The sequence below is a fragment of the Centroberyx affinis genome, unplaced genomic scaffold (genome assembly GCF_046629955.1).
Source record: "Centroberyx affinis isolate AG114_WGS23_722 - 3 ecotype Tasmania unplaced genomic scaffold, CSIRO-AGI_Caff_v1 ptg004369l_1, whole genome shotgun sequence".
NCBI lineage: Eukaryota > Metazoa > Chordata > Actinopteri > Beryciformes > Berycidae > Centroberyx > Centroberyx affinis.
This window is the reverse complement of record NW_027282064.1, coordinates 533-72,003: the sequence shown is the minus strand read 5'-3', so window position 1 is coordinate 72,003 and position 71,471 is coordinate 533. Positions and strand designations below refer to the sequence as shown.

The 71,471-nt window shown below is 42.0% G+C and overlaps 1 protein-coding gene across 2 annotated transcripts; it reads left to right on the top strand.

Moving 5' to 3' along the window:
• The first annotated feature begins 10,965 nt into the window (after positions 1 to 10,965).
• Positions 10,966 to 66,377, top strand: mboat2a (membrane bound O-acyltransferase domain containing 2a). 2 transcript variants are annotated; one of them, XM_071543710.1, is made up of 14 exons: positions 10,966 to 11,604; positions 39,811 to 39,956; positions 43,038 to 43,115; positions 50,279 to 50,374; positions 51,758 to 51,813; positions 54,425 to 54,479; positions 55,770 to 55,956; positions 58,516 to 58,708; positions 60,278 to 60,381; positions 60,471 to 60,535; positions 60,851 to 60,983; positions 62,150 to 62,301; positions 63,604 to 63,713; positions 63,756 to 66,377. In XM_071543710.1, exons 1-14 carry the CDS (start codon positions 11,521 to 11,523, stop codon positions 63,815 to 63,817), a joined length of 1,521 nt encoding a protein of 506 aa, XP_071399811.1. In that variant the 5' UTR covers positions 10,966 to 11,520; the 3' UTR covers positions 63,818 to 66,377. The 2 variants fall into 2 exon arrangements, with proteins under 2 accessions (XP_071399811.1, XP_071399810.1); XM_071543709.1 differs by having other exon boundaries at positions 63,604 to 66,377.
• Positions 66,378 to 71,471: the final 5,094 nt, after the last annotated feature.

Below are 71,471 nucleotides of genomic sequence, written 5' to 3'. Positions count from 1 at the left end.
AATCACAAACTCCAGGCAGTGTTCACACATTCTTTCAGCTCGGCAGCATCTCCTGGCAAGCTGCTAAATGAAGAGCCCGAGACCCAGGCTGACCCTGGCCAGCCAGCAGGCCTCGGCTCCCTTATGAAGTGAATACACACACTCCCAGTGAACATCTGCTATCCAGAGACAGGGCAGCGAGGCCAGCCAGGCCAGCAGAGGCAAACAACACCCGCCTTCTTCTTCTTCACTACTCACATGTTCTCATATTGTTCAACTGAATGCAATACAAAATTTCATCTTTTCAGTATCAAGACAAAACCAAACTGAAATGATCTAAACTAAGTGTTGTGTCAGCTTGATTGCTCTCTTTCTCTCGTTAAAGAATTGTTCAACATCAGCCAGCAGGTACAGGTTGGGACCATGGTGTGAAAAGCCTCATTGTTTTATATTTTATGGGACCTGGAAAGGCACAATCAGGCATATCAATGATGGCTCATAAAAATTCAACCGGAGAAAATGCTATTAAAAGGTATGGCATTATGAATGTGGCCTTTGAATAAACAATCTATAATCTGCTTTTATTACATCATCTAATCGGTAATGGCTCATAAAGTTTTGATGTTTAGGTTTTACCACCTGGTTGTATTTGCTGCAGCTCCTAAAAGAGATGCCAAAGCAGAATTTGTCAGTTGCTTTATTACAATGAACACAAGTCTTGTTTATTAGGCAGAAGGCTTCCTCAATATAGAGCTTGTTTGCATGCAAGCAACTTCCAACCTTGAATAAAAACTGAGAGAGTATTTGTTGGATTTGATGCGGTCACCGCTGGCGTATTTGAATATGCTTGAAAAACGCTTGAAGTAAAAGAATGAACAGAAAAATATCTTCTGTATTACTGATTTCATTGTAACAGAATGTCAGACAATTTCACTTTCCTTGGAAACAGGATGAGTCACTGTGACATACGAAGTTGATTTGTTAATGAAAAACTGAAACCAAAACACAATCAGGCAGCTGCTGACAGAACAATAGGCCAAAGCAGATGTCATTCTGTACACTGAGAGCCTACTGGAAAATATGTTTGTAATTTATATTGTGAACTTCACCAGAAGAGAAAGGCGCAGGGTGTGTCAGTACACCCGCTCTTTGGTCAAAATGAGCCACATATATCCAATATAGTTTTATTGACTTGGCACTTGTATTTTAGCTGAAACAGACAACATGCCTTAGCAATAAAGGGGATTGAGGCCTGAGTAGCAGTCACTTTTTCCTAATTGCGTTGCCATGACTTCATGATTGTGTAACAGGTGGAAGAACCGCACAAGCCAGCTTCTTATGTTTCAAATAAGAGGGATGAATGATTTCTTTGTTTAAAGTCATTTGCAGACTCTGACCACTCTGCAGCTGAACTTTTCCTCGTAGGATACAGTAGTATTTCCTAAGCATGAGAATAGAACAATAGAAATGGGATGAAGTTAGGTTTATACAGGCCCAGCTCATGCGGACTACTGAAACATTCTGATTTCATACACTACATTACTTTGACTAAGGACGCAGTTAAAGTGCTTGTTAAACAAATGAAGCAGCTGCACATGTGCATGAACTGAACAAGCAATGCCTGGTGAACCTGAGCAGTAACTGGACAATGGGACTACTAATGGGGGAGGGATGAAGAGAGGAGGGGAGGGGAAGGGCAAATGAAGAAGGGGAGGGAGAGCAGCGCAGAGGGGGAGGGCAGTCAACTGTAACAAGCCTACTCTTTTCTCACAATAAGACAAACTCTGTGAGGAAGCTCAATAGTAAGTTCAGGGAAAACTATTTTGGACCAACAGCCTCTCCCCTCTGTGTGAATAGACCTTCTGTACAGATATGGCTTTGTAGAGAACGAGCTGAAGCTGAGCCTTATAATGGAATAGCATTGATAGAGAATTCTGCTTATCACCGCGTGGAACTATTTTTTGTTGCAAGCAACATTACAGTGCTTTTTAGTGATTAGAATGCTATTTCAAACTCTTTTTAAGCCTTAAGGGATTTCAGTGGCACTACACTCTCAATATTCAACCCTGGTTGTATAGACTGGGCTACAGTCTGAACTGTGGTATCTGATTAGCTGCAGATGTCGTCTGAGATATGACATCATTTGATCATCAATACCAAGTGTTCTACACCAAGGTCTTTGCAGTATTCATTCTTTCATGCTATATTGTCACAAGCCCACAACTTTTCTGCTAGTATTAATAACCAGAAGAGGTGTTTGTTATCAGCATGTAGGCTAGTAACACACTGTAGTAATACCACAGTGGTGCTGAAAATTAAAGACAATCGCTCATGGACTCATACCATTGTCTTTAAGCAAGGTGAAAACATCAATTAGGCTAAAGGTCAGCACTGGGTGCAGTTACACCTTGTCCAATCATCAATGGGAATTCAATTAGCTGGCGGAGATTAAGAATTCTCTCGTCCTTCGAGGCTGAGTAAAATCAATTCATGACCTGTACGCTGCACCATGTGATGGATGATGTCATATAGCTACGCTGTTTTTTCTTGACTGAATGGAATAGCACATGTGTGAGTTGTTTGATCATCAGTGCTGAGTGTTCTTTGGCTATTTCATCATCAGATTTTCACGGTAAAACCAACAAAACCATCAGGAGTGGATAGAAAGTTTCCACACTTCCAGCTCACTACTGAGTGCAGTTAAATTGGACAAAGCGACATTTTCCCCTCATTATCAAAATCTGAACACTTACACATTCTCTAACCAGAGGAAAGCTCCGGCTGATGATTCCCACTTAACCTTGACACCCACAAGGACACCAAGGAATAATGTTCTGTAAAATAATTGCATGACATTTTTAGCCAATCCCCTCCTCCATCCCCCGATTGAGTAATGATCACAAAGAGCTGGGGGGGTTTGACGCTGCCTCACTCTCACCATTAGGAGCAAGTGGCTTTTACAGTAATTATGGCTCCTCTTAGGATTTGCCCCTGCAAGCCTGAGCGTATCGTGTGTCCCAGTACTTCATTATATCCTGACAGGCAGCGTGTCAAACTGCCCCATCCTCTTTTGGTTTCCTAGTTACCCTCCACACCTAATCAAGCGCCTCACTTCCACTTTGCCACCCTTTGAAAGAAATCTTTACATTAAGAAATCTGGGACACAATCAGCTAAGTAGCACCTACTCCTGCTCTGTGGCTGTAGGTGCGATATAGCAGTTGAGCATCTGGTTTTTTCAAAGAAAGGAGAGGAGAAAGAGGAGAGAAGAGAGATGGAGGAGAGGAGAGGAGAGATGGTATTTGATCCTAGATCAGTGGGGGCATATGTGGCAGGGGCAGGGAACTTAACCACTAAACTATCCTTGAGAATGAGAATCTGATTTTAGTATATTTTAAACACACATTTATTTATGCTTATAATGCCAAATACTTCCATTCATTATGCTGACAAAGTGCATATACAGTAGATTTTGACCTGTATACTGCAGCAAAAAAGAGTTACACTGTCATTTTATTGTACACTATTGCATTTCCCCAGAGACAGTGTGAGGATGAGAACACCTCTAGTGTCACTGACTGATAAACGACCCTCTGTGTTCTGCCTGTGCTCTGAATGGCTCATGAACTCATAAAAGGTTGTTGGCTGCAAATTCTCCCTCCCTGTATATTGCTGCTGCTCTCCTCTGGTCCCCAAACAATGTAAACCTTTTTCACACCAACTGGACACACACCTACACTCACACACAACAAGGGATTATTACCGCTGAAGTCACTGTAGCAATTTATTCTCTGTGGGGAATATACAGTTGGTCACAAACATAGGCCATGCCGCAACCATTTATGGAACATATTGTGTGCTGGATCAGGAAATGAATAGGTATTATGCTTCTAGATTCCTCTGCACTAAAACACTGATACAAAATCCAGAGCAATATGTAGCCTGCTGTACAGGATCAACAGTTAAAAGTCAAAAGCCGATACACACAAAACATCTCCTTTATCACAGCATCATCTTTGGTAATGTTGTCCACAATTAAATATTCATTACTTGTCTTCAGCTTAACAGCCCCACTCAACAGTACAAGTTGGCACCTTTGAATCAATTTATTTTTTATTTTTTATGGAGGACGGTGATAAGCGTTGTAAGACTGCAATCATGACAACCAGTCAAGCCTCTCCTAAGTCGAGTCACGTAGCAACACACATTCAATATACTGAAAAAACTCGACCATATATGAAACCTGGTCTCTTTGCTGTGTTGCTGTGGTAAAACTCCCATTGCTCCCTAAGAGGAAAACCTTTTCCTGTACCCAAATGCTCTGAGAGGAGACCAATTGAAAAAAAGAGATCAGAGCTTGGGGAGATTGTCAGGCTCTTGGGCTAATGGGAAAAAGAAACTCTCAGAGCTGCGTGTCTCCAGCTCATCCCGCTTAATTTAATGTCAGCCAGGGTAAACATTTGACCAGATTGCACTCTTCGGTTCTGACTGAATCAGTGTCTCTGCGGCACTGTAAACCCAACACAAGCTCATTGACAGTCCTGTGAACTCCCTGAGCGACTACTGTCACGGTGGAAATTCCCAGACTGTTACGTCTATTCTGACACCGCTACAGACCGGATGAAAGCCTGATAGGCATTTGAACTGGGAGCATTAAAGATCCAGAGTGGTGGATCATGGGGGGAGACAGTAGTGGATGAAAGTGTATCTCAAGGGCGTTTGCATTCATCTGAGTCGAGATGGTGGCCCTGGTGGGTATTGCCTCAATTAGCCGTTTAGCGCCGCAATCTTGTATCCCCATCCTCACATCTGGGTAAGTTCAAAGAGAACGAGGAGCCGACTCTCTGGTGTGCCATAAGAGCGAATGAAGTGGAGCAAGCATCATGTGTGGAGTGAATCTGTCAGGATCCTCTTGGGAATGCTAATGGAGGGTATTGAGTTCAATCCATGTAATTCAGTGATTCTGTCAATCCCACGCAGAGCGAAGGATTCAGACAGACAGTATGCAGAGTGGAGCCTCCACATCCATCATGTTCACTCGTCTCCCTGACTGGATATGATATTAGACACATCGCTAAAAAGCTGCTGTAGCTGCCCCATGACTGATAGCAAGGGAAAAGACTGAGACTGAAGAGAAAGAGGTTAATCTATTGGCTTCATGTTATCTATTTCAGATCAATCCACTGAAGACAAAAGTGACGTTGTACATCTTAAATACATTGCTGTCAACTTGGTAATTGAAAAAAAATAAAAAATATCTAGGATAGATCACTTCATTTGTTTATCAGGTTAGCACAAAGATTACATGAGTGACATGGGAGTGGTAGATAAAGCTGATTCTCCATGATAAGTCACAGCCATATTGGCTTATTGATCCCATTGTTAAAAGTCACCTTGAATGAAAGCCTCTATCTGTCATTAATCTTAATCTGTTTATTTTATTGGAATTAAACAGCGAAGACCACCAAAGCATGTGTTATTTGCTATTTTAAATAATATTAAATAATTGCAATTATATATGAGAAGAGAAGAGAAGATATATAAACAGTCAGCAACAGTTTTTTACAGAAGAGAATACTGTTTAAATCAGTCCACAATGTCCACATATTTAGTGTTTCGCATGGCGTTGAATCAAACGCCATGCGATCTATGAAAATGCTTTATGAGGTTAAAATCTGGGATCTAAAGGTAATGAATGAATGTGAGAAAGTTAACAGGCCTCCTTAAATTCTGCTATGCTCCCACCCACATACACTCCCATTCTTCCCCTCCCCTGCAGCCTCTATTGTGTGTCCACTTAGCATGCTGCATTGGTTTGTTCAGTGCTGCTGAACTTTGGTGTGCGGGCCATGAAGTGACAATCATCTTAAACCAGGACTGGGAAAAATAATTTTCCAGAATTGTGTATAATACCATATTTAAAAAAAAAACATACTGTATTTTTCCCATGTTTGCATCAAGCACATGGTGTTGACAGCCAATAGGAAATCAGGCTTTATTTCATCCCTTGTTCTTCATTCATCCTGTATGGGAATAAAAAACTGTAACCTTAAGAACATATTGTTCATGCAGCTTCTTGAAAAGGGTAAAGACATTTCTTCTCTCCTTTAATTAAGAGGACTAGAGAGGAAAGAGGAGATGCCCAAGGAGAGGAACTCAGAGAGAAAGACAGAAAGAGAGAGAGAGAGAAAGAGAGAGAGAGAGAGAGAGAGAGAGAGACAGAGAGATTAGGACACATAAGGTCAGACTGAAGTGAGGGGAAAACGAGTGTTTGCCCCTCCCCTTGGCCCACGGTGGGCAGAAAAAAGAAACAATGAGCTGAAAGAGCTCATGTTTCTGCCACTGAAATAGACGGTGGTTATGGATTTGACTCCACTCTTTCCAAATGTATTGTTGATGTGGGAAAAGGATGGGTGTGTATTTCAGCACTCAGCAGTCTAGCTGAGGAGAGCATCTAACTGATTTGGGGGTGTTGCTAACTCATTTTCTCTCCTCTCCTCTTCCTCCTCTCTCTATGAACATGATGAGGTCAGGATATGACACAGCACAGATTCTTTAGTGCTGTGTACCTAATTTATTTTTGCAGATCCTAGACACTGTTGTGGAAAAAAAAACAGATCACATTAGCCAGTGTTAATGTCAAGTGACCTTTGCCTCATAATTATTCATGTAAAGCGATAGTATATTTCTTGGTTTTTGGATGTTACTCAGCACTCATTAGTAGGATGTTTTAACTTCTTCATCCAGGAAGTCTTCACAGTAGCATCCCCGATCCAGACACTGGGATTTGTCAAGCAGCAAGAGCTTATTGATTGCGTAACACTGCTTATTGATTGAAAGATATAGCCCTGGTCTTAAGCAACGTCTCAGCGATTGCTGCAGGTCATACTGGACTATTCTGAGTGATGATGATAATGTACTCCAGGAGAAATCCCTCGGGGACTGCAGAGCCATTAGAATGGTCGAGACTCTGCTTTGCTCGGTAAGCTTTCTGTCTCTGCAGGCTCTGTAAAGTGAAAGGAAAGAAAGAAAGGAAGAGGGAGGAGGAGGGGGGGCAAGACAGAGCAACAAGAGTCATAACATGGTTTTCAGACATAGAGGATTTGCAACGGTAAATAAACAGCGCGTGTCCATCTCTGTGGCCTCGTTCTATTTCTGGACGCCTCGTACAGTGGGGGAACTCTGGCCTGACCCCTAAACACAAAGCCACTTCCTGTCTCATCTTTAAAAAGAAAGACCGCGTGTCCCTGGAGGAGCAAAGCTAAGTGAAAACCATGAACTATTGACTATATAAGGAGCTTATGGACCTTGTCACCACAATACGGGTCAGCCACACGGCTTAGCTGGTAAACAAATGTAGATCACACAATGACGGGGAGTATTTTTGGAAGATGACTGAGAGAGAGAAAACAAGAAAGAGAAGACTGAATGCTAAGTTTACCAGACGTGTGTACACTTGTGTAGTGAACTCCCAGTCCCACAGTATGAATGAGTGGGATCCTTGAATAACTCGGCCGCCATTCACATGCTGCTCGAGCCTTTTAAATAGTTTAGTGGCGTCTTTGTCTTTCCCTCCTCCTCCTCTTTTCTCTCTCCCTTAAAACTGTGATGCTTTAGGTGGAATATCTGTCTGTGAGAGAGGCTGCCTGCTGCATTGGGAGGCGGAGGGTGAGGGGGTTGCCATGACGATGCCAACTTAACGAACTGGGTCTCTCTGCGTGATTGTGAGTTTAATTGGCTGTCATTGAGAAGGAACAAAAACAGTTGAGTGGACTGACATGAATGCAATGAGTCTCTGTCTTGCCTGCCTGCCTGCTTGTCTTTATGTCATATTCTCCCTCTCTCTCTCTGGTTCTGTAGTTATGAATGTTTAATAATGGTTATGTAAGTGTAAGGGCTGTAGTACATGAAGTGCATGGCGAGTGTTTCAGCAGGACGTGCAGCGATGTAGTGCATCGAGGAAGACAGAGTCGCCCTCAGAGGGGCCTGGCATGAATAAATAACCCAGAGTCCAAAAATGAATCCTAAATAATTTATAGTGTTTATGTCATCTAGGCTCATATGCTTTCAAATCAGCGGCAAAAAATTGTATCTGATTGATTGTCATTTATTGACAATCCATTATAGTTAAGAAATGACAATCAATAATTTTAACTGCCTTACAGTTGTAATTGACCACACTTTTTTTCTCTATTATCAAATGTAATCCTAAGTAAGTTCTGTCTGCCAACAGTGTGTTTGGCAAACTTTGCTTTTGCTCAGCCAGCTTGTTTTTTGTGTGTTTTTTTTTTAAGTTTGATGCAGTCTTTTTGCATTCAATATAGTGTGCAGTTTTGAAAATCCCTGCATACTTCATATACACCAATGATGGCTAAATAATTTAATACGCCCCTCCCTCTGATGTAGATCAGATTCAGTTTAACACGCACATGAACACACACAAAACAATATCTGCTGAGTCACCAGGGCAGCTGAAGGCTTCTACTGCCCTCCTGCCTCCCCTCCTCCTCCTCCTCCTCCTCCTCCTCTCCTCTTTTCCTCCCTTCTCCACTGCTCCCTCTCTCTGCAGTCATCTGTTGGTGGTTAGGTGTGTACTGTTGGTAGCACCTGGCAACAGATAAGAGACTTCTATTTACACTTTATCCCACATTTGATGGACTGGGGACATGGAGGATGGAACACCTTCAAGCATGTATGAAAGTGACATTCCCAACACAGATGCAATCTTTTATCAGTCTGAAGGCTTTCTTCCTCACACTTCTTCACCATGTGTAAAATCAGGTAGAGGTGGGTCTGGCTGCTGACATGAGCTCTAAAACAATGCAACACCAAGGTCAACAATGCAAAAAGCTTCTGTGAGGGACACTTGACAGGTCATACAGTGTATATGTGTGTGCGCACGCATCAGTGTGTGTGTGTGTGTGTATGTGTGTGTGGGGGGGTCACATACTGTCTGTGTGGGTAAGTTTCTCTCTCTCTCTCTCTCATGCTCTCTCTCTTTGTCCTTCTCTCTTGCCTTCTAGGGCTGAAACAAGGGTAACATTGCAAAACACCAGATTGTGAACACCACAGGTACGTAACTCCTCTGAGCGATGTTCAAAGGAAGAAACAGAGATGATGATGGCAGCAATGATGATCAGCAACTGTGTGTGTGTGTGTGTGTGTGTGTGTGAGAGAGAGAGAGAGAGAGAGACAGACAGAGAGAGAGAGAGAGAAAAGCCCCAAAGTCACCCCAAATTCCTGCCAGGCTGCTGCACAAGGGCTTCTGTTTGATGCCAAACTTCACATCATTCACTTTCCATTCTGTCATTTTACACACTTTTGAAATCAAAATACATTGCCAGAATCTTTTATAATTTCCTGAATGAATAATTAAGCGAGAGATGGCAAAGCCTGTTAAATCAGTCAGTTGTGATTGGTTTGTAAGCAATGCCCTCTATTGGCTTCTGTGATTCAGTGCAGACAAAAGAGCCAGCTTACTGCCTTCATTGTCCCAAACAAACAAAACATAACCAGACAATTCTTTGGGGTGAAAAATTTAGTAATTGAGGTAAAAAAAAGGTACAATGACTATGTCAGACTGCTGAAGACTGTATTATAGTGCATTCGTGAAAAAGATAAATCCTGGTAAACTTGTAAACCACAGAGTGTACTGTTTGATGAATTAGTATTATTATACAAAAAGATATTGTGTTGGCCTACGTCTTTAATTTTTAACCCTTTATTTTGGACCTATTTTCCTCATGTCTTTGATGAATCTGCTATCCACCATGGACTCTGTAAAAACATCAAATTTGGATGAAAACCTCTAGGTGGTGCTCACAGACAATGAAGAATAAAAGCCTGTCAAGAAGACAAATCACTTCCAGAGGATACTTGCATAATCATTCAGGTAACCAATAGGCTAGTTATCGGAGTGATTACAATACAGCAGTTTCATTTTCATAAACAAACAGCACTCCTCACTCTGTATTGATTAATCTGCATTTTAGTACTCTGTCCTATAGCATATATTTGAATTTCTATTGCTTTATACGTACCTGCACGTTCACTCTCTCAAGTTATTCAAATTCAGTCCCACCAATGTATTCTCCTCATTGCAGCTTGATGATCCAAGTAATTATGTTCACCCCGGGGTAACAATGTAATCCTGCTTTCTATAATCTTCCCTTGTTTTCATTTCCTTTGTTTCTCACTACACGCACAACCAAACCACAAAACATACATTCATGAACGTGTAACTATGTTTCAAAATGTACAAAAAAAGATGCCAAAAACATATTTGCGTATGCAGATAACATTTATTGCAAATATTTTGTTTGTATTGCTTTTTATTTTTGACACTGGATTTTTTTTTATAATCCTATGTTGACAAAATAAATCTGTAATTATATCCAAAATACACTGGCACTGAGGATACAGTTCGAATAAATGTCATCTATATGTAGGCTACAGATACATTTTTGGCCAGTTTCTGTATATTTTGAAACATATCTTTAAACTTGTTCTGAAGTGCATGTGCATATTTTTTTTGCAGTATTGGCACCGATTACAAAGCCCATGTGATCTGTGTCGTAAGTAAAAGCACTGCAGGCAGATGGTGCAGATGCAGACCTTGATGTTCACTTTGGGAGGCCCACACTGGCTCCATTGTAGCATTTCCCCAGATGTATCCTGCAAAATGCCCCCGCCTTACGTCACACTTTTCTCCTGCATGTGGAATGCTATAAATGTGGGAGGGGCCCACATTTATACAACATAGTACAGTTCAAATTCAATTTGCCTTGGAGACTGTAAATCAAAATCTCACTGCCATTTCCCAAGATGTGATTGGCTGATGGAATTCACTTTCTCCACACGATAGGTCAAAATAGAGGGTCATTATGGGGGCTGGCCGCCATCTCTCCACCCACACTATCACCATCTTTATTGTCGCCAGAGCAACCCCACTACCAAGATAATTCGCAGCCTATTCCAGCATATTTTAAACCCTTGTCCGGCAGAGCGGAACAGCATACAACTGGCCACAACTGGATGAATAGCCAGCTAGCAGGACAGCTAGCTAATGCTCACGACGGATATTTTATGCTAAAACGAAGAGAGAACTGATTTTTGACATCAGACATCACCATACTATTCATGCGCGAAACAGGAGCGCCCGATAAACCAAACCGTTTTTTGACCAATTTAAAGACATGTCTGTGTCTGACAACGATCCCAGTAGCTTGCTAAAACCTTAAACGTTACACTGCTCGGCTAAATCAGATAAGCCTCAAGCAGAATAAAAATATATTGGACCGAATGCGAGACACTCATCGACTCCTAGCTAAAAAAAAACGGTCTGATAACGGGCTGTAGGCGACGACGAAAGTAGTCAGGAGGTAAACCTCTCGCTTCGACTTGGTACTCTCTGGTTGATCTGTGGATGACAGCCGTCCAGCCCGTCGCAACAACAGCAACAGCAGCAGTTTATTTATCATCGGAGCAACCGAGGAAGAGTGAATCGGGGAAGGAGAGAAAGGATTCACGGACACCAACCAAGCATGGCTACCCAGACGACAGCATCCTGCACTGGATCCACTCTGTTGCAACCAATCAGCGAAATTATCAATCTCCCTCTTGACCAGGTATGATTTTGGATAGAGAAAATATTGTTTCATCAACCATCCGAGCTGGAAGATCATTTCTGTACGGCCTGCTCAGTTCGCGTCTAGATGTAGCAGGGTCTAATGATGCGCCAAAGGGTTAGCTTGTATAAGCTAGACAAGATGAGATATGTGAGCTAGAAATGAGTAGACCAAATCACTGACGTTGTTTCACTAATAGCCATCAGCTAGTCAGGGCATGCTATGTCTTTTGTCTTTTCCCAATCGATGTGCTCTGAGCCTAATCCAGTGGCTCCCAAATTGGGGTCCTTGAGAGGATTCCAGTGGATCTCCGGCAAAATGAGGATTAGTTTAATTTCACGATTGTGGCATTCACTTGAAGTTAGCAGCAGGGGAGAATGTAGGCCCTAATGATTATTCTGATCTGAGGTTTCCACTATTACCCCCCTACAGTACAGACACATAACACAAATCTTCTCAGGTGGGCCCTTGGGACCCCCCCCCCAAATTATTCTACTGGGAGTCTGTGGTGTAAAGTGTATCTATATGGGGACCCTAAACATCGAAAAGGTTAGGAACCTTTGGTTTAAACAATTTGGGATGAATTCTGAGTTGCTCATTTGAACGCCTCACCTATGGTGACCGCACAATGCAATCAGTATTTACAGAGGCAGTGTCCATGTTGCAGAGCTTGTATTTCCTCCAAGAAGTTGGGTGTCTGTCTCAAATTCACAGGCTATGGACCTGTACACTACCTTACAAGTCTAAATAAGGTCAAAACGAATTACAAAAAAGCATGGCATAAGGTCATCATTCAGGCCTAGATTACCATCACACATCACCCCTCATCTTAAATCAGAGAGGTCACCACAACTTGCCGAAAAGACTTCAGCCGTCTTTTCATGTTGTGCAGCTGCACTGAAGATGGTTTGTGTAACTAGGTGTGGCCCATCTGGCACTACGATGGGATTACTGGAACCTGTTATGGTTTTCCGAAGTGGGATTCATTGCAATGTTTGTTTCCTCAACAGTCATATCAAAGCTTATGCACTAGAGATGGCCTGTGGTTGCGTATGCTAGCATGCACTCATCTCAGCTCACTGCATGGATCAATAGATTAGGCTCTCCAGAGCTTGTCAAGCCGAAAAACCCACTAAAATGTGGCGTCCGGTCAGCTTCTTCTCTTTCTGTCCTCATCTCACTGTTGATCTTATCATGATTCCTGTTTGTTGTGGTTCCACTGTGGCTGCTCTGAGGAATGGTAAGAAATATCCCATGCTAGCCACAGCGGTTTCCTTTTTGCAAGATGGTGGGTAATTGCACTGCACCTACATTGTGATTTCATTGTTTTTACATGGCGGAGTCTTAAACTTCCTTATGAGTTACTTCAAATAGCTACCTAGCCTACGTCAGTTACAGACATTGTTTTTTTATTATACGAACTGTAGGGGATGTTCTATCACACTGTTATAGCAGAAAGTACATTTTACCCTACAATGAAACCTCATTTATGTTTCCCAGTTCAATGTGAGCACTAGGAAATCCACCGTCATGTTCTCTTGCCAATTGCCGTCATCAGTCTAAATAACCCTGGTACAGCAGAGGCAATGATAGATTTTGTCTCACAAACTGACTCAAATGTACTTTCTCCCGTTTCTTCCCCTGTTCACTTATTTTTTTGTGTGAGTTTTTGCCACGTCATTGGCGTCAGAACAGTCGGCGGTGTCCTTTCCCTTTTTTCCCCTCTTGTTCTTTTCTTCTGTCTGTTCTTATCACCTTTAGGTCACATAGAGATGAGTCTATTTCCTCTGACTGACAAACACTTTTATCTGCATGCCTTGAGCTTATAGATAGCTGCATGACTCACCCTACCATTCCCACTGGAACCAAACAAAACCCTGTTCTACACACCTGAGATTGCAAGGGCGTGGACAGGAGGAGGGCTGAGACCTCAGGAAAGGATAAAGGATTATGTTGTATTCTGAAACTTTCTAAAATGAATCGAAGAGTTTGTGAATGAACTGTGCACTAGAGCCTGCCTGCTTGTCTGAACTTGGATTCTCTGTCAGCAGACTCCAACGAGCAACATGACTAAGCTACACCCCCTTGTCTTTTCCACGGTTCATACATAAGCCTATCCCACCCTCTTTATTCTGTGATCTTAGTCCCTCCTTCCTGCATGTGCAGACTGGAATCTTTCATGTTTCCGCTCTCTGAGTGTCCCAGCCTCTTTTAGGAATGTTGCATGGTCGGGAACTCTCGTTTTCAGGGATTCATTCCACTTTATATAAATATTCCCATCACAACCAGTTCAGTCCTTCTTTACAGGTCTGATAAGATGGTGTGTCTGTACGGCTGGAAATAAAACACTGTAAGATTTCTTCATCTAACAAAACACAACTTTTCTTTCCAACCACCATTTAAAAAAGTAATCTCCAAGAAATCCTGCAGGGTTTAACAGCCCCAAGGGGGAACAAAGAATAGTTACATCATTGGCATATCACAGTGCCCTCGTGGAACAAGACCTCATTAAAGCAACTCTCTGGAAGGGAATTCAGCCCAAGCCCATGTGAGATCAAACCTCGCGTATTGGTTACTCAGCATCCAAGGAGAGCATATCGCTTCAGGATGACTGCAAGAGAAACTGCTGTGGCTTGATTGCATTGTAGTCTTCAATATTTAGCATGGGTCTCGACCAACTTCATGCTATACCAGGTTTGCATGATTATGGCTAAACTGCTAATCCTGATTATTTTGCTTGACATTGTGACCACAATTATTAATGATTATTATTATTTTATTGTACTTTTTTGCATCTTATACAGTATATATTGACTGTTTTCAAGTACCTTGGGCATTCTAAAGGAATTAAAACATTTCAGTTTTGCCACTATGGCAATATTTCACAATTATTTATTGTGGAAACCAAAATTGTGACATTCTTGTATACACATTTAATTGCGCAGCCCTTTACTATACCAGAGTCCGATGGCAGCGTACAGCGGAAGTCTTGCAAGTTCAGTGTAGGAAATGAGAAGTCAGCTGCTTTGTCATGTATTTGTTTATGGAAATATTGGCTGTTGGAATTACCTGCTTCTGGCTATACGTAGTGGCTCCTCTGTGTTTTTGCCCTTGATATTCTTATTATGAATGACTACTGGGTGAGTAAGGGAGAATAGATTGTGCAATTGGGACACATAATCTTGGGCTGTCACGCCCCCACTACTCCGTTGGACAGGTGTCACCCGTGTGGCCATGCGGCTTGTTAGCTTCCTGCCAACAGGGTGTCCTACTGTGCCAGGGACGCTGTCAACACCACAGACATCAATACAGCCACTCAGATACATACAGCGTGATCTGTGTGGCCCATAGGGATTGATGCTCATTTTTATAACACTGTAACATTGTGTGTGTGTGTGTGTGTGTGTGTGTGTGTGTGTGTGTGTGTGTGTATATGTGTACTGTATAGCCTATTGTTAGGACTGTATGCATGTTTCTCATGAGACTGACATGCCTCTGTACTGGCTTGTGTCAGAGCTATAACGGGAGCTGTGAAATCTGAACTGACACTATCCTTCTTTCTCTCTCTCTCTATCTCCCTCTCTCTGTTTCTCTTTCTCTTTTCCTCTCTGTTACACAGCCCTTTCCCCTCTCAGTAACTTGCCTTCTACTGTATGCACAGCTTAGCATGTGGCCCCTTCTGCATTACTGTATGCAACACACACACCCCTTTCACCCACTGTGGTCCAGGTGTGTTGATGTGAGCTGTTTTGGGCATTTGTTCTTAATAAAAAAGGTTGATATATGCTCAGAATTACCTTTCTTGACCACAAGCTGTTTCTACCCCAAATTCTGCTGTGTTTAGCTGTTTTGATCCACTTGTCATAATCCTGGTGGAGACCATTTCCTATATGAAGTCCCCTCAGTCTCCTAGACATTGTCCCGACTACGTTCCTCAAAGGAATGCATGACAGTGTTACTCATCTGGTCTTTTCCCCCTCTAGCTTTAAACGTCTACTTGTTCAACCTCTAAAGGACCTTCCTTAGATCCGGTGGATCCTAGAAACTACAGGCCTGTTTCCAAACTACCATCTCTTTCATAGGTCTTAGTGAAAGTAGCTGCAAATCAAGTAACAAAATAATTCAATTGGGTTTCAGATCGCCACACAGCACAGTTTCACAGCTCAAGTTTACAATCTTCTTTTAACTAGATACTGGGGACTGTTTCCCCGTAATCCTTTTCGACCCTAGTGCAGTAGGTTGATATGATTGATTGGGTTGGAGTCTCGGGGACATTGCTTGATTGGTTCAAGTCCTATCTTCTGGGTAGAATTTGCTGTCAACATTGGTGGTGCATGTCATTTGTATCATTTGTGGTGTGCCACAAGGTTCAGTCCTAGGGCCAATATTGTTTTCTTTGTAAATGCGTCCACCAGGCTGTGTAATCAGAAAGCACAATATCCAGTTTCAGTCTGATGATACACAGTCATACTTACCTCTGAAACCAAATGACCCAAATAACCTTATTTTAAATGATTTCCTTGCATACATCACATGTTGGTTTGGTCAAAACTTCCTGCAATTTAATTACAGTAAATCAGAAATAGACATTTAGTAAACCAAGTAATTTGCCTGCAAATGTAAGGCTCCATGCCAGAAACCTGGGTGCTTTCTTTGATTATAACCTCCATTTTGAAGAACAGTTAGTTAGAGCAGGAGTTATCTAGTCCTGCTTTTTCCAGCTGAGAAAAAGTCTAGTGTCTAAAATCTTTTTGTGACCTTGAAAGAGTTATTCATGCTTTTATTTCTTCTAGACTGGACTATTGTAACTTGCTGTACTTCTGTACTGTAGCATCAACTGTAAAATCCTTTGCAGGCTCCTTGTGCATCCCTCCACTGGCAACTTTAAAATCTTGGTGTTTTGTTTGTACAGCTCTGCATAGTCTTGCACCTCAGTATATTTATGAAGTTTTGTTCCCTATAACACCCCTAGGTCCCTGGCCATTCCACAGTCTTCTATGGACTTTACCTGTTTTTTTTTTTAAAGTAATGCATTTGGTCTATATTTTCTGTATAGATTGTATCTTGTTTTGTTATCCTTTTCTTTTAACCTTGTTTAGCGCTTCGTAACAAAGAGATTTGTGTTTAAGGCACTAGAAATAACATTGACTTCACTTGACTTGATTTGTTGATGGAGTTGACTGAGGCTTGCGGTCACCAGGTTAACAGCACTAATGTTATCACCTGTACAGATCTACAGGAGGTCTCTGATGGCAGCTTGGAAATTTCCACCCACACGCCATTGTGATGAAGTGGCATTAATGGTGGTTTTAAATTTAAAGTAGAAGTGTGCTTTCTTGATGGGCTTAGGGTTATTTCTTGCTAGAGAAATTATAAATGGGTAATATTGATTATTTGGCCTAGAAGAGCTCTTGGTTCGTTAACTGTGTTTAATGTCAACGAATGGCTTTAGTAACAGGAGGGGTGAGAGCTTGCTTTTCTCACAGTGAATGTTTTAACACCTTGGTTGTGAAAATCAGTGATGTGTCATTATCACACATCCAGGTGCAGCAATAGCTGAGGGATCTTGTCAGTTGAATGTTATAGACTACAGTGTGGCAGCTGAGTAAATTGGCTATATTAGACAGATCAATTACTATTTCTCAGCATCGTTGTACGTGCAGAGTGTGGATACTGAGAAATGATGTCCTAAGGCTGACATCTGCTCTCTGAGCAATCCCATGGTAAAATGATAAAACTAAAGAAACCATGTATTTCATTTTCCAGCTTCACTGTGTTATCTCAGAAGAGCTGAACTTTGATATTGCCATCGGGGAATTAGACAGTCAAATGCTGGCTTTTTAGCTAGCCAATCATTGTAATGTCCCAACAAAGTCAGATATACTTTGAGTCTCCAAGGCAGTGATTTACATCTTTTTAGTGACCTCATCGCTTCCTGTGAACTTAAAGGTGCAGTCTTCTGGGTGCAAGCTCACAGTGTACAGATGGTGCTGCTTTGCATCCTGTGGTCACAAAATGCTCACTGACCAGCTGAACAATCAGTCCACTGTTTATGTGACATATTGGATTGCAGTTTGTCACAGTCAACGGGGCCACGTCTTTTATCATGATAACAATCCTTCTTTTGTTGTTGCTGCCGCACTCGCCACCAGCCTATTGTGCTGCCCACTCTACACTGTCAATTTGACTCCTGGCTTTATTCATATCCATGTCTCTGTCAATTCCCTGATAAATGATGTAAGTCTAATATATAGTGAATATGTAGATTAAACTGTGTTTAACTGTGTTTTGATATAAGCAACAAAAAGTAGTTGCAACAGAATACATGAGGCAGCTGGCCCTCACTGTAGAAACTGGGATGCTCACAGGTCATTCCAACTTGTTCTTAATATCTCTGGATGCTTATAAAACCATCAGGATAGTAACACTGCTAACCCACACTCTAAGCCTAATATTAACCTCGCCTTGCAATGAGAACATTTTGGGAGGCTTTGCCTGAAGAATCTCTGGTTCAAATCCCATCGGCTTCACTGGAAGGTCCCCCGCCCCTGACTGAGTCCCCAGAGCTCTGGCTCCAGGACTACCCGTCTTACTTTAAGCCCTCAGGTCTCGTCAGAGTTTCTCTGCCTCCCCTCTCTCTTTAATTGGCTGGCCTCTGGGGAGTCTTATCCCTACAATTGATTTCTCTTCCCCTCGGCTCCCTCTAATGGAGTGCTGCTGGCTGCTGCCATTATTACGGTGCACAATCAGCACTAGCATGTGTGATTCCTCCTGGGGAATGTGGGAAGTCTTGGCCATAATGATAACATTATTGGGTGGGTGATGATGGGTAAAAGCAACAAACACGCCATTCTTCATAGAGATTGCTCAGGCTTTCTGATCATGTTTTTAATGATGTTTTTCTCCTTCGCATGTGTAAAATATAATCCTGAGGTGTCGGAAAAGAATTAGCCGAGGAGGAACAGTCAGTGATACTGTCAGACTATTTGTATAACCTCCTGGGAATCCTCCTATTGTCATGTTTACCCAGAGCAAATAAAATTGTACCTCTGTGAGCAGTTTATTGGGCATGAAGTCAAATAGTGTATTGATCTGATTTAGGTTCATTACATAATATTGAGGTAGATAACTGAGATACTAGAGTTCAGCCATGAGGCCTTTCTGGTCAGAGTTACTCTTCTTACTTACGTATTTCTTACTCTTACTCTTCAGTTGTTGTTTTTTCCAAACCGTGACACTCTGAGTATTTGCTACTTCACATCTGGTGCTGTATCACTATGGCTAGAGCATGGTAATAAAACTGCCTGGGGTTGTGGGTTCTTTTCCTACTTGGAACAAATGCACTCATGGTACTTCAAGGCATTTAAGGTAAAAGCATCCATCCAGTCACATACAGTACTATGTTACTGTAGTTCTGGAAAGAAAACAAACTACACATCTGATCTCGCTGCCATTACCACAGCTGCACTGGCTGTGATCTGGGTAGTTCCCTCATAGACATAATTTATTGTGCCGAGCTACAAGTTCTACACTCACTCTCTATATCTGCAGCTGCCAAACATAGTCACATACATGCATGACAGACATGCTTCGTCTGTCCCCCCTACCCTCTGAACTCCTGGCTGTTGCCACGACAGAGGATGCACACATTACTCAGCTTACTCTCGCTAGTCCATTTGGTAATGGGGTGGTGTTATGAGGCTGTGTTGGGTTTCCACGCTAAAAAAGCCTGGACTTTTAGCTTGTAGTGACAGATGAATTTACGGTTGGCACAGCACAGAGTCCATATTTTAAGACAATCAAATAACAGCTTCAAATGACAGGCCAAGCAGCTATATATATATATATATATATATGTTAAGGTATTGTTAGATTGTAGATGTATGCTAACAAGCAATCTCAGCTTTGACCATTCGCTGCCAGACATAGACTGAAGCAGGTGGCTTCTGATAGGCCATGATACTTCATACTTCATCTGTGTTTATTCATTATTGTGAAGTACTTGCGACTGTTGCTAGTCAGTCACCAAGGCATTTTACAGTCTGTAAACTGTTAGCCCTTGTGTTTAGTTTCCGGCCAGGCCAGTATTGTCTTTGTGGACTGAGGATGAGATTGAGGCTTCAGTGTTTCCCCTAGGATGGAGTTGTAGCAGCGGAGGTGATGCACGCGTGTGTGGAAAAACATTTTTGCACACATTTTTTTTTTTTGTGCGCTCGTAAAGTGCGCCCTGCCGGGAGGTTTCTATGTGTCTGCCGGCACCAGAAGGGCTCTTGAGGCCTAAGTACATACAGTACATTTTTGCACAGTAATGAGCAGAGGAAATGTCTGTCTAGCTTACATATGAGGTGTCTCAAGATTTAGGAAAATACACTTTTATTGAACATAATAAATGTATAATATTTAAAACAATTATTGACATTTATTGTCAATTATTAATTATTTCTTCTCTTGATCAGCCAGTCTTTTAAACTCATCTGAAAATTCAAACATGTGATTTGACAAATAAGCCATTAGTTTATGTGTGACCCATATCACCCACTGGGTGACCGTTTACATCCATTGGGTGTTAGCTAGCGGCTAGCTAGCTGTCATTCATTCTTCTAATTCATTCTTAACTGTCCTTTTTTTCCAGAATTAACTTGCATCACCACACTGTTGTATTATCAAACAGTGTTAATTTACTTTAATGTAATGACATTTTCAATGATAAAATAACTTATATTTATGACATTTCTTTAAGGGAATCCTATCCAAATAATATGTAACGTTAATATCTCTGTGAGGGAATCTGTCAGTTGTCTTTGAGATTGACAGCTTTCGCGCGTCACGGTGGCCCTTGCGCATAGTAAAGCCCGCCTCCAGGAAGAAGAAAACAATCGGTGCATGTGGAATACCTACCCTGCGTTCCAAATCGCATACTTTTTCTTTTTACTACACTACGTACTACATCTGCCCTTAGAAAGTATGTACTGTGCATGTAGTAGGCAGACAATTGGGACATACTATTTCGTCATCACATTGCGTCTTGAACTTTGACCCTCTTGCTTATATATCCGTCGCAATAATACGGTTGCAGTTTGTTTGTTTTGTTTTTTTCTCTCTCTGGCGGCTCAGCATGCGGCTCAGTCGAAGTGACGTGTCTTCCGCTGCGCAGAGGATTGTGGGTCAGAATAGCCAAAAAAGCATGCTGGCCTGCATACTGCAAAATTCGACCGGATGTAGTAGGGTATCCGGGTATTTTCTGGCATACTGCATTGACATGCATGAATTGGGACATGCTAAATCTTTTTCTGGCATACTAAATAGTATGGAAGTATGGGTATTGGAACGCACCCCTACTATCTCTGTATCAAGATGGATCTTCCAAATGTTGTTTATTTCACAGATATGTGTTTCCTTGCGTATTCCTATCAAATGATTGTGTTTGCTGTAACATTACTGTGCGATAGTGAAGTTGCAGGACTGTTTTCCCTTTGGCGAATGGTAATCCTGAATCCGTGATCAGCATTGCTTGCTTCAATTAGATGCGTTTTATTGGGCTGCGTAATAGCAGCCCAATCAGAATAAAAATGCCTCATATAAACTCAATCAGAATAAACTGCCGATCCGAATGAAATTTCATTCCGTTTGAGATGGGTGGTATAACCCTTTCATAATCCGGTCGATTGATAAAATTTCATCATGTAAACACTCATTCCGATCACTTTCTTTATCTCGCCTCTTTCTGCACATGCTCGCGCATTTAACGTAAGTAACGTCAATAACGTTACCCTTTTTTCCGGGAGGATTCGAATGGATGTGCTTGTTATTAACCCCGGGGCGCTCAGGCATGATGTAGGCGGTGCAGCCCGTTTTATATCAAGTCCTGACTCCGCCTCTCCGGGCCAGTTTCGGTATACAGCGGTGAAAATTACAAATGGACCCAATCATTGCGGGGGCAAAACGAAACGTCTTTTTCTGACACTTATGGGGCACGTTCAATCTAAATACGGTGTGCACCGTTTTGCTACGGTTTCCGGGTTGAACGTCATGTTTCCTCGAAACGGTGTGAAACGGTGTCCAACGGGCTTTGAGGTACATTGTCTCTCGTTTGTGGGTGTGTCAGAGGTGTTACCCAATCAGCAGCGACGTGTATATAAACCCCGTCGCATTAAAAAGGCAGTGCGCACAATGGATCCGACAAAAGTCCTTTACTACTGCGTCCGCTGCAGCTTGGTGTCTGCAACAACTGAACTAATTAGAAGACATGTTTGTATCTTTTGCTATTGTTTGTACCATTGTGGAGTGACACTTTCATAAACGTTTCTACTCCACTCTACTCCTCTAAATATATAATGGTAAATATTACAATATCATATCACAGCAACAGTGATCAGCAATAATGATAGGTCTCATAATAAAATAATTAGCTCATATAGATCCTAACGCAGTCTCGAAGGTAAGAAGTGGATTATCCTTCACCTGAAATGTTTGCCTTGTCATCCTGAAATGCAAACGAGGCAAATGCTGGATCACTATAATTAGGAAGCACAGTTTCCACAAACCCCTTCACTCCATTGGGATGTTCTCTGCTATTCTGGACGGCAAGGGAAGTGACTGTAACATCGAGCGTATTTCGTAGTATTAAACACATATTTAAAGAGCGCAAAGAATGGCCTCCTCAGCTGCCGTAGTTGCAATGCTTGCGTAACACAACAGGGTGTTCAACGCACCACGGTTTCCGTTTAAATAAACATTTTGCTATGCTTTGTCGGGGCTGAACGCAGGGATGGAGTCGTATGTTTTGATAAAACTGTCGCTTCATCAGAAAGAACAGCAGTAAAGAAATAACTGACGCAGGTCCATCTTAGTGCTGGATTCGGTGTTTTGCGCATGTCAGAAACTTTTATTCTGATTACATACTGTGGAGCATGTAAACGCACATCTTCATGCGATCGTTATATTTAGCGCTCAGGTAAACACTTGTGTGGCAATCTTCCATCGGAATGATTTCATTCAGAATGAAAAAAAATGTCTCATGTAACCGCAGCTTGACATCTACCCGGTGCTTGTTATAATCGTTGTGCTGACATTATCAGGTAAGCGCAAAGTTTATATGCTTTGCTCACAGCTGTGTGAATTTACCTGGATATGAAGCATCTGTAGCGCAAAATAATATAACGTTAGTTTCTAAAGAGATAAGACGGAGCCCTCTCCTCTCCTCTCCGTTTATATGCTTTACTCACAAGTGTGTGAATTTACCTGGATATGAAGCTTCCGTAGTGCAAAATAATATAACAAAGAGATAAGGAGCCCTCTCCTCTCCTCCTCTCTAATTCAGCAGCGGCGGTCATATTTCAGTGGTGCATATAGGGGAAACACTGGGCCTATAATTTTTCCACAAAACTCTAAATTGTAAGCAACATCCGTCACCTTCTGGTTTATTCACTATATTTGGCCAGGAATCTGATGGGAAAGAGATGCATCCAATACTAATGAAAGGACATGAATATTTATTACAGTGTGACTTTGCGCTGTCACTCGTAACTCCATTGAGGTAAGTCAGTAAGGGAATTCAGCTGATTCACCTTATATTAAAGCCTTGACAGGAACATATAGAGACTCTGACGCATTCCCCAGTCTTCTATCAGCTTATTCCTCAATGCCTCTATGCGCCAATAAAAAGTCAATCTGAGTATCGATTGTCCCTAAGTGCAAGTTGCGATGTCATCTGAAAAGTTTGGCTACTAAATGCGGAATTGATTCAAGATGTTTACACCTCAGGGCTTTCTGTCATTGATTCGCTTGAACCTGATCACCTGTGCAACAAAGGGGGACATATTGCCATAGTGCCTAAAGGGGAATACCATTCAATTTAATATTTTACATGAATTATTGCTATAGCCTTTGGTAGTCCAGTGTTCATGAACATGAACAACTTACTCCCAAAGTAGAAGCAAGAGAACTAAGAAGACTCTGATCTTTGATCTACGGGTATATGCACGCGATCTGCTTCACTGACAGTTATTTGAATTAATTGTAGAATGTTCCTTGAGCATTAATGAGCTTAATTTTATAGCAGTGCTATCAGTTCTTTAGCAGAAAATGTATCCTTATCTGTACAAAGTCATCCTTGGTGTGGTTAAATCACCTTCCTCGTCTTTTCCAGTTCATTCTCTTTGTGAAAAATTACGGGGTTGGATATAGTTGTCATTTTTCTGTCACTTGAAAATAGTCGGAGATGTTTCATAAATACAGACCAAGCTGTCTTAGGACACAGGGATAGCATATCTGAATGATAAAATTCAATAACATTTCACGATAAGGCTGTACAAAAAATTGCATGTAAGGGCTTGATCTTGCAGCTCTCGGAGTGAAGACTTAGGGAAGTTGATGTTGTCAGCGGTGACATATCTGAGCATTACCATGGTGGAACATTCACCCAGCCAGCAAATGTCAGTTACTTAACAGGCTTATGTAACATTAGCCTAGCATTTACAGTCTATTGTAACATTACAGAAAACCTGGCCTTTCTGCTGTGTTTAGTTCAGATACTGAAGCATTATTGTGGAGTGTTGAGTACCGGATTTTGAGTGGATTTTTATTGGAAATTGCACAGCCTTTATAAAGCCTGCTCGCTCTACTGTAGATGTGAGCAATTATAAATGGAGATGTGAGTACTTGGATGCAGATTCTCTCCAGAGTGCTTAGCCATGTGAAAAGGTTGTCTCCTCACTCTTAGCATGCCATCCTGCACTTTAGCATGCAAGCTGTATCATAGCAACTGACTGTATTCTCCTTCTTCTGGGTAGTGTTTGCCAAATCCTGGGATATTTGTATTTCTTACCAGCATCAATGCCATTTATCTTTTACACACTCTCGTTACAGAGTTGGTAGGGTGAATTATGCAGGCATACATTAACTCATATAACCATATTTAGGTGCTGTGCCCTACAGGCTTATGGCTGTTAAGTCCATCTGACTCTTGAACTGTTGACCTCCTTGTTAAAACACTCTGCCTCACACTGATCCAAGCTGAGCTAATGAGCAGAGAAAATGCCTTTCTCAACCCTCTGGTAAAAATGCTGACCTTTAGGTGGAATTAGGCAGAATTACTGCCTCCCATGGGACATGGCACATGTTTTACTGTCGAGGATTGGCAAAAAGACTAGTGGTGTAGTCATTGGGTTTCTGAAATGCTTTTGTGCTCTGTGCTGCAATAATTCAAGTGTTTTTTTTACTATTGGTTACTTGGTGTAATCTTTTGGTGTAAGCTACTGAATCAAGAATTTAGAAACTCCAGTTCACATGTCTTGTATTAATTTAATTTTGTTATGAAGAAATCATTGTGATTTATAAACTAGTAAAGGCCTATTTGATGAGAGGGTTGTTTAGTTTATCTTTATCATGTGTGTGTTTGTGTGCATTTCCTCTGAAATTGCCATAGTTACCTGTATTGTCCCGTGTGTCTCACAACATAAATCTCACACTCTCTCTAAAACTGACAGCTCTGTGGGACAGATTCATTTCGTCAGACCCACTCTTCCAAAGCTGACAAGCTCTTTTGGATGTAATTGAGTGTAATTGATCTCAGGGGGGCTCAGTTTTCATTTGTGGTGGTTAACATTTTTGTTGGGGGTTCTTGCCTCTGAGTTTAGACCACAAAAAGGCAGCAATGAAGCCAGCCAGAGACTGGATGAAATGTTCAGTGATGATTGATTTCAATTTTTTTGTGTGGAATGGAAAACAAAGACAGTAGGACGCGTGGTAATGAAAGGCTCATCATGCCAACTTCACTCAACTTCTTCAAGTCACCATTCTTCCACCAATCCCTTTCATACTGGCTCTCTAGCGTCTCTCACCACTTTAGAGGATGCCTGTTTCACAATAGCTCACTCAAGTCAATCATTGCAGAGACGTGCGCAGCCAAGTGAGCAGTAGCACGTACTGCTGTCGGACTGGGCTGCGAACTCGAAACACAGTGAGAGGAGCATGAATAAAAGAAGAGAGGATCACCTTTGGTTACTGTGTAAGAGAGAGAGAGAGGGACATGATGAGGTCTGCGAGATTAGAAGGAATTGTGCTCCATTGTTCGGGGCTGAGCGGTTTCAAAGCCGTTTTAATGGGTCGAGACCGATCATGCGTGGCAACATACCCTCCCTTTGAACCTCTGTCCTTATGCACTCCATATTGACGAACTGCAGCAGTGGCCTTATGTGCAGATAGCATTGGAAAGTAAGGTCTATATATCTCAAAGCTGTCTCAGATATTGGTACCAAAGTGCTGGCTGTTCCTTGTGAGTAATAGCATTTTTCCCTCAGCAGCTATGTGAGAATGGAACAGGGCGAGGCGACCAGGCAGGATCCCAGTGTCCTTGCCCTTGGTCAAGAATGTGAGACAACGCTCTGACTCACCGCCTCTCAGCTACATTGGCCTCTCACACCACATCCTCAAACTAGCATGGCAGCATTACAGGAAAAATCCACCCTAAAACCCTTATTCAGCTATACAGCTATTCTGGAATTTACCTTGCATTTCTGGGTCCATTTTGCTATTTGGTGGTGCATTTTATTGTTTCCACAGATAAGTGGCCAAATGTAGATGACATGACATCAGGTGGAGATATTTCCAGTGCAGCTGCAATGGAGTTTGATGGCAGAAAAATGTTTAGCCATCCTAAATATCAATGGTAAATGTTAGGTTTTGCAAGGACTTCTTTCTAGACTTAGCATTTTTGCAACAATCACACAGGGAGAAATCCATCATCAGATACCAACTTCTTCAGCGACAGCAGCCTCAATAGACCAGAATGCAATGCAGCCACAAGACTTGTTGCACTTAGAGTAAGGAACACAACTCCCACTTTTTCTCGACTGGAAATACTCTCACCCCACTGTTGCTATTGCACCAAGTTAACGCCTCTTCGCTGGGGGTTGTTTGAAAGTAGTTTTTGGAAATGTAAGAAATCACTAACTGAAGAAGAAGTTGATGAGGCAGGCTGAAGGAAAGCAAATCAGTAAATTACCACACTTCATTGCAAAATACCTCCTGGAATGCATAGAACATCACAGATTGATGATATATAACAGTGTACAGTGAGTATCCAAGGATGTGGTGGATCTCTCCTTCAAGAGGAGTGGTCACTTGGCAGTGTCTCACCCTACCTTGGCAGCAGCGAGAGGATGTCAGTCAGACTATTTGTCACATGGGGCGACCGTTGTTTTGACTGGTTTGCAGGGTGAACTTCCCAGGTATGGAGGTAGTTAGCATGCAGTGTACTGAGCTGGCCAGACACAATGCATGATATATGAAATTTAGAACTTGAATGGATACTTTGTATGGATATCTGATGTCCACTCACACAGATTGCTGCAGTACATTCTCATTCATTTTTAGTGATGTCTGGAACCTAAGAAAACAACATTAGTATCTATTGGCAGCCTCCGGTTGGTTCCAAAATGGACCAGAATTCCTATTAAGGCTCATTACAAAAGTCTGACAGTCTCTCTCTCTCTCTCTCTCTCTCTCTAAGAGGCCTGTAGTGCGTGTATAAATCATATGGCTGTACTGCTGGCAGTTGTTTGCTAGGAGTTATGTGCATATCAAAAGAAGGTGTCAAACAATGCTCCTTGAAAAATGCAAATGCTACGGATGGCCGATGGAAGGAGAAGAAAAAAAGAAAGAAGGAAGACATTGACAGAGCCTACAGAGAGACGTGTCTGCAGCCGTGGGTAGAGAGACAATGGCTGGCACTCAAAGTCTGCAAGGCCCACACACACCAGTACATGATAACGGGACTTTTTCTGTCGCAGAATGTGGGCTAATGTAAAATAATATACAGAGGATTCTCTCTTTCTGCCTCCTTTCTCTTCTTTCTCACTGTCTTCCTTTCTCTCCTCCCCTCTATTCCTCTTTTGTTGCCCTCAGAGCCTGTGTTTACTTTCCATCGGTATGGCAGCATACATTAGATACAGTGCAGTAAGCCTGATTGACCACCAAGCCACGTTCACTAAGTCTGTATTGTGGCTGAATTGTATTCGGCTGTGATAACAACATTACTTCACCATAGCGCTTTCCCATGGAGCATTTCCACAGCAGAATGTCTGTCCAGAGCACGGATGACGTGTCTGACCAAAAGCAGCTCTGTAATTTTCACTTGGGGTTGGGTTGGTGTGCTTCAGGAAGGCAGGCACACACACACACACACACACACACAGACACACATACACATACACACACACACACACACACACACACACACACACACACACATATTGTGGACCTGGTTCTGGCCCAGTGCCGCTGGCTGCCTTGTGGGGAATGGCTGATTGTTTGGCTATTAATAGCCGGCCTGGCCACAGAGCCTGACTGGGATCTGTGGATCAGCTTAGAGAGGAGAGCGCCACACTGCAGGTTCTATTACTGTGTGTGTGTGTGTGTGTGTGTGTGTGTGTGCATTTGCTTTCAGGTGCTTGGCTACGCGTAGCACTTTTCTCATCATTTCCAACATCAGATACATGACCGGCTGATTAGGAACATAGTAAATCCATAGCACTCTGCCTCAGCATAAAACAACCCAACCAACCCATTGTTTTCTCTAAATCAATGAAAACGTCAGGAAGAAGATGCCTGTTTCCATTTTTAAAACCCATTAGTCAACCTATTCTCCCAGTCTTCCGTTCTTTCCCTCATCATGGACCTAGTGTTTCACTTAGGAGACAGGCTTGTAACTTGACTTGAGGTTAGGAACTTGCCAAAAGTGAGTGTCAAACTTGTCTTTCTTTCATCTGCTATGTGGGGGGATTGCCAGTGGCACAAAACAAGTCAAAGCCCTATTGTATTGGTGGAAGGCACAAGAACACTGTTGTTCTCGTACTGTCAGCATGGTCTAGTTGCTACAACCCCACCTATGTGCGCGCACACACACAGGCACACACACACACACACACACACACAAAAGTCAGTCTGTCTCGAGGAGCCATGACCGATTCTGCCACATTTATTGGCCCTGACTAAAGCAGTCATGACATTGGCTGAGTCTCTGTCTGGCTGCAGAGACGTGTGTTTGTAGTGCGTGTGTTTGTGAGTGTGTATATGTGTGTGTGTGCGAGAGAGAGAGAGAGTTTTGATGCCTAACACAGGCAGACATGTCACCCCTCCTCCTCTTACCTCTCTCCTTTCCCTTCAGCCAAAGATGGGGTTGAATGGCAGAGGAGCGAGAGAGGAGAGGTCAGTGACGATGGAGCTACAGTACATTCTCTAGTTGGCCATTCTCTCTACATTCATCTGACTGTGATTCTGATTGACAGCGAAAATCATGGCTTCATAAGCAGTCTAAGTAATTGCACCATCGTCGGCTTATTTTTGCCAGGTGTGAACGCTGTCTGTCAACGATCTTTGTATTTTTATACAACCACGTTATTCAGCATAGTAGAAAAGATTCATGTACAAGCAGCAGGGAAAAGAGAGAAACACAATTTAATTGTATTAGTTTATATACTACAGAAATCTCTCTTTCTCTTTCTCTTTCTCTTTCTCTCTTCTCTCTCTTTCTTTCTCTCTCTCTCTCTCTCTCTCTCTCTCTCTCTCTCTCTCTCTCCTCTCTCTCTCTCTCTCTCTCTCTCTCTCTCTCTCTCTCTCTCCCCCTCTTCCTCATTCCATCCTAACACTTCATAGTATTTGCAAACACTCTTGTCATCAGCGGTTGTCAATCCTTGGTGGGAATTAGACATCTATGCTCTCTCCAATTCTCACCAAGGGTGAAAACTGCTGATCATAGTGTGGTATATATAAACACAGAGGATGTATATGTTAAGAGTATACACACTCTATAATCAGTTTTTGCTGTGAATACCGACCGTGACGTTACACCTGAGTTTTTAACTTTAAGGTCACTCAGTCAGCAGCGCTGTGAATTTGCATGAGTCACTCTGGACTAGAGCTGACGCAAATGAGATGAGACTGAGTGGACCACACACACACACACACACACACACACACACCACACTCAACAGTGGGGGGACTGTGGTGCAACTCTGTGACACGGAAAAAGAGCTTTATGCTAATGGCTGTCTAAATTTATCTCCTGCTCCATGCAGACACACAAACAGATACACACACACACACACATACACATAGAGGAACCCACCAGTCTCTGTGAGCTAAGCTTGGGTGGGGAGGAGTACTGCTCTTCAGAAGGGACTATTTCAGTCTCTGGGTACTAAACCTGGGCCATGCGGAGGGGGGAGAGCAGAGCATTATTTACGATAAGTAATATTGCAGCAGGAGCGTGCTGGTGTGCGCGTGTGTGTTTTGTAAAGCTATTTCGGTAAGATGGGCTCACTTGAGGAGTGAAAGTTCTTACCTAAGGGAAGAGCTCTCCCATGGGAAAGGTATGCAAGCACACACAGTGAAACCAGGGAGAGCAGGTCAGACTCAACAAGCCAGTTTTATTGAGATTTTTATCTGTTTCCATACCTCATGGGAACTTCCTATACTACACTTTCTCCTGCCTTCTGCGCACGCACACACAGACAGACAGACAGGTTAGTGTGTTAGTGCTGTGAATTCTCCTTTCCTATATACTGCTGTTCTCCTCTGGCCCCCGAGTAATGAAAGGCACACACACACATTCACAGAGACAAAGTCAAAAGGATGACGTCCACCTACTAAGGCATGCATAAACATGCCCACTCTAATCGATGGATCCTGACCAGGGTCAACTGCTTTTTCTAACTGCTTTCCAAAGGCACGGGTTGCCTTTATAGGCCTCGTAGATTTCCACACCGTCCCCATAAAACTGCCGAACTGCAGATGAACTGAAAGGCTGCATTCATGCAGCCTTTATAGGCTGTGGTTTGTTGGTTTTTATGCAAAAGGAAAGATGAAGAGCAGTGCCTAGAGGAAAGATGACTCGCCCTCCCTCTGTTCCCTCCCGTCCATCCCTCCTTCACAGCTCCTCTCCAATATGACATCTCCAGCTGATGAGTTTGATTAAAAACACGAGGAGGGAGGGAGAGAAAGAGAGAGAGTGCAACGAAATTACGACATTTAATAAATGCCCTTTTAAGCTTCATAGTAACACAGTGATCATTGGAGTAACACTTCATTGGAGATCATTTTAAGACGAGCTTGTGCTTGCAGAAGCGTAGCCAAGTTTACCAGAGACAGACAGGAGAAAACTTTTGAGAGGAGGCTGAAAAAGAGAGAGAGAGTGGAGGAAAAGGGAAAGCTGTGTGAGAATGAGAGATGAACAGTGCAGCAGTGCTCTAGCCTCTAGGGCCTTTCTCTCTCTCTCTCTCTCTCTCTCTCTCTCTCTCTCTCTCTCTCTCTCTCTCTCTCTCTCTCTCTCTCTCTCTCTCTCTCTCTCTCTCTCTCTTTCTCTCTCTCTCTCTCGCACACTGTGTTTCACTCCTCCTCTCCTCTCCATAATGAGCTTCAGGAAGCTGGCTTATCTCTGTCTTCCACTGCATCCACAATGACTTCCTCCCCCCTCAGCTTGTCTCTCTCTCTGTCAGTCTGTGTGTCAGTCTGTACTGTAGCTTCTTAAAGCCGAGCCGCTGCTGCCAGGAGGAACTGGCTGGCGGCTTAGTGCCCATCAGCGCTAATCGCTCACTGGCGCCTGCTACCCGCTAAAACATCTGCATGCTGTCCGTCCGTCTCGCTCTGTTTGTCTCTCTCATGCATACCCACTATCATAATGTCTGTCTGATCAACTGTATCATACAGAATCCTCTGATATCAAGGGATATGAGAGGATGCTGGAGACTGAGTGGGAAGTGTCAGTCGATCAAGATCACATGAACTCTTATGCTCTTGTTGCTCAAGAACCATGTTGAGCAGTTAGGGCTCATTGGAGTGGTATATTTGAACTTTGGAGCGTTTACACCTTTAGTTGGGTTTGGTAAGGCAGGTGAGAACAATACTATTCAGACTAGGCACTGAGGCTGCCTAAAAATGCAGATCTCGGTCCTCTTCTAAGCAAACTGTGGTGTGGATGTTAGGAGTGAGAACGTAATCAAACCAACTACAGGAAACGACCCCAAAATGTATGATTTTTTGGGTATAAGGAGACGGATGTGATGGCCAGCAGGTACTTATGTTTGGAAAGCCTAATCTCGACTGTGTTCTTAACTAGTGTGAACACCAGAGAAGGTAAATTTCAGTTTGGCAAAGAGTGAAGACAAGTCCATAATGATTAGCTAAAGTTACAGGGACTGGAATCAGATTTGTTTTGACTCCCCACACCCTGCCTCCAAAATCTCTAACCTTGAGGGATGACAGCTTTCGAAAGCTCTGTCCGATTAACTGCTTGTGAGTCCATCTGACTTTTGTTTACAATCCCTGGTTTGCTTGTAATGGGGCAGTCTGAAGCTAAACAAACCAAATACGAACATGATGCAGCAAAATAAACTTCCTTCATGGTTTGGATCGAAGATGATCACAGTCATACCTACAGTTTGTTTTCTTTGGTCACCCCACCCTTCCCCAATTTAGTCTTTTTCTCACACACAGAGTCTTTGCAGGGAGATATTTCTCAATTTTTGCTGCAGTGTGTTATCCAAAATAGTGGCTTCTTCTCTTTCTGCGGCTCCCTCTGAATTTCCTGCAAACCATTCTGCAGTACAGATATTCTGCCTTACATTCTCAAACAATAAGAGAGCGTTGTACCCCAGGGTAAGGTTGACTTCAGAGTGAATCAATAATGGAAGAGGAGATCCATCTATTATGAATGAAGAAACAACGCACTCTGGCACAGGAGCTTGTCTATTGCAAAATGTTTATTCAATAAAACTACTATCTCACCACTGACGACAGGCCGCAGGAAAACACATTTTGCCTTGCCTTTTTACAAATCCTGTATATCTGTATATCCTGTAATCCCATCAAGAACATGGGAAGATGTCTCTTTAGACTCTTAGATCTTATTGTTTTTGTAATGCGGTACATTAGCTACCATTCCCTTGTTACCATCAGAGTTACCAGAACTTTACTGGAAAGTACAGTGTTAACCAAGGAGGAATCAGTGGTTGCTACATATCCCACAATTCTTTGCATTTATGTGGAAGGCATCCTTCACGTGGGACCAAAGTCATTGTCAGAATGAAGAAAATCAATCAGCCAGACACATGAAATCTGACATTGAATTATAAAATGTCAACATTTGTAAAAACCTGGCCAGTTGACTGACAAGTTACATTACATTCACAATTACATTCCTACTACTCAGATAATGGAGGTAATTCAAAAACATTTTACTTACAGTTACTTTGACACTTTTTCTCAACTGTTAGCTTGAATTGCCAATGTTTATCTCCCACATTAGATCATTTCACTCATCCTGTGAATTTGGTTCCATTGGAAAGTCGCTGATATTGTGATGCTGCACCGCCCGTCTGTTGGTACTGCTGTGATGTGAACATGAGATGATACAGTTTGGCACCACAGTATGAAAAGCCTATGACATCAGTCCCTGTGGATGGACTGTCTCGCTGATGCGGGGGGCAGCAGGGATGAGGATCTACACAGACCTAAGATTGAACAGACATGCCCGGGCGTCTGACTGGCACTTGAGTTCAGCGTAGAGGCCTTGAATAAATCGAATCACTCATGTCAGCCACTCTAAAGCAGTTATCTCTCCAGCTTCCAGCCAAGCTCAAATGACGCAGATACACAGCGCAGGTTGGTGAGAGAACCTTGAGATGTGAAAGTAGTTTTTAATCCTCACAGCAGTCAGAGCTACACTATCTTTTTCTCCTATAATGTAAATAGGCAATACGTCTAGTACATTGAGTCTTTAGGATAAGATAACTATATTTGCACTGTACTGTTCAAACATAGAGGCTAAATGCCTAACAACCCTGGATAACAGTCGGTGTGGCCAGGAAAATGAACAGTGTAAAGCTGGGGACACTAGAGGATTATCAGGCTGAATTACACCAGCTTTGGCTATCTTGACAATCGGGAGGGGAAACCCCGATGGTCAGCAAACATTAACTGGTATTGTGAGAGGTTCACAGATTCAATCAAAACCGCCCTGATCGACTTTCTGACCTGAGCCATCCTGATCATATCAAACATGTTTAATATTTACGACCTGACATCTGCACTCAAAATTACCCACATTTTCTGTTTGTTGTTTGTTTTTTGTGCATATTAATGTTGGTTGGCTGCATTAATGTGCATATTAGTACATATTGGTTCATGAGGGATCACATGACTTCTTGCGAGATTAGAGGTCAAACATCAAATAGCATCAAATAGCAAGCAGGAGTCAGCAGGATAATCTCAGATATATTCTTAAGTGTGTGCTACCCCATCCTTGCCTACTCATCTATTGTGAGCATATTTACCACTGAGAGACAAAAATCCAGTGAAATCTGTTATTCCGTTATTATTTCAAAGTCTTCTAGTGTGTCCCCAGCCTGAGTTCATAGAGGTTAAAGTGGCCTGTTAGTGAGCACTTGCTTTTCAGAAGCACTACTGGGTGTGTGTGTGTGTGTGTGTCTATGCGTATATCTAGTTGCATGTGTCCTTACCTGGTTATATGTGTGTTCATATGCATGCATGCATGCATACATACAGTATGTCTGTATGTTCATATGCAGATTCAGTTTGTGAGTCTCAATTACTGTCTGTTCAGATGTGTCCCAGTTCATTAATCAGCTGTGTTTTCTCTCTGCCAGTTAGAGAGTCCAGCTCCTGGACAGCTGAGATCTCTGATAAACCAGTCAGTAATCAACAGGTCCAATTACAAGCCTGCACAGGGGGACAAGCAGGCTATTTCACAGTTGGACAGAATGATTTCCATGCATCTCATCACCGCCAAAGCAGGCTCTTTGAAAAACAGGCTTAGCTAATCTTATCAACAGCCACAGCTTGGTTATTTGAATATTGATAAGTTTATTTTTGGAAGTGGGCGGGGGCTTGATGAGAGAAATTGTAGTGGAAGGGAAAAAAAAAAAAGAAAGAGATGTTGGCTATGCGCTCTGTTTCCCCTTTCAAGTCAACATTCAGCCTGGTAGCTCTGTTCACCTGTCACACCTGACAAAAAGAAGTTGTGCTGTACATCTAGTTCAGGCTGAGGTGCAGAGTGTTGGACAAACAGTGGATCTACTTCAACATCATTGACTCCACATCTCATTACAAACAGCAATTGAAGTTCTTTTCACGGCAGCCATCAAAGTAAATGGGGTGTGTGAATGAGATCAGAGCAGTGGAGTTCAAACTGTTCTGTGGAGGGCCGCCCACCAAGGTTTTCATGAAGCCACCTGCTGCTATCATTTTGTTAAAGTTCTATTCTATTCTATTCTATTCTATTCTATTCACTCTGTAAATCACAAGACTGACCAATATTTATACCTGATTATAAAATGTTGCGGTTCTATTCTCTGTGGCAAATGAAAGCTTCAAAAGAGACATATTCACAGCAGACAGATTGCTCAGTCAAAGTTGAATGACAAAGCTTTGCCAGACAGTCCGCTTTGAAGTAATAGCTCACCGCTGTGCTACTTGGCTATTGGCTTTAACAATGCAGTTCCTCTATCACACCCTTCCAGTCGGCCACATGAAATTCCTTCCTTACAAAGCTATGTGTTGATATCCAGGGTGGGGCCATTTTCAAAACGTCAACACTCAGACTTTTTCACAAAATACAGAAGTGAGAGTTCAGAAGTGAGACGTGTCTAAGGAAGCGCCCACTTTAATAGTAGTTATAAACTCAGAGATATAGCTCTAAAATGCTTCTATTTTTTATTTTTTGTATGTATGCAGGATGTTTTGTCTGTGCTGTGGAGGCAGGGGACACACGTGCACGTGCGCGTGCGCGCGCGCGCGCGCGCACACACACACACACACACACACACACACACACACACACACGGACAAACATTCACACAATGGCGGAATCACTTAGCAGTTCACATCGACTTGGGAATAAGGCAGATTTTTATGACTTGGCAACTGTTCTGCCTCTCAGAAATAACGGAAAATCATTTATTACGGTGCACAATTCTACCACACACAGCATAAATCAGTGTTTTTTAGTGTTTAGCCGTCAAATGGGAGGCTCAGTCTATGGGTGGCACCAGTCTATTTCCATTGCGCTCTTACAAATTACAGACTACCTTCAGCTTTTCAGCAATGACAAACGCTGAACATCTAAGATGTTTTCTGACAACACTCAATGTGTGAAATCCAAGCAGCAATAATGTCACCAAATATGTATGTTATACATGTATGTTATACAAATATGTATGTATGTTATATATATGTTATACCTATATGTATAACATATACATATTTGTATATGTTATACATATAAGTATAACATCCAAAATATCAGGGAAATTATTGGCCTTTTTGTAATAGTTAATATGAACCAAAGATCACAGCCTCCTCATGTTTGATCCATGCTGTGTCTTGACTTGGATCTGCCCATCTCACAATTTGACAGTGCTGCAAGAGCTATACTGTTTTTCACTCTGTGGGTCATTTTGATTAATCAGTGATTATAATGAATGTCCGCTAGTTAGCAAACCAGCCAGTCAGTCATTCAGCAGGCAGGCCAGCAAGTCAGTCAGTCATTTGGGCAGCGTTTCCACCAGGAGAGCAGCTTACAGCAATCAAAGCGTGAAATGACATCCAAAGCCGTGGGTCATGTAAACACTATTTGAAGCAGAGCCTTGCAAGAGACAGAGGAGGCAGAGGAGGTCTATTTGTTGTGATTCGTTGCCATTACAGAGGCATCGTATTTTATTTTTAGTGCTCTAGATTCAGAGGGAGAGAGGGCGATTTGCAGTTAAGCCATCTAGTTTTGCCATACGAGCTACGCCAGAAGCTATGCCCAAACAGAGTCAGAGCCACATGCATTCACTCACATGAGTAAGAAACTGATTTAGGCTCAAACTATTTATGAATGTTTTCTTTGCTTTCTAGATTAGAGGAAGAAAAATGAAGGAAGCAGCATGCATTGTCATTGAAATACTAACATTTATTGGCACACAGCTGGGTTGGGTTGTTTGCCTTCCGTCCATAACTGTCTGACGAATGACTGCTAGTTTGCTGTTGAGTGCCATAGAAACGCTATCTGTAGCTACTGACACACCCTGTTAGAAAACAAATGGCTAAAGCCATGACTCAGATCTCTTAGATTTTTACTCTTTAATTACTTGTAGGTTTAGCTTACAGATCCTCCACTAGCATCCAGCAGTTCAGTGCCTTTTGTGTTGGACTATCTTCTACTGTATTATTTGTTAATTATACGCATGTTAGTGCTGAGAGGGTTCATCCCCTAAACAATACAAGTCATGACAATAGAAGAACAAAAGAGGCCAGCTCCTGTTAACAAAGCTCATGTGTTTTGTGTGTGTGTGTGTGTGTGTGTGTGTGTGTGTGTGTGTGTGTGCCTGTGTGTTCGTGCGCTCATGGAAAAACAAAGGACCCGATATTTGCTGTAAGTGCCATCTGATATGATACATGCAGGCTAATGCTTCAGATGATTTGTCGCTACATCTGTTCGCCTTGCAGACTGGAGGACCTACATATATATCTGTCCCTCTTTCCCTCTGTCTCTCTCCCTCGCCCCCCTCTCTCATTAATCATGCAGGATCCATAGATAATGGATGCCGCTCAGATGTGTCTCTCTCTAGCCTTTCACTGTTCACTGGCCAGACGGATCTGTTGACATGACCTATATACATGGACGGGCCATTGTGCCTTCTGACATGCATCGCTTAACATGACATCAAACAAACATGTTGGGTCTTTAGCAGCTGAGAGTTTATTTCACCCCTTGCATACGAAGTGGAAATCACGTCATACATGCCACAATTTCTTAGGATCGAACCCTGGCACATGCTACACTCTTTCCCCTGCCCATACTTCTATTTCATTCCCAGTCGATGTCTTTAATACCCAATTAAATAATGAAGGAAATAATTAAAAAGTGTTACTAATCGGTTAAATTAAATAACCATTGAAGTTGGATGGGCCTTGAAAAGCTATGCACAGGCACTGACCATGTATGAACACAAAAAGCGAGGAGATGTCATTGCTCTGGAATGACAGCTCTTCTCATGGAGGCACCGCAATTACTCATACAGACCGTGTGTGTGTGTGTGTATTTGCATTTGTGTAGAAGGGGAGACTGAACGCAGAGAGATCTGAATAAGAGAGGAAATGGGGAATGAAATGAAATTGGAAGCTATTAGTTTGTGTGTATGTGTGTGTGTATGTGTGTGTGTGCGTGTGTATGATGATCAGAGTGATGAATATCCCAAGCACCAGGGACTGATGGATCCTTGACAGCGAGACACATCGGCCGTCATCCCTGAGTCATTTCTGCTTATGGGCTGGACAGACAGACACACACACAAACACACACACACACAAACACACACACACACACACACACTGTGTATTACCTAATGATACCAGAGACTCTGAAGTGGCCAGAGTGTATATAGATTCTAACATGACCACAGCCCATGAGATGATGGGCCGATGTTTAATAGGCAAGTGTCACTCAAAACAGTCTGAAATGAAAGCATCAGATTGACAGGATGATAGGGTTCAGCTCCTACATTAATCCAGTCGGATCAATATGGATATACTGTGCACACTCCTCCTTTCTAACCGACACCATATGGCCTATGATGCGAAGAGATAAAGTGTTCGTAATCAAAAAGAGAGGTAGGCTTTCCATTGTTCTCCCTTGGATAGGTCCAGTCAATCTGCCTATTGCCTGGAGTAAAGCCTCTTTGCCGTGGCGCTCGGGGACATTAGGGGATGAAACAAACACCCACTCTCACACAGCTTTTCTGGGACCTATCCGACTGAATGTGTTTTCTCAGAAAGGAAGCATTTATATGGAAATATTATCGTCCAAAAAATGATTGATCTCTCTTGTCTGATAGTGTAGTGGGAGGGAGAATGCAACAGTGCTTTCAGGAATCAGAAGGGTACAGGCAAGTCTCCATAAAACGCTTATTCATCACAGCGGTTGTACAGTATGGTCGCAGTTACTGTGCAGAAACTTAAAGAAAGTGACCTTTTGCAGTCTGTAGGTTAATGACTACCAGAAAGAAAACTGTGGCTTTGTGGAAGGTGTGATTTATTGTTCATGTTTGCAGTGTGGCTTGTTAATTAGTACCTGTTTCAATAGATGAGATATTGTGAGAGACAGTAGACAGTAGGTTAGAGAACAGGATGTGTGCGCTGTTTGGTACAAGAAAAGGCAAACAGACTTGGATCGTGTGATCATAGTATGTAAAATGATTTCAATTAAGCCACTCAGGATGGGAAACTCTCCCTGGAACATTGGCATGTGTTACTTCAACACATAAGTGAGGACTTCAGACAGACCTAAGAGTTATCAAATTAGCAAGCAATCTCAGGAACAACTACAACTGCTTGACTATAGCAGGGAATTTAGACGAGATTCCGGTAGCTACTGTAGCTTTAGCTTAAAATTTTAACCTATATGCCTTTTTCAGTGGGGAATCTGAAATGATAAATGTTTGACCGATTCCAGATGTTTGTATGATTTGCATCTTGGTAGGTCTACACAACTGTTCTCGTTGACATAGCATATTCACCCCTGGGAGTTGCCCAGTACAACCACGGTCTTCTACTACTGGCCACCAAACCGCTCTGTTAAAGCAGATGTTGCATACCTGCCTTGCTCAGGGACACCACAAGGACGGGAGAGGGTTACCCACCCACTCTCTCCAGCCAGATTTCCCTTCCAGTCCGGGGTTTTCTTCCCTGCCTTCCGTTCAAGCCTGCTTTTCTAACCTTCATGCTACTGCTGTCCTCTATTTTTCACTCATATTGTCAGAATCTGCTTCACTGCTTACTTAGTTACATTATTACTGTTCCTTTGTATGTGTGTGCGTATATGCATGTATTCTGATGAAATATGAGTGTATGAAACATCAATATGAAACATGTCACTATGATTTATAAACAGCAAACCAGAGGAGTTTTCTATGTATTTTTGTCAAAGGAAAATAAATGCACTGCTCAAAAAATTATAATGTTATGATATAAGAATGTTTCTTTAACTGCACGATACTGTAAGGATGGCAAAAAAGGAGCTGCAACTCAGCCAAGGATTAGGTGACCAGTAAGGAAAGGTTTAGGGATAAAGACCAAATTTTTTTTCATGCAACTGGGCTTTGGAGTTGACCTTCTTGTTGTCTAATAACCTTCTGTTCCTCTGTGCAGGTGAACTTTGTGGTGTGCCAGCTGTTTGCCCTGCTGACGGCGCTGTGGTTCCGGCTCTACCTCCACCCCAGTAAGACCAGTCCCTTCATCAGACATGTGGTGGCCACTCTGCTGGGCTTCTACCTGGCTCTCTTCTGCTTCGGCTGGTGAGTCACTCCTCTCTGGTCATTCCCCGCTTCTCTTCTTTCGTTGGCTCCCTCCTCGCTCGCTGTCTTCTCCATCCTCTCATCCTTCGCTCCTTCCTCCCTTCTACAGAAAAAGAAAAAAAAAGGGTAAAGGATATTGCTGCTCAGACAGAATAATGAAATGGAATTATTAAGTGACAGAGTTAATGAACATTTTCTTAATTGTTTTATTAATTGCATCATGTAGATTTGACTTTAATCACTTTCTAAATTGTTTTTAAATGTATCTATTAATTAATAAATAATAATTAATCACTGAACTTGTCTAATAATAAGGTTAAGGTTAAGGTTAAGTTTGGCCGGTTATCCATGGGAATAAGAAAATTACCTCACCAAATAACAAAATGGACCCAGAAATGACACAGAATTAGTGTTTTAGGGTGGATTTTTTTTTTTTGCCATCCTCTTCCTTCTCTCCTCTCACTCCCCTCCCCTCCCTCATCTTCTCACCCCCCCCTCTTCATCATCTTTATCCTTGCCAAGGTAAATGGGTCGATCGAGGAGTAATTGATATCCAATTAGAAAGCTATTGCCCTATAATAGACAACCCACCGTACCTCTGGCAGACTGCCTCCCAAAGTGCCCCTGTTCTGTTTGTGTGTGTGTGTGTGTGTGTGTGTGTGTGTGTGTGCTTGTGTATAGTGGAGCAGGCCAAGGAAACACTAGCCAGCCAGCCAGTTAGCAGGAAAATGCTAAGCAGGTGAAATGCTACCTGGCCAGCTCAGTGGTTGATAGGCCTTTATCTGATCCCCTTGCAGAGAAACTGTCCATGTATACGATTCGACTGACACAGTGAGTGGCGGTCGGATCATGTGATTTGTTAAGTTCCTTATTCTCAATAGTTACGCAACGTTTTAGCTGAAGCATAGCATAGCAGTGGCACAGGGTGTGACTCACACCGCAACACATGGACTGACATCTGTCATAATTTATATAAATCTATCATTTTTATAAATTTATCAGCATTGGTTTCTGTTTATTTAAAAAGCTCTCCTCCGAAAATTATCATCATAGCTTATGGCACTTATATACTGTAGAGTGGGTGTTTCAGTTCAGTTCTTTGTGTTCCTCTTTATATATGTAAACTCAGCACTCCCTCTGTGTTTTCCGAGAATGAAATGAAATAATAATTCACAGGAATTTCAGCACTTTTAAGGTGGACTGAACTTAATAGCACTAATCAGTCAAAGGCAAATCAATTCTCCTTGCGAGAACCACCATATATCCCCTCCATTTTACCAAGGCATGAAAGGCTCTTTGTTTAATTGGACTAAAGAATCAATATGTGAACTTTATGTCTGCAAAAGGCTGCCATTGAGTTTTATTTGCTACAGTAATTAATACAGCATAAGCCCATATAAATATTTGGAGCAGACACATTTTACAAAGCCAGCATACGGTATTTATTGTACTTGGCTGAAGGCCCCTGGCTGAGTCTTTTAGACATGTTCCACTATCTAAATTATACAGCAATTACAGGAGTAAAAACTGGTCTTATCAGTTAAATTGAGTATTGAGTATTGAGATTTTACACTGCCGTAAAACATGCCATATAATGAGGTCGTATTTAGATTAAAACAATAGGGGAAAATACTGTAATTTCAAGTTAGGTCACAGTAATTCAGTGTCGTGCAGACATGTAGGTAATGCATGAACCCATGTATGCACACACTTGCACACTTTCACACTTACACACACGCACACACACACCCACACACACTGTTCTCCTATCTTAGAGGGCACCTGGCTGCAGCCCTGGGGGAGCTGCCTAGCAGATGCTGCAGAATGCGGGTTTATTTTAGGATGTATCCCCTCTCATGTCATACATACAAGCTTGTTTCTGTGTGTGTGTCGCTGGAGAAAACAGTTGGATGTTGTTGAACAGTTGAAATACTTCCTCAGTCAGTGGAGACCGACTGTGTTCATTTAGGGTTTTCCAGGCATGTGAGCATGTTTTGATTATCACTTGCCAAGCTAATAGGTCAGAAGGTACAGTATCCCTTTGTATAAGAATATGAGAGATCCTTCTTGTCTCTTCTCTCTGTCTTTTTTTTTTTTTTTTACCAATCTCTCTCCCTCCCTCAGACATTACTGCATTATTAACCCTTTCATCTGCCATCGAGTTCAGTCAGTTCACCCAGCCCATCCTCCCCTGTTCCCGCCAACCCCTGCTGCCCTTGCCCTCTCCATTGACTTGCTACTAACACAGTGTGGCATCTCTCCTCTCCTGGAGGGCTTGGTGTTGGGAGCATCACACACAGCGTCCTTCAAAGGCCCATCTGGAAGCTGCTTCTGCTGTGTGTGTTCGTGCGTGTGTTTGTGTCTGTGTGTGCCGTTTGTGTGTGTGTCAGGGGAAGGGAGGGAGTGCAAGTCTGTCTGAGAGTCGGTGTTTGATCACGACATGGCTTTAGAGTGCAAGGGCACGAACACACACACACACACACATACACACACACACATGCCTCGCTGTCAGGATGTGTATGAGGAATCATGGGGCTTGAAGGCATAGGAAGCGATTAATGGTGCGTTGCGATGGTGATGGTCACTGTCGTGTCACGCTATGCCCTGGGAGTGGAGATGACACATTACTGGTTACAAAGGTCTGACATCACATGGCTGATGGTGTGACTGGGGTTTCATAATGCTGCTCTTTCCTCCTCTTAATGATAGTATGGGATGACAGAGCAAGGGGTGGAAGGTAGTACAGAGAGCAAATGGAGACTGATATAGAAAGAGTAAGTAAAGGGAGTGTGTCTTAAGAAGTATGGAATATTAAAACCAAATCAAGAAGCTGTTAAAGTCTAATGTGGTGGCAGGCTGGCCTAGGGGTTAGAGGGACTGTCCCTAAATGAGAGGACCTGGGTTCAAACTCGGTCGGCAAGCGTCATCAGTGTCCTTGAGCAAAACCCTGAATCCCTGCCAGCTCTAGGAGGGCTGATCTGCAGCTGACACTGCACTCTGGGAAAGTGAAAAAAGAATTTCCCTACGGGGTTCAGTAAAGTATCTTATTGTTTATGGTTTATGGTGTCTGTCCCTCCCCAGGTACGCCCTCCATTTCCTGGTGCAGAGCGGTCTGTCCTACAGCGTCATGGTCTTCGCCGGCCTGGAGCACATGCACAAGTAAGAGGAAGTGAAACACAAACGAAATGCACAAACATTGTTAATTTGTCCCTGTGCCGTGCAATATCTTTTGGGGTTGCTACTTAATACAAGAAACTAGCAATTTAAAGTCTTCAGCAACCAGAGCACAGAATGTTTCAGATTTACAGATTGTTGTGCCATTTTATTTTTGTTGCTACTGTGTGGTTTGTTGTGTTTTGGGGGGCAGATGAGCCTGGGTCATGATGGCAATGATTCTGCCCCTCAGGCCTCCATCTGTGACCATGGCTCATCAAGACACCCCACAGACAGACACACACGCACGCACACTGTTGTCTTTGCTGTTATTTTTACCAGGATTCAAGGTTATGAGGGCAGGTGTAAACAGTGGAAGTTTCCCTCTGGGTAAAACACCCTAAATAGATGCTAACAAAACATTCATCACAATAGCAACTGCTGTCAGAAAGAATGGACTCATATCCTGATGACAGAGTGACACCGACCTATAACATGTGGCTTTGTTTAGCCATACTAAAACATGATATTTCAACATACAGAAAAGCTTTACATCAGATGTTGTGCCATATCGCATATTGCCTGGCAGTTAAACCCTCTCCACACAGCATTAGGAAGCTGCCGGCCTGCTGTTCCGGCTCTTGTCTAAGTGGGCAGATAAGTCATGTCCTTTCCCTCTTAGCGGTTTTTGAAATTGAAAAGTACAGCTGTCACCCAAGTCAAACCAACTCAACCTGGATTAGTCCACACCTACACCAGAGATAAAGTTCATCCAGTCCTTGTGTTTTGGCTTTTCTGAGGCCAGATACTGAGAGATGGGGCTTGATGACATGCTCCTGGTGTGGCTGTTTGTGGTTTTGAACAGCACCTCTGGGAATATCTGGTTTAAAGTTCAGCTTCCAGCTTGCTGCTCTCTGTTTGGGTCAGGAGGAGGGAGGAAAAGAAGAGGGACAGGGCACAGTGACACGCTCATGTTTGCAGAGGCAGAGGCTGTTGAACCCACTACCACAGGTTTTTGCATAACAAATGTGCGATTATCGTAGCAACAGTTTGAGATTTAACTTGGGGTGTGTCTGCATGTGGTTTGAGCGGTGTGTACGAGTAATCCCCAAACCTGTGGCCTTCACTCTTTGAGTTACCCTTCTGTCTGCTGCACAGTCAAAGCTTTTATATGTGGAGACCTTGAGCGAAACTCCCACCTTGCCTCATTGTACACAGCCTACCAATGAGTATTCTCCTTTCACAGCATATATAGGTGCCCATTCTTCTCAGCTTTTCTTGTTTTACCCCACTTGTCCTATTCTATCCAGTCTAGTCCCTACATCTTAAGTCATTCTCTCTCTCTGTCTCTCTTTGTCCATTCTTCTCTGCATTTCTTTGTCTGATTCTATCCATCTTTAATATAAGTTACCGTCTCTGTGTCCATCTCTCTCCATCTCCATCCCTCTCTATCCGCAATCGCTCCTCTTTATGTTTTCATAGTAGAGATTACACAACGCACCGAGGGCTAGGACCACTGCCAGTGATAATACCACTCAGAAGAGATGAAATGGAGCAGAACAAAACTGGATATATACACTGTTGCACAGTTTGCTAGCAACGGCCAGCTCCCACTCCTCTGGTTAAAATTACTTTATGTGACCTTCCTGATGCAGTAACAGCAGCCAGACAGTGGACAAACTGGAGGACCATGCTCTGTATAGCACATCACGTCCAGGACCAGTGTACTGTGTGTGACATTGGGACATGTTGTGTTATCCCTATTTGTTGTCGTCTCCTGGACTCCCACTCAAACACTTTACGCTTGGGGAGAGTGTACAGTGAGTGCAGTGTAAGTGACAGCTTTATGGAGTTGCTAAAAGCTCTTTTTCTGGACTGTGGGAATGGCTATGAATGTGAACTGGGCTTAGTGTGGCTGTGGACAGACGAGAAACTCTTTGTTCAGTGGTGGGCATCATATTTCATGCCATTCACTCTTTTGCAGCTGCAGATCTCTCTCGCTCTCACTCTGTCTCTCTCACTCCCCTCCTCTCTCTCCTGGATGTAGCTCAGTTTGGTGGTTCACCTGTTGAATGTGTTGAACAGCCAGGGAATGTTCTAGACAGGTGCTTCCCCTCTCGTCTCAAGTGCTAACATAGCGCCGCCTACTGGTTGACAATGTCACTTTAGAATTTCCAGTGATGATGCAGTATTAACACACAGTGGCTGCCAATAAAAGTTAGGCGCTGTGGCTGCATTTGGGGTTTAAAAGAAGATATTTGACAGAATAAAAATTTTCCAACACTATTTACACTGTCATGTGATGTCTTTTTGATGTCATTTTTGTAACTAAATAGTATTACTATTACAAAGCTGCATTATAAAAACACATACAGTACTGTGCAAAAGTCTTAGGCACCCTAGATTTTTTATATAAATTTCTTAGAAGTCTTAGATGTTTATTTGTTTTCTGCATTAGTGTGTCAGTAGACTGCTGTTTATTGTAAATTTTTGATATTCAGAAACTTTTCCTTTCATTAGTTTTGAAAGCATCTTTGCTTTATGGATTTCTTTGACATATGCCTAAGACTTTTGCACAGTACTGTACCTTTGTGTGAATCCGTACCAGTACTTCAAAGGTGCTACATGTGGTATTTTGAAACATCAATATATCATTGTCAAACTATTGTGATACCTTTCAAATAAGACCATGTCAAGATGATTGGTACCCAGTGCTATTGCTGGTGCTAGCATTTCTCAAAATTAAGACCACATTTCCCATAAACCCTGTTACTTACTGTTGCAAAGAGGTTGTTGCCATGGCGAGAAACTTTAGCTCTATTTGCGATGAAAGAACAACAGCCCTATTCCTGTTTTGTGCCATAAAGCAATATCCCTTTGTGCCATAAAGCAAACAGATTTCCTGTGATATACAATGTAAAATGCAGTGTAGAGGTTGCCAATCTGTGTTGTCAATATTAATGTTATATTAGTTGATTGATGTTAAAATGCTACATGTAGCACCTTTAAAATAAGGTATATTACCCAGCCCTAGAGAGGTCAAAGGAAAGTTACAATGATAGTATTTTTTTTCTAAACAGAACCATACTGTTGTTCAGTCTTTCATGTGAGGAAAGGTAGAAGCATGTGTAAGAAACTGTATTTTGTGTCGAATGGTGATTGATAGTTTAAAGCTGTCTGTGTGATTTTCACACTTCTTTTGAATGGCAGCAAGTTTTAAAGAGGTAATGGTGTGTGTGTGTGTGTGTGTGTGTGTGTGTGTGTGTGTGTGTGTGTGTGTGTGTGTGTGTGTGTGTGTGTGTGTGTGTGTGTGTGTGTGTGTGTGTGTGTGTGTGTGTGTGTGTGTGTGTGTGTGTGTGTGTGTGTGTGTGTGTGTGAGAAAAAGAGAGAGAGAGAGAGAGAGTCATTATGAGGGAAACTGTGAAATCCTGTGGATGTGGTGTGACCAACGGAGAAGGCTGTGAAAGTAAAGCTTGCTGACATGAAAGTGCCCTCTTTTATTGATACTGGCATTAAAGAAGACCAGAACCAAATCATAATAACTGGGACTGTTCTCTCTCACAACACCTGCTTTCAGGCATGGACAAAATGTATTCCATTCAAGTTGACATCTTACTCCATAACCTATTCTACTTAGCATTTTCTTAAAGGACTATTCTAGTCTAGTAAAGTAAAATTACTCTGTGACAAGTCTGTGTTTTTCTGGGAGATGGTGCTATTCAGTATTAAAATAATGCCTGTTAATTAAGTCAAGCACTGGTGGTTGACTGACTGGCTTTCAGGAGGATTGACGGGTTTCGCCAAGACTAGGAAGGAAAGGAAAAATGGTCTCGTGAACAATTGACAGATCTAGTTATTCACCCAGACTACCAGCCCCAGTCCCAGCCCCAATCTAGCAGCTCAAGGACACGTCAGCAGGCCTCAACACTGGGTCTTGAACCTGGGTTCTCTGGTTAAAGTGTTTCCCTATTCAGTATGTTACCCTGCTACCTTTATGGCAATTTATGGGAAATTGAGAAATTGTATCGATACCATGAGCAATGAGCATGTCATTTAGTTTGATTCGGTGTGTGTTTTGATGTGAAAGCATCACAGTGATGACACTTGCAAAGCCTCTCGTACATAGCATGTGGTTATGGGCAAGTTGGTGTATGTGGGCAGATGGACAGAGATGAGCGTGTGAAATTCTTCCTGCCTCTCATAATTCCACGCTGAACAGATGGAAGTATCCTCTGGATCTGTGTATGTATTTGTTTGAGCATGAAGTGTGCTTAAAGGCATTTGCTGTATGTATACACAAACTTAGAAAGGTCTTGGAGTGTTCAAACATGTCTTTATTTATAGCTTGTTGATTTTTATCGCTCCACGTGTCTGTAACCGACCTGCGGCTCTCCTGGGGGCCCCTCGTCTGCGCGCTGACCCGTCTACCGCTCTCCCACAGCGGGGAGCCAGCCTACTTTAGTCCCAGGCTCCATCTGAGGCCCTGAGTGGGAATGAAAGACCCCCCTCTGAGCTGTAAATTACACAAACACAAATCACATCAGGATGAAGACAGAATCCCTGGTGGGTCCACTGCAAATATAGCTGCTGTAGCACATAGCTCATATCCTGACTGAATATCACTGCCGTGTGCCTTCGGTAGAGAAAGCTAATCTTGGTGAAATAGGGTTATTGCTGAGGATTGAGATGTTGTTTTTGGGGAATGCTTTTAGACAGCTGTGCAAGTCGACAGATAAAATTTAACCTGTTCTGCATTGCAAAAAATATCCATCTTAAGTCATTTAGTCCAGTATTGGGCATATTTAAATCTTCTTGTTGCAAGAAATTCTTGAAACGGGTCAAACTGCATTGGAAACAAGAGATATTATTCACCCCAGTTTGTTTGACTTGTTAAAAGGAAACAAGGTTTTTAGAATTGAATACTATATCAAATGACTCCAAAGACAGCCATTCTTTGCAGTTTGTGGACCAGAACCTGAAGGTAAATTAGTGATTTGAGGTGTTTGATTTCCTGTCTGGCTGTGAGATTCTTATTTGTGTCATTAGATGAATGACAGCTGACTAGATTTGATTCTGGCGGAGGGGGGTCATACATGTATATGCACAGTTTCCTTTACTGTCCCCCATTAAGAAACCAGGTGACTGAAATCAGTCTTCATGACAGTGAAACAATGCCTTGCACTTGCACCTTGCACATCTAAATCTATTTTTGGGCTGGTTTTCAAAATCAGAATCACTTGAGCAGCTCAGCACCTTTGAGGCAAGTACGTTTGCCACTTATTCTACATTCTAGAAACAGATTAGTGGTTATTATAAGAACTCAAGATGTTCCTGATAAAATGACGATTCTGCTTTGATTCCCACTGATGCCACCTATGCTAAAACTGTATCCACTTGTGTTACTGTAAAGCACATTGGATAAAAGCATCCATCAAAAGGCATTTCATCTGCCAGTGAGCACAATGAGAGACTGGGTGTAGATCAAAACTGTCACTCTTCTGTTGTTATTTCTGTTATTGCTATTATTTCACCCTTCTAGAAAGTAGGTTATATGTTATACGCTTAATGTTCTGTGATAAATAAAATCTAAAAATGGATATATTTCTCAGATGAGGGGGGTCATCAGCCACACATACTTCTATTTGGGGGATCTTGGCTAAATACCAGATTTCTCCTGCATGAAAAAGTCTGCAAAACCCTGCATTGTTAATCCAAGAATAAATTACCACAGTTTACACACCCGTACTACTCTTAATGAATAGACAAACCATACAGCACATTTAAATGAACCCTATTGCTGGAGGGCTGGTCTGGGAATGTAGCGGCCATTCTAGTGAGCTGTGGAGTCTCTCCCATAGGAGCATAATGCTACTGAAGAACATTGCTGTGCACTGTTGTGCCCAGGGAAGACATGCCAAGTGTGGGTTGGGCACAAACCGTGCTCAGAGCGCATAATAGGGCAGTATTACGATTATCTCCTCTCCACAATGCCTTCTCTGCAGCCGCCCTGGGGATGGCATGGAATTGCAATGAGAAAGCAGGAATGCGCGTTCATTTACACAAACGTACGAGTTCGCACACACACACAAAACACACAAAAACGCATCCCGCTAGAGACAGTATTGTGGGAGGAGGTGGTGGTGTGGAATTTGTGGCTTGCTTGCAGACTGACGTGCAGCTGTTTGCAGATGCCCTGCATGCTGAGGCAGCCTTCCCTGCTCAGAGCCTGGCTGGAGGATTAATCCCACTAAGTAGCTGAAGCCTCTTTGGTCGCTTTTGGGTCAAAAAGCGTTGTAACTGCTTCATCTTCTCTGTGTTGTGTTTGCCGTTGCCATTTGCAAAATGCCAAGTGTTAGTGATGATTGCTAGTGACTAATGTTTTTACAGAGATTTGACAGAGTTTGACACTAGTGCTCTCGAAAAGTCTGAAAATACTTAACATTGGAGCATGTGTGAGTGGATTATTCTTCATCTTGTATTAATAGTCTTTGGCAATAGAGATAAAATGATGGCTTTACTGCATCTTGGCCCACAGACTCCCACAGATCCCAACCACTGCCATCCTCTCTGTTCTCCCTGTGTGTCTTATTGCGTCTCAGACCAGCACAATCCTCTTATTGTGGGCAGCAGAGGGATGCTATCTAGCTAGCTGTGACTTGGGCTGAATCTGCAGCAGCTTTGTACCAGTAGGCCTCAGTGCTGCTCTGTCTTTGGTCGTCTGTTGAAAGCTCCTGTTGTCTTCTGTCTTCCTCCAGGGACAGTGACACATTATTGGAGCCTCCTCTGCCCTCCTGTCCACGTTTTGACCCCACTAGCACTGCACTGCACTGCAGCCAAGACCACTGTCTTTTGTTCTGTACTGTAATCTTTGTTCCACTTGAGAGATGGAGATGGGAAGGGGCAGAGCGATTGAACAAACAAAGCTTATTGTCACTCCTCAGACATCTGAGGTTAAGAGGTTCACAACATGTGACACCCTATCTGAAATGTTCCATATCACTGTGTAGATGAAACTGTTTGCATTGGAAATTAATGTTAGAGCAAATAGAACAGGATTTCTTGGTTTTTCTTTTTTCTTTTTTTCATATTTATTTAGCTACATATACCATATATGAACTCATTTATTTCTCTCCCTCTCTCTCTCTCCTCATCTGTCTTTCTCTCTGTAGGTACTGCTTCATTGTGGCGCTGGGCTATCTGAGCTTCTGTCAGATCACGCGAGTCTACGTATTTGACTACGGCATGTACTCTGCAGATTTCACAGGGTAAGCAAATGTCATGGAGCTCCCGATAATGTTTTGAGTGCTTGAATTCATTTAAAACTGGAGAACTGTCCAGATATGACTTTGAATGCCAGATGCCTCGCAATAGCTTACGAACTAAAAAAGAGAAGTCACCAGCGAGAGTCAGAGGAATATTGGGAATGACTCAACCTGGCTAAGCTTAACAAAAACAAGAGCCTGTGATGCCGCTCAGTTGGGTCCGCAGGAGTACGTCGATGGAGACTGTAGTTCCTTGTGGTTAGTTCCTACTCCTCCAGACTGTCTGACAATTGAAGCAGACAGCCTGCACACCCAGAAGGGCGGGGGTGGCCAGTTGCTAAGCAACCTAATGCAAACCCATACTGCCTCTGCAAGTGCAGAGATTTCACTCTTTCAACTATCTCTTCCCCCATCCCTCTATTTTCCTTGAAAATGTCAAATACATAGTTCAGGTTTTTTCAGAATGTCAGTTTGACCCATATAGCCAGATGTAATGCATGCTGCAGGACCAGAGAGTCCATAATTTTCTCATAATTTTCAAAGCAATTTTATTGACAGACCAGAACATTTCTGGCCTATTGCTTACTCTTAACTCTGCAGCTTAACTTTATGCTGCCACCAACATTTTCATGTGTAAAGTAATCCAACACTCTGAACTTGTACTTGCTGATGCAAGTGTCAGCATGAACAGAAGGTTGCATACAGTATATCTTAATGTAGGCTAATGCATGTGAGAACAGACTCCACAGTGCTGTATATTTTTATTTGCACTGATGAAGAATGGGTGACTTACGACAGGAGGGAGGGGGCTGGGCAGCACAGTGTTTCTCATAGATCGGGGCCCAAAGAATAGCTGCAGGAAGATTAAAATGGCCTCCCATTATCCTGGAGGAAAGGAAGTTCCCATTGTGCAGTAATTTAAGTACTACAACTGCTACAGCTGATACTGTTACTATTACTACTGGATGAACTGGCATCCAAGGCCATTGTTTGCATTTTGCTGCCAAAACCTTTCAAAGTCTCTGCTATGGAAGGTACAATGAATAATATATATTTATACAGTAATAATACAATTGAATAAATGTAGACTAGCAGGTTACTAGCCTGCAAACAGGGTAACTGCTTGATTAGATTGCACAGTATCTGTCCAAAATGAAGTTTTAGGATGTGAGAGAAAATGTTAACCCCTAGAGAAAAAGTCAGGGAACAGATGGTGTAGTACGTTTGAATCTCTCCCGGCAGATGCTCACAGACACTACCCTTTAGCCTATGTGATGACTGTATGTGCTGTATATAAACACAAGCGCTGTAGTTGTAAAGAGTGAAGTGGCTTTGAGATTCAGGATGTTAACTTGGCCCATTTCTCTGTTTGGTGTTCTTTATTAGGCCCATGATGGTCATCACACAGAAGATTACCAGCTTGGCGTTTGAAATACACGATGGTAAGGCGAGCGCTGATGTGTGTCGGAGCATATGTGCATGTGTGTGTTTTGGTACGTGTGCATCCACTGTGCAAAAAGCAGTGGGTATGACAGTGAAAAAGTCAGTTCATTTCCCTTTTGTATTGAGAACAGATTGCATGGCTACATTTTCAAGCCAGTAGTGAGTTTTGACAATGGACTTCCAGACTAGTGAACTGGAAAGAGAGGATAAACACACTTATATAATAAAGCAGTGACAATCTCTCTTTCTCTCTCTCTCTTTTTCCCCTCTCTCTCTCTCTCTCTCTCTCTCTCTCTCTCTCTCTCTCTCTCTCTCTCTCTCTCTCTCTCTCTCTCTCTCTCTCTCTCTCTCTCTCTCTCTCTCTCTTTTTTTTTTGTCACTGAGCAGATAGGGGTTCAGTGCCTTGCTCAGGGGCACTTTGATGCTAGATGTTGCAGAAGAAGGTGCTTCCCCCTTTCTCACTTTCCCTGCCTGTACCTGCTTTCCCGCTAATTTGCGCCAGTGACCTTCTGGTCACAAGCTTGCTTCCTCAAAGGAAAACTCTGACATTTAGAATATTAGTTGATTGATTTTCTTTGCTAAGAACTTGTCACATTGTGGGAAACCGTTGCTTTACTCTTTTGTCTTCGGGCATTAAAGCCAAGAAACACAAATGCTTACAGCTAACTATGCCTCTTGGTTTCTGGTGCAGAAAAATAGCCGCCAATTAAAATGTAAAATCTTGACAGTACTCCTTTAACCGGGGTGCTTATTTAAGACATATTGGCAGAACATGAACTGAAGTATGTGTAGTAGGCCAACCTTGTAGCATGTGAAATATGTATATAGACCGATAGATGCGCTTACTTACACTGTCATCTTCCATTCTATAGATATTGGGTGCCAGAATAAGGTGCCCAGTTTGTTTTCCACTGGCTGACCTGGATATGTCACAGTCTCAGCCCTTTGAAGCCACTCTTACTAGCGAATGGAGTGTTTGATGTGCTGCTATAACCGAAACACCAGACTTGCTAATGAGCAATAAATAAAGACGGAGACTTGACATCAAGGTTAAAATAAACAAGTGTGATCAAGTGTCTGTGGTGAGGAGAGGACTAGAGATTGAGAGAATGATGAGAGTCTCTCACAACGTTTTAGCTCCCACTTGGAGTCTTTCGTCCCCGCAGGCAGTTCCAGACTAAGTAGAATCAGTCGTCTTATAGCAATCTGTGTGTGTGCGTGCATGTGTGTGGTGTAGAGTAGTATAGTGTATTAATTTCTGTTCAGGTCGCTGATTCTCCTTCCAACTGTGACTCTAATGAGAAACTAAGACTATAATCCCCATCCTCAGAGGGCTGTCACACCCTGATACCTGCCTCCTCTGTATACAAACACACACACACACACACACACACACACACACACACACACACATACACACAGGGTTTATACAGTAAAATAATTCAGAGAGACTGCTCATGTTCCAGCTCTCTAGGATGCAGAGGTACAGAAGGCACAGTGAACCCCTCCACTTCACCTTCATCCATTCATTTGATTAGGAGCAGAGGTTTTACTGCAGCCAGGGGAGCAGCATAGTGTGACTAAACATAGCCTTGCAATGGCCTTGCAAGAGGAGTTGTATGCTCGGCCTAATAGGTGCCCCATGATAGCCTACCAAAGCCAGCCATTCACCAGCCCAATGAGCTGCATAGCCACAGGCAGCCCAATAATAGACAGGGCCTTTTGTGAGACCATGTTTGGTTGAAATGTTATTGTCACATTTTGTTTGATAAATTCTACTTTTGAGAACATAAAAATAGTGAACGGACATTCCTTTTTTGATTATGCCTCTTGTAAGTAGGATCTATTCTCTGTTTATGGATTCATAAACAGAGAATAGATTGGTAATAATCTATTTAGCCAGATAAGCAAGATAAGCCAAAGGAATAGACCAGACCCACACTAACCCACTAAATTCCACAATAGCCAAGCAAGACAATTTCAACAGACTAGTCAGAAATGTCTTGCCAAGATGCACTGGGGCTCATCTTAGGTTATGATTTGTACTACTGTTCTGGCTGTAATTTTGTGTTGGCCTCTTAATGATAAACATCCTGTGTTGGATGATGAGTTCTAATGAGGTTATGTAACAGCCCTCCCTCCCATTCCCATCATGTCTTCTTTCCACCCCTCGCTCTCCCTTCTTCCCTCCCTCCCTCTTCCCTCCCTCCCTCTTCCCTGTCCTCAGCTAACTCAGCTGAAGGGGGATGCTAATATTCACATGGCAGGGCCATTCACACATCCACTCTTGACCCCTGACCCTGTGTGTTGCTATGGGAATGACCTCTGACCCCTGTTGGGTTTGGTTGTTATACACACATCCCTCATGACTCTTCTTCTTACTGTGATTTAAATTTTTTGTGAAATGAGTCATAGAAAAATATTAGTCTGTAGAAAAATATAGTGTGTGTTTGCTATTTTGTTCTCTATACTATTATGTTGTCCCATGTTACCCATGAATGAAATAATGATTGACTTACTTCATGAATGAAACATAATTTCCAGGTCTATCAGAAAATGTATTAAGTGTCATTTTAAAGGTGACAAGCGTCTCTCTGTGTCTCTCTGTAGGTTTGGCCAAGAGGGAGGAGCAACTGAGTCCCAGTCAGAAATACCTAGCTGTCAGGTATGTGACTCAGGTATGTTTTTACTGCACCAGATGATGGATTCATTTCAAATCAGGGTTCACCTCTGAATGAAGAAGTTGACACTGTGTTAAACTTGCATTCAAGTTTCTCATGAGCTCAGTCTGAAAGGAACATTGCTCTTCATTTCAGTAGAAGGTGCATTGTTTTGTGCATAGGCAATCACCCCACGGTCCCCCTCTCACACACTCTCTGGTGCTGTCAAGTAGTTCGGTATCTAGGCAACCACACATTCACCACTCTCATGTGACCTGTATTGTAGGAGGCCCCCACCCTCTGTCTTTCTGTCCTGCATTTGTACTGCAGAATTTTTCCAAACAATTTCACAGTGCAGTGGCAGCGCAGCGGCAGTGCAGCGACATGTAAAAACTAGGACTTGGGGTGATGGGGTGGGGCGATGGCTACTTCTGTAAGTTGACATGAAGTTGCCATAGACAACCGCTGGTGATAGTGGGAACAGAGATCAACAGAAGAGAGACAAGAGACAGACAGAACAGAAAACAGGACTGACATCTTTGCATAATCATGGCAGACATTGTGTGGTACATTTATTGAAGTTGACATGAGTGTGAGGTAAATGTACTTTGACAGTTGCCATGGCAGTAATGCAACCAAAGAATGGGTTTCAGTTATGCGAGTCATCCTGGGTTTTAGTGAAGCACATTGGAGGATTGCCATAAAAGACAGGTTAACACAATTTGCTCAGCTGATCATGAGCTGAACCAGCCAGTGCCCTTAAAAGGCCTCCAATATGAGGCATCAAACCCTTGCTTTATAAAGCAGAAATGCCTTGGTCACTGTGAGTCAGCCGCAGGGGAGGTGGGGAATTAGCAATCGGAACAAGTACTTCTGTTCAGGCAGTTAGTTGGCTACCTCCATCCAGCAGATTACATTTGGCAGGGAAGGGAGAGAGACTGCACACTCTCCAGAGTCACTCCACCAGCTCAGAGAAATGCGATCAGCTGCAGTGCTGCCTCCTTACCAAACTGAATTTAAAGCACTCAGTCCCTCCCACTTTACTTAAACTATGGATGCAGAATTACATTTCCACCAATAAGATATGGAATAGATTAGACCATAACAAAACAGAACAAGAAAACAATGTGTTTTTTCTCATTGCAGTCAGCACTCATTTGGCCCACCAGCTTGTGCTGCTACCAGTTTCTTCTTTAGTTTCCTACATGTGTCTCTTATCCCTCTGTCTGTGTATCTCTGTGGTATCTCTATCTAGACTAATATATTTGCTCTTGTCTCTCCCTGTGGTCTTCCAGGCGGATGCCCAGCTTGCTGGAGTACCTGAGCTACAACTGTAACTTCATGGGCATCCTGGCCGGGCCCACCTGCTCCTACAACGACTACATGGCCTTCATCGAGGGCACAGGCTACCAGCCACGCCACCTGGAGAATGCCAACGGCAAGGAGAATGGGAAGTACAAGCAAAGCGAGCCCTCGCCCAAGGTACCACACACCGCCGTACAGTTGTTGTATTGTTGTACATGACACAATTCAATCCCATTCAACTCAATTTCTTTCAATCCCATTCAACTCAATTTCTTTCAATTCCATTCAACTCAATTTCTTTCAATTCCATTCAGCTCAGTTCAGTTCAGTTCAGTTCAGTTCAGTTAAAGACAATATTTACAAACAGTGTTTACAATAAAAACTATATCAAGGAGTCAATAGCTTGATATAGTCCAATAAAAACTTGCAAAATGTAAAGTTCTTTTACAGGCATAAGATGTTACATCATTTCATATGTGAATGTCTAATTGCTGCTAATCTTATAAACAAGCATGCAGTGGGGAGGTTTTAGGTTTGATTCTTTGCACTGCTGCTCTTCATAAACCTGCTGCTCATATGAACATGTTACATGTGGTGTAATTGCATTTGCTAGTTGTTTGCAAACATTAGTTTAAAATAGACCTATATTTTGAGCTATGGTGTGCTAAAAACGTTCCAAAATGCTTTTTTTTTCTATGCACAAGTCAAGCACTTAAAGAGAGTACTTGAATACACCACAAGCTTTTATGGTCAACAATTCCGAAATGGGACTTCAAGCTATCCAATAACCTCTTAAGTGCATGTCTGAGTAATGTTCGAAACAACATTATCATTAATAAAGTCTCCCCACAGTGCAACTTCTTAAGAGTGCAGGGTAATTATAATCTGTTTTGTCCTCTTTAGAGAAATATAGTGGTATTACCAGGCACTTTAGTTTTATCATTTCCCTGAGAGAGAATTGAGAGTTTAATGTAGCAAATGTCTTAATCCTCCAAGTAACTTCTGTATTCTTACCGCAAATGCATTAATAATTGAAATCACACTCTAAGATTTGAGTGTGTTGTGTTTTTGTTTTTTGTTTTTTCTCAGAAGAGAAAGGAACAGGGAGGAATATAGGCGTTGCTAAATATAAAGCATGAGAGCATGCTCAAGGACTCGAGTCAACCTTGAGTCAACTTAACTGAATTTCAGAAGGAAAAGTACCAAATGTATATAATATCTAGAGATGCACCGATCGATCGGCCGGTGACCGGAATCGGCCGGTTTTCAGCTGATCGGCCATGACCGGTGACCGGCCGATCAGTCTCATATATCCGATTCTGTGCCGGTCAAATTGAAGACAACGGTAAAAACTCCGCTGTAATTAAGCAATATTACACGAGAGGGTGTGCGTTACCGTGATGCTTACGTACCTCGGCGCAAGCGCCTCGGTCCTCACCGCATCACTGTCGTGCCAATAATGACGGTAACGCACACCCTCGAGTGTAATATTGCGATTATACAACAGTTACCAACAAAATAAAATATACAAACAAAATGTATTCATATTGTGGGGCAATTCGCTCTCAAAATAAAAAACTTTTTGCTAGTGTTATCTCCGTTTCCCTGGAAATACACGGGGTCTGACTAATAACTGGAAAACAATCAGTCACGTCAGTAGACTCCTATGTAATGGAACCTAGTTTACTGCTCCAGCAAGTAGGCGGAGCCTTAATAACGACCTGCAACAGAGACGATTTCTAGTCCCTGTTGAGTCAGCCAGCCAACTTGAGCTAATGCTTTCTAGAGATCGTGGGATTTCCCAAACTGAATAAATACCACACATATAAACACAAAACTGCCTTGCTAGCTCAATCTTGTTGTAACTAAGATATCTGCTGAAAATAATTTTTCCATGGACAGATTTAGCTACTATGTCCGCGAACTTCACATGTATTTTTAAGATAGTAGCGCCGTGGCACCGACTCACCGGCACAGCTGATGGATGGCAGAGCGTCTGGTAACATCAAGGCTGAACAGAGTTAGCGTAGCGTTATATTTAAATATATTGTATGATAATATGGCGGAGTAATATATAGTGATGAGCACGGCTAGGTGTGCTGTCATGCTGATTTGATCACGTTCTAAATGTCTAGTTGACCAATCAGATTGCTTGGTCGGAACTACCTGTTGTATAATAGTCCATAATAGTAATAGTCCGTGTGTTGTTATATAGATCTGTTGCACCTGTTTTCTTTCGGGAAAGTATAAAGTGGGATATACTGCAATTCATTTTCATTTGGATTTTATTTGTTCAAAAAAGCTCTGTCCAGTAACCTGGAGCACTTTTTTATTTTGAGATTTGTTTGAGTGAGAGTGAGAGAAGGTCCTGTAACCTGGTGCAGTTTTGGAGAAAATGTAAGTTATTAATAGTCAGTGTTTTATTATGAACATACAATTGAATTTTAATTTTCCATTAAAGAAAAGTTACAAAATTTTTTGTGTGTGCTGTCAATTATAGTTCTTAGAAAGAAAATCGGAATCGGCCAAAATCGGAATCGGCAGGTCAGACTTTTAAAAAATCGGAAATCGGAATCGGCCAAGAAAATTGCAATCGGTGCATCTCTAATAATATCAAATATGTGGTTACTGTTCCTAGTTTAATATAATATGGTGTTATTATTAGTGTTGTAATACAAGCTGAGCTTGAACTGTACTGATCCTCTGCAACCCTCTCTCTCCTCTCACCTCCCTCAGAACGATGTGATCTCCAAGCTGTGTACGTGTGCCATCTCCCTGGCCGTCTATCTGCTGCTGTGTAAGCTGATTCCAGTGGAGCGCTCCATAGACGATGGCTTCATCTCCTCCACACCCTTCCATCTACAGGTCATCTACCTTTACCTGGCCATGCTGGCTCTGAGGCCCAAGTACTACTTTGTCTGGACACTTGGTGAGTCCGACTGCAATTCTACATTTCTAGGATGCTTTAGGGAACAGAGGGAAAGAAAACGGGCGTTACCATATTAGTGGGGTCCACACCTATTCCCAGCTCATAGCTTGACATCCAATTTTTATTATATTGTCAGCAAATCAAATCTCAACATCCCTTTTGTTGGCCAGTCATGATGCTAGCTGTTACGATTTTTGCATATTTGGTTGTCTCCGCTGTCAACAGACTGTAAAATGGTGAGAATTAATAACTTGGTAATAAGTGTAATTAGGGTTAGGCTGATATATTTTACCAATAACATCAGGCCGATATTGGCCTTTTATTAAAAATCAGATGCCTGCTATAATCATATGTATATCACGATTTTAGGGTTCCATGATTAATATTCGGGTTGATATCGAAGTGTTTGTTATATTTTCAGTTCCCCTGAAAGTCCCAGTCTGGTATATCAAGCACTTCATGCATGACCAATCACAGTGCACCCATGTGACCAAAACAAAAGTTAAAATGGAGAAGCAGGCAGCTCCGGTGGGAAATCAAGGAGGAAAAAGTTAAAATATATGCTGAGGTGCAAAAATGAAATAAAATAATTTTGTTTCCTGAATCCAAGACAAATAATAATAATCATGATTAAAAGAGTTTCAGAGTTTCCCATAACATTGTATAGGTGCGGTGGGTCACCCTTCCCTAAGGAGCTGCTAACCCTAAAATAATTTCATTAGCATGGGTTTTACCATCCCATAGATAGTCAAAATGCTGTTTCAGAGGCTTTTCCATCCTGCCAAGAATAACATTCTGGAGGAAACACTGAATCCTTGCAATGTTTTGTCATGAAAGTGGTCAAATTTAAATATATTGAATATTGGCAGAAAATTTTGGCTATTGGCAGCTTTAATACAAGAATGTTGGCATCAGCCTTCAAGAGCCCATATGGGTGGAAACCTAACTGTAATGCTAACAGGCATAAATAGAGACTGGTAATGCTAGTGAGTTAGCAGTACCCTCTGCAAGTTCTGTGCCTGGATGGCCTTTGTGTATCTACGCCTTCTTCTATCTATAATTCATTTAGACTGAAGATTGTGCTTTGTACCAAGGGATGGTCTGGATTTGGAGATGAGGCTGGGTTACAACAGAGATGTGGAACTGCTTTGGTTGGCTCAAAGACACTGCTCATCTTTCTATGATGTGGTTGATTTTGCAGATTAGCATTATGTAGCCCATAGGAATGTGCCTGGGGGAATTGTATGTATAATCTTGATTCAAACTCATTGAGATGGGTTCAGTGACTTTGGTTGTTTTAATCCAGTCTTTATCTTGTGAGGTAAAAGGGAAACTGAATAGCATTAAATTATGTTACAGTGCCATCTAGTGCTTAATTGTGAACCACAGCTCTCCATATCAGTGACGAATACATGTGATCTTACATCATCATCAGATGATGATGTATCTTTTACTGTTTCTCAAATCTCTGTATTCTAAGGATGTGGATCTGGATCAGGAGAATAGCCATTGTCATCCTCTACTCTTACTGCTAGACGACTCTTAAACATTTCTCCTTTTCTCCCGCAGCTGATGCTATCAACAATGCAGCAGGATTTGGCTTCAATGGATACAACAAAGATGGCTCCCCACGATGGGACCTGATCTCAAACCTCAGGATTCTGGACATTGAGGTTAGGTTCTGTTTTATGAGACCAGTTATATTCTGAGCAAATCCTTTTACAGCTACAGTCCAATATAACACTTTTGGTTCCTATTTCAGTTTGCCACCAGTTTCAAGATGTTCCTGGACAACTGGAATATTCAGACAGCGCTTTGGCTTAAAAGGTAATAGCATAGGTGCTGTAATACCTTGCCTCCACAAAAAAATGCTATATAATCATTTTGCAAAGGTTTCACCACATTCATCAGTAAATATTTAGAAAACACGAATTATTCTGTCATCATAAAAATAGATATATTGTAAGCAAAGGTTTCAAGGTGACTCATTGCCTTCATTGCTTTATTTCCATGCCAGCCATCTTTTTTGTAATAGTAGGCATCAATTTCGCAGATGGTGGATTGAAAATTTGTGTTTTCTCAGCCGTGTGAATTGTTTTGACCAAACAGTGGATGTGTGCCATGTCTGTCCTCTCTCCCCAGGGTGTGCTATGAGCGCTGTCCCATCAACCCCACTGCTGCCACCTTCCTGCTGTCAGCCATGTGGCACGGGGTTTACCCTGGGTACTACCTGACCTTCCTCACTGGCATCGCCATGACCATGGCTGCACGTGCAGTGAGTACACACACAGCTATACATCTCTACTTATGTCTATACCTATGGCTGTCGGAGCTATCCCTAGCCCAGAAGTTCTCCACATTTTTAATGACAAATCCAGCTAAATAGATGAGAATCTTAAAAAAGAGATTTGACTTCGAATAGAATGGTATATTACTGTTAGTGCATAGGAATCATAGTGGAGAAAGTGAGTCATTATAGTGATTTTAGCAAAATTCAACTTTTGTTTGTTTTTCCACCTCCCTTCCAAATCTAAGAGCTCTTTTGAGTTACCAGAATAGAAAGTATAATTTTATACCCAAATAATGATCAAACAGCTACTTCGCAGACCAACAAACAAAGGAAAAAATCCTTTTATGGAGGGTAAGGGGATAATGATAAAGTAGTGTACAGCTCATACCTCTCTTGCCTTAGTGCCATGCCATTACCACTAAGCTCTGTTAAGCCAGACCTCTTCACTCTGGTCTGGGGAAGGGAGTAGACTAGAGGCTATTTATGTAGAGACAGTGGAATGAAGGTACAGGAGGATACACAGTGTGATCCTGAGGACACGCATTGATGAATAACTGGCTTGAGATTAACTGGCTGATTAACTGAAAAGTCGACATGATAAATTTGTGCAGGTGACTGTGTGTTTGCAGGGACTTTACTCTTCATCTACAGGAGGACACAGTGACCACTGACCCAATTGCACCATAAAACTACTGGCTGCTCCCACACAGTCATTTTCAGTGATAGATTTCTCTGAAGAGTTATAAGAGAGAGAAAGAGAGTGAGCGAAAGAAACCGAGAGAGAGAGAGAAAGAGAGAGGCTATACAGTAGGAAGAAACAAAATTGCGTATAGGCAAAAAGAAAAACAGTGAGCAGATAATGAGCAACTAGGCAGTAATGCCTGTTGCCATGATGGATTTGGGAACTAGGTCACTTCAGCTCAATTCCACTCTCTCTCAGAGTTTTCTATACAGTAATGACATGCAATTTAAAGGTCACAGTTTGCATTTATTTTGAAAAATAATCCTACATTAAAAAAAATCAATTTATAGGAATGTTTACTTAGAATATTTCAACACTATTGTTAAGCTACACATGTTACTAATATTTGATATAATTGTGATTGTTTTATATTATATTCAAGCTGGGTTTTTTTTTACTTCTCTTCCAGATAAGGCACAACATCAGACCGTACTTCCTGGTCTCTGACACGTACAAGCACATCTATGATGTCATCACGTGGGCGGGGACTCAGGTTGCCATTAGTTACACGGTGGTGCCATTTGTCCTACTTGCTGTGGGACCCTCACTCAAATTCTACAGGTACTTGAAATTGCATTGAACTGTGCTGTGATGTTATGGCCTCTGCTGTGCCACATTGCCCTGGGCTGTACTATTATTGATGCTGTGGAGTTCTTCCAAATAAAGACACAATACACGAGAGAATACTATAATGTTGTGAAGCCTTTCTCTGGATCAGCCACCTGTGCACAGTCCATGTGTGGCGCTCACATTTTCCACATTGTGAAAACATTGTTGTGTAAAACAGCGTTGTAATATTAAACATGAAAATGAAGTTACTACTCACAATATAGAAATTAGTGCTTTTTCATTATCCTGGTTCCCTCTGGTCAGGCTCTAACTGTTAACGAGACAGCTTAACGACCGGAGGGTGGGGAGGATTCATGAGGAGGAAATAAAAGAGTGGCTCTAACAGGGCCGAGGTGCTTCCGTGAAATAAAGGCCCAACAACGGTCAGTGTCATTCGGAGGAGGGCTGCTGTTAAATCAGCCTGTGCTGCTGGAGAGGCAATATAACACAAACTCATTAAAGGTGGAGCATGGTTGGAGGAGGAAGAGGTAGATCTGAAAAAGAGTGCTGTGGTGTGGCTATAGGTTAATTCAGTAACGTTATAAGTAAAAGTGAATAGTCAGATAAGGTAGATTTGTCTTGTTTTTAGTCCTAGTCCCTTTGATGCTAGTCACTCCCATAGTGTACTACGAGTTGTACAAGAGCTGAGGACCTCCACTACTTCTGCCAGAGAGTGTTACATCACCTGCAAACATTGTATAATATGGTCAAGAGCAGCTGGCAGTCAGAGATATTGGGACAGTGCTCATACTATAAGAGGCTTCACAGTGGGTCTGCACTTCTTATTCTGTGGTGAAACAGAGACCATGTGCACCAGACAGCTCTGTTGTCATGGCAATAACTCCATTAATCCCATAACAATAATAACCAAGCTGTCAAGACTGAGACATAGCAGCCAGGATTAGCTCCCAGTGATTTCCCTGCATCTTTTGTTCCACTAAACCTAGAATGAAAATCTTCTTTCTTCACGTAAACGACAAATGACTAGCCACTTCCCTCTAACGATGACTAATCATGAAGTATATTATGGGTATGACAGGATGCGCGAAGCTATTTTCCATGTATACTTTAATTGTTACTCATCGAGTAAACACTCTAACCTTATACTTTGGGTGCCATTACCCCTCATATTAACTCCTAATTTTCTGTACACTATTTCTCATTTTGAGGTTTTATTTTCCCATTACTATTTACAGTTCACTGTGTTGGAATACTTTGTGTTGAAATGTGTCTCTCTTTGGGATGTCTATCCAGGTCCTGGTACTTCTGCATACATCTGCTGTGTCTGCTGTTGGTGTTGGCCCTACCTGTCAAATCCAGACACCTGCGGGCCAAAGAGCAGCAAGACGGTCTACAGAAGGACGGCCTACAGAAGGACGGCCTACAGGCCAACAGCCTACAGGCAGACCACAACAGGAGCCACTCAACCACAGACAACAACTGCAACCAGAAAGACAAAACCACATGAGGCTCGGAAGAACGAAGCTCAGTCCCTTCAGCAGCAGAAACACTGAACCGAACTATGTATAACCACTGAGAGCTGGAGCGTGGCGAGTCTGTTTGCCTGACAAAGAACCAAATATCGAACGCACTGAGAATCCTAACAGACAGAAAAACACAAGTCAACGACCTGTCAAAACTTCCAGTAGCAAGGATGACAGCAATCATACTTCTGACATGGATGAGAGAAAGAGGGAGTGAATGAGTGAGTGAGTGACTGAGTAAGTGAGTGAGAGACAGAGAGAGAGAGAGAGGACAGAGGGAGAGGGAGAGAGAGACCGAGAGAGACTCTAAAACTAACTGACCAGGATGTAACAACAAATGTGATGTAAACTAATGAGTGATAATGGTTACATTTCATTGGTGGAAATGAAGAAAAAGTCAAACTGACTTCCAAGTTGCCTTAAACCCTCTATGTACTCGGCAGGTGAGATGATAACAGTTCGGACGAAGCGTTGCAAGAACCCAAATGCAGTTGCACCATTACAGTGTAGGGTTATATAAGCAGAATAGACGTACAGTATGTGGAGGGTTTTTGTCATTGTCTGGATACAAGCCTCTATTAAGTGGAAAAGGAAAATGTGTTTGTGTAAAAGAAACATAACCTTTATCATCAGCTGCCAATTTCAAACAGGCCTTAGGATCCTCAAAACATTGTTTGATTTCTATGTCTTTTTTTACATCTTTATTCGAGAAGAATTCACATTGTGTGTGTTTTGTATGTAGATCTTTGTGGAAACACTATTTGAAATCCATTCTAAAGCTTTTCTGGGATGAAATGACTTTGTCTGACACGACAAACCGATAGAGTGGCCCAAATTTTAATTCAAATTCAAATCCTGTCCATCTGCCACAGCGGAAAGTCTAAAGCAAGCGCTCAGAGTAAATAAATGGATTTCAATTTGTTTTTATAGTTTTCATATCTGCTGCTTTTTTGACAAACCGTACTCATCAATTACAGATAAATGTGTGCTACAAAGGGAGTTTATTTACTCTGTCAGCTCATTTAGATGACTTTTTTTTTTTTTCCAAAGGATTTTTACTTTCTGACTTTGGATACAGGGGTGTGATGTTCTTTCATGTGTTCATATTGTTCACACCACAGGTTTCCTCTATGTTCAAATGTCTTGCCTCTGTAATACCTGTAGAGTATCCAAAACTATTTAATTAATACCTGTCAGAAATAATAATAGGGTATTATTAGGGAAAGACAATGGATTGTTTACATCACCGTTGAATACATGTACAGTATACCTATAAAAATTGTCTTTAAGTCTTGAAAATACAACAGAAATCTAATCAGAATATCACATTCACTGAAAGCTTCGTCATAAATAGTTGAAAGTCTTGTAGCCACAATTGTCAAAAGTCAATTGAATGTAAAATAAAACAGTTTCCAAATTAATGCACAGCGCATAACAACACTTATTCAGGCTACAAATGATTTAAATGTGCAATTTGCATTTGTCTGTGAGGAAATCTGCTATGGTAATTTATGTATGTGACATACTATAATATTGTACAAAATTTGAAGACACAGAACAGTTGTTGTGTTGACTGGTCTGATTTCATATTGTGTGCACTTATGTTAGAATAGGGGACGTTTCAGGCTGGATTTACTGTATGGTGTAAGAGACACTGGTTCCTTATGTTCTTTTGGTCCATGACTCACCTTAAGCCTTTCAAACCATTAGTTATACTCCGCTCTGTAAACGAGCATCCAAAACAGGCCGTAGTTAAAAACCCCTGTGATATAATGCATTTGTGGGTTTAGCAAATAAAATGTGGATGTGGAAACATTGTGCAGAGGAGGCAACTTAAGAAGCATCTCACTGTTGTTTCAACAGTCAAATTACAAATTTGTACCTATCTATTAGAGCTGGAAATAGTCTGGGGGATTCAAGCACACAATATCATATTCACTCTGAAGTTGTGCATTTTTTGTAGAAGAGCCTGTCAATTTGAGTTTGTTTGGGGCATTTGTGTTATGTAAAATAATGACAAAGCAGCAGAGGCAAGTTTTCAAATATGAACCTCTTTTTCATTTCTTTTAAAAAAAAAATTCTAACATGTGCATATTCCTGCCATATTTGTGTGTATTCATGTGATTCGTAGATGTTGATGTGGTCTAAAGTACACTATTTGTAGCCAGGGCCCTACGTAGGTTTGTATGGCCCAACTAAGGGAAAGGGATGTCATTCTACCAACACAGCGATTATTGCACTGCATGGCCACCCAAACCAGCAGATCAATGCAAACTGCTCCATATGTCCAAAGTGCCAAATCATGAATGGCGCATTTTGTTTTGTGTTTGTGTGTGTGTATGTGTGTACGTGTGTGTGTGTGTGCGTGGGTGTGAGTACGCATGTGTCCATGTATGCGTGCGTGTGCCTGTGTAACATAACGGTTATTTTTGTGTCAGAAGGAAATTTATGGAAAGATTTGTATAACATTACATTTGAAAAAAAAAAGAATCTGATTTATGTGGTAAAATAAAGAGAAATTATTTTTAAACACTAATACAGACATTTGAAAACAGATCTGTCTCTCTTCTTTTTTGTACATTGAGAATGGGAAATTGGGATTGAATATTGGCAAAAACAAAAAAAGAGTAAAGAATGAGTTGGCATATGACCCTTTCCTGTGGGATCAAGAAACATGCAGCCAGGAGAACATGATACTCTCCCAGCTCTCAAATAAGGATCACCACCAATACAGTACGCCCTGATATAACACACATTTACATTAATTACATTTGAAAAGCTTGAAACTTAGCAGGTCATGGTGTATTCATCCATCATGTTGCAAATTAATGAATTCATTAACTGTCTAGAATGAATGGAGAAATAACCTAATAATTTCCGATCGGTCTATGTAAGGCACTTTGAGTAATGAAATTTACGTTGGCTAGCCACCAGCTGACCCCAAAGTATAATATAATACAGCCATGGCTACAACCAGTCAATTCAGACATGCGCAGTTCCACACTTCAGACAAAGATGTAGACGCTTGCCAGTTCTGGTTTCAGTCATACAAGAAATAAACATATTAAAAATGTATTGGGGTATTCATAATTTTACAAAATCCAAAGCAAACTACTCAGTGGAATTATTATGTTAAATAGTCTGTAAAAAAGCATTATGTAAAAAATGAAACTCGGACGGATGGGTAAATTTAACGCAAAAAAAATAAATAATGGTGAATGATTAAACACAGATCAAAAATGGTTACTCTAAAAGTAGGCTACTACATGTGAGGGGAAAAGGGACATTTCAGTTGGTGTCTATCATGACCATCATCATCAGCAAAAATGTTTACTGAAATGTGAATGTAACACAAACACTCTAAATACTGTACATAAAGCTTTCTTGACAAAAACAATGGCAGTACATCTACCAGGCAGACCTACAGCCGTTACCAAAGGGGGTCATTTGGGGGTGTTCAGTGTCCCCAGAAATACACGAGAAAGAGACTGTAATTTCTCTCACTAGAAGTTAGCACAGAGTGAAAGTGTGTAAGGGCGGCTGTTTTGATCATATGTTTGACTCCCCTTTTCCCACCTACAGTAGGCTATGGACAGTTATACAGTTCTGTACTAAATCATAACTACCAACAAACTCCTCCGGACAAAATATGATCAAATTGGGGGTGCTTGACACTTGGGAGCCCCTGCCCTAATGTAACAGGGCTGGGAGGCGGAGCTACACACTTTACTGTAGCAGCTAGTGGGGAGGGAGCAGGTTACTTAGTAAACACTGAAGCAACAGTATGACTTGAAAACTCACTCAGTATTGTAACAATATTTTCCGCACTGGAATTACAATACAGACGATTACAAAGCAACACAACTTTTGGTAAGAAGACTTCAGTTTGCGCTCTGTACTTTATGCTGTGCAAAGGTAGGGGAAGTGAGTAATAAAAGAACCTGTTGGATAGCTAGACGGTTTGAGCTAACGGTTAGCATGTTAGCTGTTGGGAGTTACTACATAGCTAGCTAGTGATAAGCTGTTGCTTCCTGGTGGCGGTTGAGGGAAAGTCCGAGAAGACCGCTTGTTATGACCCGTGTATCAGAGACAGTTGAGTAGAGGAAATAAAAAATATAAGTATATAAGTATATTTTTCTTTGTTTAGTCTTACTTGAGGCCATGTGGTGTCTGTGTATGTGTGTGTGTGTCTGATCCAGATGTTTACTTTTCTCTGATAAACTGATGACTCACAGAGTGGCTGATCAGTGCCGTACACATTGCCACATACATTTACAGTTGCTGATGTGTGAGGAAACGGGCATATGTTTGCCATCATTTTGTTGACACTCTGACCTGGCTGGTTGTAGCACACTCAGCCTCTTCTCCAGCAACTGAGATCCTGTGACATGTGACTGTAACATGTCCCGGGGAACTGAATCCTCAGCAGTTTCATACCCACATGACAAGCCATAAAGAGAGCTGACTGGTTAAATTTAGAGATCATATCCAGTGTTACCTCCTAAATTCACACAACCAGCATTTGCTTGGGTGCAGATAAGAGCACAACTGACTAGGGGTCGATTTGAATTTCATTGATGGTATCTACTTGTGTGACTTTTCAGAGATACTGGGCCATATCTGCCCCGAAAGGTTAAACAATTTAATTTGGCCAAGGTTATTTTTTTTTTTACAATAGTCTAGGCTATTTGAATAAAACTACATTACACCAGGATTGGTTTAACATTTTGGCTGTGACTGATGGGCAAATGAGTCATTTAAACACTGAAGAGTTGCTAGAGCGCAGTACCAACAGTGTCAAAATATGTCCCTCGTAATCTGCTAATGATAGGCTACCAAACATATCAAATATATGTTACTTTATTACATTGCTCATAGAATTAAATCACTTCAATTAGGCCAACATCTGAATCTTCTCTTCCTTTTGAGCTCTATCCATTGGTGCCCAGCCAGTGCATGTAACGAATGGTAATCTAGTCGTGTGTCTATTGTGTTGGAAAGAGATGGGCGTAGGCCAGCCCCCTCATCTAATATTCAGCCTTTAGTCAGGGGGGATGCTGAGCCTGAGCCCAGCAGTGCTTGTTGATACTCGAGTGAGCAAGGGATAAAGAGTGGTTTGCCATCCAGTGTTGAATAGTCAAATATCATTTTCAGCCTACACCAAGGTAAGAGCTTCTCCTTTTAACCTTCTTTTGCTTTTTTTGTGGTCATCATGGTCATCACTCTTTTACTGGATTTGCTCTTTTTATTGGTGTTTTGTCTTTGTTGGTTTTTAGTAGGTGTGTGTTTTGTAAAAAGGATGTGTGTGAGCTCCCATCTGATCATTGCTCAACAGAGAAAAAGCTGAAGGTTTACTGATTGGTTCTTGTATGATGTCATTGTCCACCCATTGTGCTGAGAGTGGTTGCATTGAGATAGGGAGCTGAGGAGGGTGTGTCAACAGGCTCCTGCTGCCTCCACTGTAAACAAAGGATTTTTTCACCTATGCATGACAGTCTGATATTGGACTTTAGTAGGCAGTTGATCCTTGCTGAAGACAACTAATCAGACTGAAAGAATATATTGGCATGCGTTGATAGGCCACTTTGAATTTGACTGAATTGACAGTTGGGCCTTTCTACTGACAGCCTAGCAGCCCAATGACATTTACACCTTTATTGACTGGAGCTGGTTGCTTGTGTCACAGACCACGCTGAAATATTGAGCAGAATATTGGGTAGTTTTCGTATGAAACCCATTGCCAAGGTAACTTGCCAATAGTGAATGCCGCTCATTAATTCTGTGTTACCATGGCAGGAAATGAGTCTAACATGATGGAAGAGCCTAACTTGATGAATCATTAATGAGTTTTTTATTGATCGGCTAAATCCTTAGCTACAGCAGAAGCAAACATGTTTAATGGGTTTTCTTTTGTCAGGTGGAATAATTCATGTAATGTTGGGGAAGTTAGGTCAGGTGATGTTATTTTTCTGAGGAGATCTTGTCTAAATATTGGAGGCAGTAACAGCCTAATAGTTATGGAAGTGACATTGTGACTGGACTGCAGCTCCAGACCGGCTGGGAAAATCTGGGCGGGTAGAAGTGAACGAGATGTAAATCTTCCCTCCTTTAAAAAAAACTACTTTGATAATCCCCCCCAAAGTTGTCTGTTTGCATTGATTTGTCAGATGGAGACAATCCCATAACTCTGTCTCCCCGCTATTTGCCCATCAATGCAAAGCTATTCCAGTAAAGTAGCCTACAACTGTGCACCTACTGTGCACCAATGCACTCAGCAACAAAAAGTCTAGACTCTGCTCTTGTCTCATCTAACAGTGTATACAAGTTCAACCAAGTCCAATTTAAGGCAAAGGAGATTGGTCGAAACCAGACTGTCTTGATATAATTGGAGCACACACAGTTGAGTGCACCAATTATCTAACTCATCACTGCCTCAAAGGATGGAAGTTTGAGGCCTTTTGTTTGTCTTCAGTGGTATTTGATGACTTTGTGCAGTTTCTTTAAGCTGAATGTTGTGATTGCTCCGGCTTCATTATAGTGAGCGGAGAAATTTCAGTTCATGTTTTCAGCATGAGCAGGCAGAGACTGGACGGATGATATAGGTTAGGCCTCAGTTAGACTCTTTGTAATGAGCACGCTCGGTGCCTTGTCCCGTTGTAACAATGCTATTATTTATAGTTGAAGAAAGAGAAATGTCTCCCTGAAACACACATACACGGGCAAAACACATGTATGACAACTTATTTGATAACAATCACAAGTCTTAATTTATACAGCACAATTTCTGTGTCATCGTTTTTTTCTACTGTTTAGACTTGCTATGTTTTCAAAAAATAGTCTCTATTATTTCCTCTTTTTCTGATTATGCATCGTAATCTTTATAGCTGGGCTATCTATTTTAACCACTGATATAATTAAGAAATAGATGCAGTCTCTGTTGTTTGTTCGTGTAACACAGCACAACATAAGACAATTTATTTCAGTACTTCCATGCTCTTGTAGCCATTCTACCAGGGCCTGTTTCTTCCACATTGGCAACATTTTGGGTATGCAAGTCATGAGCCTGTACTCAGCTCATAAGTAATGTAACACTAACATCAAGGCTGTAGTCAGCTCTGCTAATCAAAATTAATGTACTAACACAAGAGTCAATCCTAGCTCAGCTGACTTGGTCCAAGATAATGGTGTGGCAGTGAATTATGGGCCACTGCCCAATTTCAACCCATTAAATTAATTAATTGAAACAGTGAAATGCAAAACCCCAAATAAGATCAAAGCTAAAAGCCATTTTTTAAATTACAGCCAAGGTGATTAACTCACTAATTTGTGCTTTTACCAGCACCAGATGTACGCTCGCTCGTGTGAGTGGGGTCTGAACACTACTACCATATTCCCCCGCTTTGTCAAAACATGGCTTCGAAGACACACCACACCCTCTTCCGGCCCCTCTGTTTCTAATTTCTCTCCTTGGCCAGTAGTGGTGTGTTGGAGAGTCTAATTAGCTGTGCAGGCCAGCTACCTACCATTGGCCATTTATCATTGGCCTCCTGAGAATACTAATCTGTTCTGCTCTCCCCCCATAGTGGTGTACAGGTGGTTAGCGGTCAGCCATGGACACCACCACCTCCCTGAAGATGA

Bases quoted from the DNA above. Each gene is read 5' to 3' on its own strand.
- mboat2a (XM_071543709.1), top strand. From the start codon at position 11,521: ATGGCTACCCAGACGACAGCATCCTGCACTGGATCCACTCTGTTGCAA. The intron at 58,709-60,277 runs GTGAGTCCGACT...TTTCTCCCGCAG, and splicing joins CTACTTTGTCTGGACACTTG to CTGATGCTATCAACAATGCA. The intron at 60,984-62,149 runs GTGAGTACACAC...CTTCTCTTCCAG, and splicing joins TGACCATGGCTGCACGTGCA to ATAAGGCACAACATCAGACC.